We start from the raw sequence: 72,089 nt of genomic DNA on the forward strand, positions 1-72,089 counted from the left end.
ATGTAGGTGGTGGACTGGGTAATGGAGACAGAATAGCAGGTGCCAAGGTGGCGGGTATGATCGGGGTGACCACTACCATGCAGGTTTGCCAATATGTGTTTGGGCATATTTCTCTCACCTGGAAGATAATAATAATAATAATAATAATAATAATAATAATAATAAACTTTTAATTTTTTGGGGAAGCCACACACAGTGGTGCTCAGGGGTTCTTTGAGCCAGATCCCTGACTCTGTGCTCAGAAATCAGTCATGGTGCTCAGGGGACCATGTGTGGTGCCGGGATTTGAACCAGGGTCATAGTGATCATAGCTGCTTGCTAGGTGAGCGCCGTACCATGAGTACCATCCCTCTGGCCCTGTGGTATCTAGCTTAGATTTGACTCTAAAAGTCTGGTAGTATTGCCCCAGTAGAAACACGCACAATGAAAAGTGGGGACAGGACAGGACGAATGTCCATGAACTGAGAACAGGTCCATGATTGGAAATGTCCATGAACTGAGGACAGGTCCATGGTTGGCAGTCTGCCTCAAGCACTGTGGGAGAGGGCAGCTGGGATAGAATTATGACAATGATGGTTGGAAGGGATAGCTTTGGATGGAAGATGTGCTGAAATTGGGCGAAGGACCAAACATGATGGCCTGTCAGTATCTATATTGCGGCCCACAAGGTGGGGGCGGGGGGGGAGAGAGAGAGAGACCTGCCATAGAGGCAGGTTGGGAGTCAGGGTAGCAGGAGGGATTCAGGGGACATTGGTGGTGGGAAATCTACACTGGTGGAGGGATGGGTGTTAGAACATTGTGTGACTGAAACCCAGTCATGCGAGCTTTGTATCTTGGGGTGATTCAATAAAAAAAAGTGAGGACAGGAGAAAGAGAACTCAAAAGGATCATTATATTATTATTTACTAAATATCGTATAATAAGATATAAAGTGACATGTAAAAGCATGAACTCAGACCAACAGCACTGACATTCTGGCTTACCTGTGTTATTGCAAGTACAGAATTTAAGACACTTCTCCAGACCTTGATAAATTGCACATAGCTTAATAATATCCCACCTACGTCTCTGTGCTCTAACCAGCTGACAAACCTGCATTTTTAGCTTGCTTCCTAATTTCTTTTTTTTTTCACCATACACAGAACTTGTGTTAGAAAATGCATAAGCAGTTATTGCCATTATAATGACTATTATTACTATTACCTTGATTTTATAGTGCATATTTTCTTTTAAGAGCCAAAGAGCCTTAAGAAATATTAGATCACTAATCCTTACAATATCACGGTGAAAGAGGCAGGTGGAAAATATAAACAAGCATCAATATTATGCTAAATCATACTTAAGTATATGTTGTGAAATCCCGAACAATCAAATGAAAGCAATATCCTTTGCTTCTGGTGGAGTATTTTATGTTTATATCTTTATGCTGTAAAATCTCTGAGGCATAGAAAAACTTTGTGACCTATTGTGTTTTTCTCCATTTCTCCTTTAGGTAATGTTCCATTTGCATAAAAAATTGGAATATTAAAAAAAACGTGTCTAGCCCCGGAAGAGATTTTACAGACAAAAACCTCAGCAATGCCTGCATACGAGTAAAGCAGAATTACTTAGATTTAGTGAATAAAATGGAAATTAAAAGCTATAATTTAGTCATTTTTTCTCCTTCCTTCCTTCCTTCCTTCCTTCCTTCCTTCCTTCCTCCTCCTTCCCTCCTCCCTTCCCTTCCCTTCCCTTCCCTTCCCTTCCCTTCCCTTCCCTTCCCTTCCCTTCCCTTCCCTTCCCTTCCCTTCCCTTCCCTTCCCTTCCCTTCCCCTCTCCCTCTTTTCTTCCCTCCCTTCCTCTCTCCCTCTTTTCTTCCCTCCCTCCCTCCCTCCCTCCCTCCCTCCCTCCCTTCCTTTCTCCCTCTTTTCTTTCCTCCTTCCCTCCCTTCCTCTCTCCCTCTCTCCCACACCTTGCAGTGCTGAGGGTTCACTCCTGGCTCTGCGCTTAAGTCCCACACCTCGTAGGTTCCACAGACCAGCCCACATGTGGTGCTGGGACAGAACTGGGTGGGCTGTGCGAAAGGCAAGTGCCCTCCCTGCTGTCCTATTGCTCTGGCTCAGAATCTAGTCAGTTTATTATATGGAAGCATTTATGAACTCAGTCCAATCCATTTTTTCAGGTTGCAGATTACCACGCCACATTGGTTCTTTCCAAACTTTAAGGCATTTTGTTCATCGCATTTGATAAGTTTATTACTTTTTGTTAAAAACAACCAATCAAAACAACAACAACAAGAACCATCCTCGTAAATCATTTTTCCTAAAAGGAAGTTTTACATTGTTACCACAAATAGAGAACCAATCAATCAAGTGCTTTATTTGGTAGAAAATGAAGTAAAAACCAACACCGGGGAACCCTGATAGTATTACTAAACTCTAGCCTGCACTTTTGGAGCCCAAGGCAGACTCGAGGGAGTTAGCAGGTTTTGGAGTGGTGAGAAAGATAGATTGGCACCACACTGAGGCTCTTCTTGAGGCAACTAAGGAGAACTGACAAGAAATATAATGGCTTCTTTTTCTGACTTATACTGTAGTATCCTTTAATAGCTAATTTCTTTTTACTCTCATAGTTCTGAATGCTGATTTAGAGATGTTTCCAGAAAGATCTTTTTGATTTCCTATCTTGGTCAGAAAGTCACCGTCTCTTAAATTCTTTTTTCTTAGTAGTCATTTTGGGCTGGAGCGATAGCACAGTGGGTAGGGTGTTTGCCTTGCACGCGGCGCGACCCGGGTTCGATTCCTCCGTCCCTCTCGGAGAGCCCGGCAAGCTACTGAGAGTATCTCGCCCGCATGGCAGAGCCTGGCAAGCTTCCTGTGACGTATTCGATATGCCAGACACAGTAACAAGTGTCACAATGGAGACGTTACTGGGCCCGCTGGAGCAAATCACTGAACAGCAGGAGGACAGTGACAGTGACAGTGACAGTAGTCATTTTATATTGCTAATACTTCAGCTTGTGAATCTTCCTCTTGAAGTGGGAGAGTCACCCTTCCTAGGCAGCCAATAAGTCTTTGAGGGCAGGTTGGCTTCTGGAATCTTCGTCTTTGCGTGGAGCGTGCCCCGTTTAAGTCACTAGGTAGTACTCAGTAGCTACAGCTTTTGCTTTTTTCCTCCCTCCCTCCCTCTCTCCCTCCCTCCCTCCCTCCCTCTCTCCCTCCCTCCCTTCCTCCCTTCCTCCTTCCCTTCCTCCTTCCCTCCCTCCCTTCCTCCTTCCCTCCCTCCCTCCCTCCCTCCCTCCCTCCCTCCCTCTTTCTCTTCCTTCCTCAAAATGTCCCTGATTCCGCTTTATTTGTAGGTGGAATATCCGTTTGCCAACTAGAGTTGTATTGCAGGAGATTCTCCGTACTCTCTAAGTGCCTGTTTGAACTCTGTTCAGTGTCATTACCACAGAAGTAAGGACCTTGGCGGCCTGTGCGTGAGAAGGCCGACGTCCCATTTATTTCTGCTTCGACCTGGAAGCAATGGTCTGTGCTCTTTGTCATGTTCTTAGGAAATTAGAAAAAGCCTTTTCTAACTTGGAGAAGGTAAATTAAGTCCAATGGAAATTTTGGGTTTGGATCCAGCCCAAGGTTTCAGTCTAGTAGTCCAGTCATCTCGAAGTTGTTGAAGGCATCCCTGGAAGAGAAAAGAAACCATCTTGGACCACCTGACCTAGTTTTCATCATTAAAACCATCTGACCACACTTATTTCTGCCCCATGTGGTATTTTCCAGTCTCTCCCTACCAAAATATGATTTATTTCCAACTTACTCCTTTTCGAGCCAGGTTAATTGACTACGCATCCCTGCCATTCTGCAAGGTGATCCTTCCTTCCTTCCTTCCTTCCTTCCTTCCTTCCTTCCTTCCTTCCTTCCTTCCTCCTTTTTCCCTCCCTCCCTCCCTTCTCCTCTTCCTTTCTTCCCCTTCCTTCCTTCCTTCCTTCCTTCCTTCCTTCCTTCCTTCCTTCCTTCCTTTCTTTCTTTCTTTCTTTCTTTCTTTCTTTCTTTCTTTCTTCCCCTCCCTCCCTTCCTTCCTTCCTTCCTTCCTTCCTTCCTTCCTTCCTTCCTTCCTTCCTTCCTCCTGGTGGTGCTCAGAACTTACTCCTGCCTCTGCACTCAGGAACCACTTTTGCAGGTTTGAGGGATGATATGGGATGTCAGGGATTGAACCCAAGGAATCTGTGTGCAAGGCAAATGTCCTACCCCATGAATATTTTTCCAGCCCAAGGTGATTGTTTCTAAGATTTGTTTGCATCATCAAGATATTATTGATTTGCAAGTAAGTTATCATACCTCAAATCTTGATATCAGTTCGGTAAAATTTAAACTATATGATCATAATTCTGATTATGAATCACCATAATAAAAATATCAATACCATAATATAAACTTCCATTATGTATGGTCATACTTTATCTGACTTTTAAAGTACCTGATATTTGTAAAGATTTTCTTTGGAAATTTGCTCCTTTTGTAGAGATCTTGTTTTTATGTGCAAAACTTTGCAAAAATATTGAGGATGTATTTTATTCAAAAGCTCAGAAAATTGTTCTAAAAGACTGGAACTCACATAGAAACTAAAGATATCAAATCAAACCAAGGAAATATATAGTTCCTTCTTCTCATATTTGATCAGAGGTGTAGAGATCGCATTCTTCTGGCCTCTGGAAATTGCCAGTATCTGTAGGAATGTTAAAGGGTTAATCTGTTCCATTTACTTAAATATTCCAAACCACGATGAAAACATTTTTGCACCTAAGAGGAAAGATTGTGGGTGAAAAACTGAAGATACATGATTTATCACTCCCCTCACAAATAAAATTTATTCATTGCATCCACCAGCCATCACACAGATGGTCAGAAAATTGGCTTTGTGTAGGGATGTGGATTCAGGCATGAATATTAATACGAGACAGATGTAAACGCATATTAATATGCATTTGCTTTGCATGGACTGACATTACAATATTTTCATTAAAGAAACTGCATTTGAAAAGAAAGTATAGGTCACCTTTTACAAAGCATAAAATTGTATGGTAGAATATATTTGTTAGCTTTCGAAAGCCGTTGTTGATAAGAAATGGAAAAAATTAATGTTGAATCTGTGATTGGATGTTTTCTGCACGGCCACAGAAGCCTCAGAAAGACTTTGCTCCTCTGGATTACAATTAAACGATATTTTCTGACTTCACCCATACAGAGTACAGACTGCCACTCAGGCAATCTAGAAAGCAAAGCCCTGTTTGTGTTGTGATACACGGACAAGTATAAATTATAAGGAGCTTAAGATTCACTAAGCTAGATACAAAGATCCATTCACAGCCTGAGACACAAATTTGCAATGTGCAGTTGCTGTAATGGCAGTGATTCATAAAAATATAAGATTTATGCAGGCGTGGTACTTTGGGGATTTTATTATTATTACTATTATTACTATTTTTTTTTTTTGGTGTGGGACAGCATTTATGCTCACATCAGCACCAGCATCTGTTAGTATCTGCTTATGGTCGTGTTGTGCCTCCTTCCCCGTGGAAGGAGAGAACGTGACATTGTAAAAAGCTATTCACAGGCTTGCTGCTTTGTACTCACAAACCATTCACAGGGTGTTTTGCCACTGAAATATTGCTTACTGGAGAGAACCACAGCTTTCTTCTGTTTGCGAATCCCTTTAAAACTGCTGTGTTGGCTCTTCAGACAAACATGATTCCACCCAGCACACGAACGTGCAAGTTAATAATTATTTATAAATGATCTGTTATTGATTATTCACTCCAGTGACTTCCCTAATCCCCACAAAGTCTCCGTGAAGCTTCTGAATTCCGTTCTCCAGTCTCAATTTCCCTCTCAGCCTTCCTCCTGGTTTTCCAGCTGCCTGATCAAAACGTTTATCTGGAGGTCCAGGAAGGAGTTTGAAAATGGAGTTGGCCTTCCCCTCTCGAGCGAGCCTGGAGTAGTTAAGAAACTTTGAGTTCAAATCTTGGCTCTGCTTCTCACTGACTCTGTGACTTCGGCAAATCATTTAGTTTAAATTTTTTTTTAATGGGAAAGCCAAGGGATAATTGAACTGTTTCACACAGTTATTTTTTGATTATTTTTTTCATGTGTTAAATGTGGAAATTTATGGAACATTGCGTAGCATGTCTGGCACATAGTTATTCCTTAGATCTATTTTAATAATTTTCTATTTCTTCCACTGGCCCAGCCACTTTTCTAATCTCTGTTTTCTAATCTCTGTTTAATTGGTTTATACTTATTTCTCTCTCTCTCTGACCAGCTTTTATTTCTTTTTCTCTTTTCCTTTTTTGGGTGCCAGACAGTGGACCCAGGGTCCTCTTGCAAGGCAAGTCTCTAATGCCGAGCTAATCTCTAGTCGCTGCTTCTGTCTCATTGTCCTGGTTGTGCCTTGGCCTTGGTCATACATCTCCTGTTCTCTCCTTATACAATGTTTTCAGCACTGAATTCCCTAAATCTTTATCTCAATCAAGGGACAGGTTGATTACTTAAAATTATTATTATTATTATTATTATTATTATTATTTTGCTTTTTGGGCCACACCCAGATGTGCATGTGCTCAGGGTTTACTCTTGGTTCTATGCTAAGGGGTCACTCCTGGCAGTGCTCCAGGGACTGTATGTGGGCTGTATGCAGAGTAAGGACTGTAAATACCCCAGCATTGGGGGAAAAGGCAGCTCAGATTCAGAAGGGAACACCAAGTAAAGGGTGTTTGGAGGGCCCACTGGGGATGGGAGATGCATGCCAAAGGTAGCCAATAGATGGAACACAATGGCTACTCAATGCCTCTATTGCAAACGAAAACACCCAAAAGGAAAGAGAGAACAAAAGAGAATGCTCTATCATAGGGGTGGGGGAGGATGGGGGATGGTGTGGTGGTGGTGGGAGGGATACTGGGATCACTGGTGGTGGAGAATGGGCACTGGTGGAGGGATGGGTCCTCGATCACTGTATGACTGAAACGCAAGCATGAAAGTTTGTAAGTCTGTAACTGTCACTTAATCACTTAAGTCTGTAACTGTACCTCACCGTAATTCACTACTAATAAATAAATAAATAAATAAATAAATAAATACCCCAGCATTATCTCTCTGCCTCCTGGCTGATACTCTTGAAGGTGAAGATCAGGTTTTCCTAAAGTTGAAATTTTTCTTTTCTGAAGTAAAACAGATTTTATTTGGAGGTTGTTGAAGTGGAGAACGGAGAGAAAGTAAGAGAGAGTGGAGAGTAACGCACTCGCACTCGACAGACCCCCGCTTCTCCAAGGGTGAAGAGAGCCCCTATATGCACCCTAGCATTAGATGGGAAAGCATGAAAGTTCACATCTCAAGAGGGGAGATGCGGGTGACACATGTGCTCGGATGCCACATGTGCTTGGCCATGTGGGCACAGGCAGCACATGGGTTCTGGCAGCATATGTGCCAAGTTTGAAATTCCTTCGAGATTAAGCATTATTTATCCAATAAAGCTCAAACCCGTAGTTGGCAGGCAAAACTTGGCTGAACTCACCTGCCACATTTTTGCAGCCTTTCTTCTTCTTTTTGTTATTCTTTTTGTTTGTTTTTGTTTTTGTTTCACCTGGCAATGCTCAGGGCTTACTTCTATCATTGAACTCCTGGTGGTCTCAGGAATCACTCCTGGTGGTGATCAGGGGACCACATAGGATGCTACGGATTGAACCAAGGTCGGCAAGGCAAACGCTGTACCTGCTGGACTGTGGCTCTGGTCCTGCTGGTCTCTCTTATGACACATCTCCAAGATTACTTTTCACCAAACCTTGTCTTACCTTCCTGCCAGGGCCTCGCCTGCATTTCATCAGGAAAATATTTCCTGTATCACTGTATCTCACTTGAGAGAAGTGTGATACTGCAAACATAGCTCTTTCGATTCCTCTTTGGGAGACCCGAATAGCATTCTCGTCCTGTTTTCTAAGGGCCAGGGTCTCTGAGGCATATGTTAATGCAGGAAGAACAGTGGAATTGAAGAGATGTGCCCAGAGCTGGAGGTTCTTAGTCCTCTTAACTATTTCTTCCAATGCTCTTGAATGCGTTCCACACCGCTCTCTTTCTCCTGTCAACTCAGGTGCCAGGTCGTTGGTCATGTTGAGTTTTCAACCTAGGTTGAAATAACTGCTGCATTCGGAAATGTTCATTCCATTGAGAGTGCATGGAATGTCAGGAACGAGACCATTTCTCATAAACATTGTCTTCGTGAGATTAAGCTGGAGTTCGACCTTTCCACACTCACGGTAGAAGTCGGCCAGCATTTGTGCCACTTGACTAATATTTGGTGTTATTAGAGTGATGTCATCAGTGAAGCGGAGGTGGTGTAGTTGCTGACCATCTATCTTCACAAGTGAGAGAAGGAATTCATAGTTCAGCCTCCATTGACAATCAAGAATCAGGGATGCTGTCTTGTTTGCCACGGCATTGAAAATCAGATGGGCTGGACACATAATGAGATTTGGAGACAACCACTGGACTAGAGCCGTTACCAACTGGATTCCATGGGATGTCAAAAGATTGCGTGGCCGCCCACTTACAAGATGGTCAGACTTCTTCGTCAAGACCCTGAATGAACAGTTTGAGGCTCTTCGTGTTTCTGGAGCGAGCAGACGCCATTGGGCTATACTAGCATGTGACAGGGATGAACAAAGACATTACTGGCGCCCACTTGAGCAACTCGATGAGTAACGGGATGTCAAGTGATCAAGTGATCACTGTGTCAGAGTCCCATCCATTTCACTCACTTCTCTCCCAAGAATTATTTTCCTGTTATACCCATTGCATTTAGTACAGTTAAAATGAAAAAGTTTCTTGAAAAGTTCATTTGACAATTCATAAAACTTGAATTCTTTCTTCCTTTATTACAACTTACCACTTGAGGAAATGAGGCCCAGAGATTTAGATCAGTCCTGTGGTCCCAGAATTGTTCAGTTTTGCATCTGGGATTTAAACCCAGGAGATCTGGCTGCAGGATCTGTATGTTCTATGCCTTGATACTTCTCAGTCACAAAGTGTTTAACATTTTTTTACATCCCAGGTTTATTCCTATTGAAGTTCCATTACAGTTTTCTACCAATCTCTTGAAAAATCAAGAGATTCCTTGTCTGGATTGCTGAATATTTATCTTTTATTGTCATGTTTAAGTCAAAAGAGTGAAGCCAGTGATTATCAGAAAGGATTCTCAATGAGCATAGATATTTGGTAGTCGATTCATAAAATTCTCTCTCTCTCTCTCTCTCTCTCTCTTTGTGTGCATGTCTGTGGTTTATATGTGTACTCAGGTTTCTTTTTATGTAGTTATACTATTGTAATTTCTTTAGAGATTGATTTAAAATATTTTAACTCTTGATACATAATTCTTATATTTAGTCATCAATTTAAGTTTTCATCTACTGAAGTTTTGAAACAAGATGAGACATCTTTTTTGTTTTTACATTTTTCTTTTTTAAAAAATTTTTATTAGTGAAACACCATGAGGTAAAGTTGTAGACTTACAAATTTTTGTGCTTGGGTTTCAGTTATACAATAATAGAGTACCCATCCCTCCACCAGTGCCCATTCTCCACCACCACAGATCCCAGTATCACTCCCCCTTCCCCCCTCCCCCCCCCCTCCCACCCTGCCTCTGTGGCAGGGCATTCCCTTTTGTTTTCTCCTTTTGGGTGCTGTGGTTTGCAAAAGAGGCATTGGGTGGCAATGATGTTCGGTCTATAGTCTACTTTCAACATGCTTCTCCCATCCTTGGAGGATCCTCCAACATCGTGTATTTGGTGCTCCCTTCTCTATCTGAGCTGCCTTTTCCCCTAGCGTGTGCGGCTGGCCTCCAAGCCATGGAGTAAACCTCCTGGTACTTGAGATGAGACATCTTGTAGTAAAGAACTTCTCAGGCCAAGAGGCACCCAGTAGTTTGTATGTGGAAAACAACCCTGATTTCCTCACCACCCTGTTCCCAGTGCTTAGCGCGTTGCCTGGAATATATCCAGTAAACAAATGCTCAGAGAACCATTCTATTTCCTCATGTTGTTCTAAGTACTCTTTGTAATAAGTTATTTATATGTTAATTTATTCCTTCCTGTTCTTTATGCTCACCCTTAGTATGGTTCCTAAAGCTGCAATTCAGAGTTTCACATATAGTTGCCTCCCAAGAAACAACAAAATGACTCTCTATTTCCCACATAAGGGTGGGTATCATAACAAAACAGAATATATCGAAGAGAGCCCTTGACCCTGCTTCTCTCCACTTGTTGGGATCGGGAGTTCCCTAGCCCTGGGAGGCGCAGAGAGACCAGATAGACACAATTCCTGCAGGAGTAAAAACGGGGTTTATTTAGACCAGCATGCTGGGGCTCCGCAGCATACCCCAAAAATGGGCAGTGGCTGAGAGCCCCGAACTTCTTCAAAGGGGATCTTATATAGGCCTTCACTGGCCGTTACAGCAAAGCCCGCGCACTTCATAGCCAATAGATTTGTAACAACATATACTTTCTTAACCAATCCATTTAAAAGTACCTCACTCCTTAGCCTATAGATTCAAAGATCAGCATTTACATACATCGATTGTCAGCACAAGCAAGGTTAGAGCTGGAATCATTAAGCCTTAGGTAATCTCCCTTGACCATCCTCGTTTTGAGTTACCCAAGTCTGCAGGGTGCTTTAGTGAGACAATACATTCCAGGAAAGGGCAATTTCCCCCAACCACCCGCATCCTGAGTTATCCTTTACCCAAATCTGCAGGGTGCTTTACTGAGACAATAGATTTCAGGGACAGTAAATCACTTTCCAAGTCCCCTCTCCCCCAGGTGCAAAGCAGCCAAGCAGTTTTACAGAAAGCAATGTTGCAAGTTAGCTAAAGTACACAAAAATTTGATGCCCTAATATGGATTCTTTCACACTGACATAGGAATTCATTATTTTTTTAAAGCATGACACTTAGTCAGGGGGACACAGATGCTTGAGAAGATCCACTGATGTGTTTGGGGGTCCGTAACATTAATAAAATTGTCCATAGTTGTGTATGATTGGAGGCAGGAGAGAAAATGCACAGATTAAAAAAAAATAAGTTGTCCTGGTCTATTATTGTACTTTAACTTTTAAGTGATAGTGAGGATAGAAAATGACCAATGATAAAATAGGGACCTAGCAGTAGTATAGGAGGCGAGGGACTTGCTTGGCATGTATGTGTATTTGCTGTAACCCTGGTTCCAATCCCAGGTACTACTTATCATCGCTTGAGTACTAGGTCAGGAAAAGACTTCGAATGCTGCTGGATTTGGCTACCAAACCCCCCCCCCCCAACAATGATACAATGATATATTTAAATGATAAAAAATTTAAAAATTCTAAGGAAAAATGTCAAAGCATTCAACCAGCATAGAAGCATATCAAGTAAAAAAAAATTAGAATTCTATTCTTTATTGGAACGTTTCACGAATTTGTGTGTCATCCTTGCGCAGTGATAGCACAGTGGTAGGGCATTTGCCTTGCATGCGGCCGGCTCGGCCAAGCCAGGTTTGATTCCTCCACCCCTCTCGGAGAGCCTGGCAAGCTACCGAGACTATCTTGACCCTGCGGCAAAGCCTGGAAAGCTCCTCATGACATATTCAATATGCCAAACACAGTAACAACAAGTCTCACGATGGAGACGTTACTGGGCCCGCTTGAGCAAATCGATGAACAACGGGAAGATCGTGACTGTAATTCTTTATTATTTGCCCTTTATATTCTCAATCTCTTTTCTTACCTCTTATGAGAGGCCTGTACCACAAATCTGCTTGGGAATTGACTTTACTATAAAGTAATATTTCCATATTACCAGGTAGATTTATCTTTTATTATTTATTTATTTTTATTATTTTTCGCTTTTTGGGTCACACCCGGCCATGCTCAAGGGTTACTCCTGGCTCTGCACTCAGGAATTACCCCTAGTGGTGCTCAGGGGACCATATGGGATGCTGGAAATCAAACCCGGGTTGGCCGCGTGCAAGACAAACACCCTCTCCACTGTGCTATCGCTCCAGCCCCATAGATTTGTCTTTTAAAAAGAATTATTTTGAAATGTGTTTTTGATTCGCAGGAAGTAGCAGATGTATAGCATGGCCTAGTGATCCTCTCACTGGGACCATATTGCATCACCAGGGCTAAATAGCAAAGCCCCAGAAAACTGACAGTGGCACCAGTTTTGTGTGTACCCACGTGTGTTTGTGTGTCTTTCTTTAAAATCATATTTCATATCGGTATCCCTGTCATGTAGAGAGCTGACCATCATAACCACGCTCTCCCCTGCTGAACTTCCGTAGCCATGTGAATCTTTCTCCCTGCTTGTCCTAATCCATGAAAATGAAAATCACTAATTTGTTATTCATATGTATAATTTTGTTATTTCAAAAAAGTTATATAAATATCATTTTAAAATTCGGAGTCTTCTGATATTTGTGTTTTTCTTTTCTTTCTGTCTTTTTTTTCATTCAATATAGCTTTCCAGACCTTCATCTAAGTTGTTGAATGTATCAATATTTTACCTCTTATTATTGAATATTTCACTGTAGGACTGTACCACAGTTTGGTTAGCTATTTGCCCACTGGAAAAAAATCTAAGTTATTTCCAGTTTTCAAATATTATGAATAAAGCTGCTCTGAACAGTAGTATACCATTTTTTGTGTGAGCCTTCTTTTTCATTTCTTTGAAAGAAGTGTCCAGCAGTGCAATTTCTGGGTCACATGGCAAGTGCACCGCGTTTTCTAAGACTCCAAAACAATTTTGAGTCATAGCTTTTTCACAGATTAACAAAGAAGACCGTAACGTTTTGAAGGTCTTTCACATTACCCAATGTGGTCTCTGACCCAGTTATCGACTCCAAACTGTCATGCAGGGAAACATTTTTTTCTCATTCTTCTTTTCAGTAATCAGAGGTTTTTCACACTAAAACTTCAATAGCAGTTCTTTGATGACATTTCCTTTTGGTTTTGAGGCCATACCTGGTGATGCTCAGGTCTTAGTCCTGGCTCTGTGCTCAAGGATCACTCCTAAGATGACTTGGGGGACCAGAAGGGATGCTGGGGATCAAACCCAGGTCAGCCATGTTCAAGGCAAGCGCCCTACTCGCTGTACTATTGCTCCAGCCCTTTCTTTGATGACATTTTCTTAGCATCCACTCCTTGAATCCTGGAAGTCCCTTCACTTCTGTTTACTTGCAGTCTTTTCCAAAGTCATAATTGGCAAGAGGCACCAGCTTTAATGTTTGCTTTCGGAATTCAGACTGGACGCATCGTGCAGTTTTTATTTATTTAATATTGTTGGTACAATCAACTGATTGTTTGCATTTGCTCTGTTAGCTTCAGGCTTTAGAGAAATTTGAATTATTTCTTCTTACCTTGCACTATATTCCCTATGCTCTCAAAGTGTAACTTATTGAAACTTTATGTTTTCTATCATCCTTTTCACTGCAGAGAAAATTTATTTATTTATTTGTTTGCTTTTTGGGTCACACCCGGCAATGCACAGGGGTTATTCCTGGCTCTGCACTCAGGAATTACTCCTGGTGGCACTCAGGAGACCATATGAGATGCTGGGAATCAAACTCAGGTCAACCGCGTGCAAGGCAAACGCCCTACCCGCTGTGCTATTGCTCCAGCCCCGCCCAGCAGAGAAAATTTAAATGGAAACATCTCTGCTTAGGTTGGTGGTAAAAGACACATTTTCTAAAAGAAGTCAAGATGACAATCAATTTAATTAAATTCAAGATGCTGCAGGTTAAGAAATTTCCTTTAGAAGAAGTTCTCTTGTTTTGTCTTTCGGGCCACTCCTGGCAGTGCTCAGGGCTTTCTCCTGGTTCTGTGCTCAGGGATCACTCCTGGCGGGCTCACAAGAGCATATGGGGTTTCAGCTGCCCACAAGGAAAACACTTCTGCCCTATTGCTTCAGCCCCAGGAAGTCCTCATTGCTGACCGGGGCTTGATTTGGAGTAAAAATAAAGTACAAATCAGTCATTTCACAAATAAAAGCACAACAAATGCCAGAGATAATGAAATAGCTTGGTCTACCGGGCTACTGTGGTATTCAGCTCTCCCAGTTCCATTCTTCCCATTTTCCCTCATTTTCACATTGATCCATGGAGGATGAAACAAAAGTCCATTTGGATTTTCCTAGCTCTAAGTCCACGTTGTCACACGTGACTCTGGGATTCAAGTATCCAATGATCATTTGTCTACAGAAATGAACAATATGGGTTTTGGAAGTGCTTTTGATTTGCTGCAGCTCTTTTTCTTTCCATTTTACCAGATCCTCATCTTCAAGGTCTGGTTCCTGCTTGAGGTCAAGGCCCCATTCCTAGGCTTGCTGCAGTTTCTGCGGTCTTGGTCGTACCTTAATTAGAATCCAGTGCTTGTGAGGGAATAGTGCAGAAGGGCTTTGCCACTTTATCCCTTCTCAGACCTTCCCTGGCACCTCTTTTATATTTACCAAGAACTAATGGAGTGCCAGGCTTTGTGCTAAGTGCTTTCCACACACGTTGCCTCAGTTAATATTTATAGCGACCCTGTGCACGTAGCCCTGGGCTGTCTTACCTGGCACTTTCCCTCCGACTGACACCGGTTGGGTTCCTCTTTTTTCTTAACAGCACAGTGACGGGTTATTCTGCAGTGAATACTATATTCTTCAGCAGCACGTGGAGAGATTGGTAGGGCCAGTTGAGTTTATTTCTAGACCTGTTTCTTTTTTGCTTCATTTTGGTTTTCCCATCAGAAATTCACATATATCCACTTTGTGCTGGAGCTTACTCCTGACTCTGTGCTCATGTATCACTCCTGACTCTTTGAAGGGGATCATAGAAGATGATCAAATTTGACCTAAGGGGTCAGATCCAGACTGACTGTGTGCATAGGTCGGGCATTTGTTTTGTACAGAGCCAGTCCAGGCTCAGTTCCCTGGCACCCCGTATGATCTCCCAAGTTTTACAAGTAGTGGATCCTTGAGCAATGCCAGGTGTGGCCCCCAAACCAGAACTAAACAACTCTACCCAAAAGAATCAGATAGGCTGTGTGCCAGGCAAGTGTCTTACCAATCATACAATTTCTCTGCCATCCAAATCTATTTTTAAGATGTGTTTGTTGTCGAAATGGCATTGGTTGGTTAATATTACACAAAACGATGATATGTAGATAGATTTTTTGAAACTGAGTTGAATTTAGAAATTCTTTTCATGCCTTTGAAAAAAAACCCATTTTTTAAATAAATGTTCTTTTTTAAATCAAGGCACTATATTTCACAAAGTTACTCCTAGTTGAGTTTCAGATCTACAAAGTTTCAACACCAATTCTTTCCTGTGGGTCAACCTTCCTTCACCAAATCCCCAGTTTCCCTCCTGTCCCTCAGCTTGCCTCATTCATAAGCGCATTTTTTTTTTTTTTGCTTTTTGGATCACACCCAGCTATGCACAGGGGTTACTCCTGGCTCATACACTCAGGCATTACTCCTGGCGGTGCTCGGGGGACCACATGGGATGCTGGGAATCAAACTCAGGTGTGCCGTGTGCAAGGCAAATGCCCTACCCACTGTGCTATCGCTCCAGCCCCCATAAGCGCATTTTTAAATGTGGTTGTTGTAGTTGGGTCTCGTGCTTCAAGCTGCTTCTGTGGTTCAGTTACACAGATATACCAACCCTCCATACTGTCAATGTGAAAATTCTTCATAAGGAAAATCATCAAATGAGTTGTTTTTAAAATTTTGTTGATCTTAAAAGTTCTAGAGGGGGCTAGGGGGTTGGAGCGATAGCATAGCAGGTAGGGAATTTACTTTGCACGCGGCTGACCCGGATTCGATTCCCAGCATCCAATGTGGTCCCCCAAGCACCGCCAGAAATGATTCTGAGTGCATGAGCCAGGAGTAACCCCTGAGCATCGCCGGGTGGGACCCAAAAGGCAAAAAAACCGGGGTGGAGCTAGGGAAATAGTCAAGTGCTCAGGGTGCATACTTTGCACGTGTAGACCCTGGCCGAGACACCAGGAGGTTTCCTGAGCACTGTTGGGAGTTGCCCTGGAGGTACCCTGCCCATGCAGTGGGAACAGGCGTCTGGCACTGCAGAGCTCAGCAGTTTCACACCCTTAGTGTCCACCCGCTCATCCTGCTGGACTGGGTATCACTGGGAGTTGCCCGAAACTCCTGAGCACTGCTTGGGAGACTCCCCTGGCCACCCCCAAATCTAGGAGGATTTTCATACTTATTTTTATTATTTTTTTCTTTTTTTGGGGGGGTCACATCCGGCAATGCTCAGGGGTTACTCCTGGCTCTGCACTCAGCAATTACTCCTGGCGGTGCTCAAGGGACCATATGGGATGCTGAGAATTGAACCCTGGTTGGCCGCTTGCAAGGCAAATGCCCAATCTGCTGTGCTATTTATTGCTCCAGCCCCTGCATACTTATTTTTTATTTGACACTTTTATATGAATCTACATACCTTCTGTTACTATTTATTTTTTTTTTCATTTTGGGCCACAGCTGGTGATGCTCAGGGGTCACTCCTGGCTCTGCACTCAGAAACTCCTGGCAGTGCTCAGGGGACCATATGGGATGCTGGAGATTGAATCCAGATTGGCCGTGTGCAAGGCAAATGCCCTACCCACTGCACTATCACTCGGGCCCTCATCCTCTTCCTCTCTAAAGAAAGTAAGATGAAATTCTGGGTACGCTGGGGGTGGGGTTCATGCAAGAATGATGACTGTAGATTTCCCCACAATTTACATTCTGATTTGGAAATAGCCCTTAGCATTGTTTCACAAGTGTGATAGATGACCATTGAGGTTTTAAATTCCATAGCACAGCGGGTAGGGCGTTCGCCTTACACGCAGCCAACATGGCCGACCCGAGTTCAATTCCTCCGCCCCTCTCGGAGAGCCCGACAAGCTACCGAGAGTATTCGATATGCCAGACACAGTAACAACAAAGTCTCCAATGGAGACATTACTGGGCCCGCTCGAGCAAATCCACGATCAACGGGAGGGCCTTTACCTTTACCTTTACCTTAAAATATCTAAGGTGTGTTTGTGTCAGTTCAGGACTCCTAAACTGAAACTTTTGCTTAAAACCAATAAAATGAATCCCAGTACTGAATTAAGCATAACGAGCCTATGTCATGGCATTTTACGGATGAAGAAATGGAGGCTTGCATTGGTGGTGAAAGTTGTCTTCTTTTTTGTTGCAAAACAAAGCTTAAGAATACATGTATTACAAGCCAGAAAATTACTTGAGCCTTTGTAAAAGATTTTTTAAACTGCGTATTATTATATTGGTGCTTACAATGATTTTTGATGGTGATGATCACGACGACGAATCACAAATCATCCTGTTAATCGTCGATTGCCTCGAGCAGGCCCCAGTAACGTCTCCTTCATCCTAGCCCTGAGATTTTTAAGAAAGTCCTATATTCAAGGCTCTTTAGGAGAGTGAGACCCATCATTGTTACTGGTATTTGGCATACTGGGTACGCCACGGGGAGTTTGCCAGACTCTGCCGTGCGGGCAGGTTACATTCGGTAGCCTGCCAGTTTGTCCAAAGTAGGAATGAGATAATAAGAAGTCATAATAAGATGCCGTGTGGCCGCGAATGCGGCCGCGCGGTTCCAGGAGCTGGGTTTTAAAGTCTCTGAGTGTTGGCCATTGATGGGATTACACGGCGCCAGGGGGCCAGTTGGTGGGTGTGACCCCCGCCTACTGGAATTTGGAGGATCTGGGTGGAGGATACCCAGCCCCGATCCGAGTAGGCTTGGAGATCTCAGCCACGGGGCCCACTTGCCTTTGTTGCTCTGCCGGTACCTTCAGGTTTGCTGAGAGTGATCTCAGCATGGTAGTGGCTGGTCCTGGAGGTCTTCGGCTGCCGGAGCCCTGGTCGGGACGGGGAGGAAAGCTCAACCCGCTCCCCTCCAAGGGGCCCCGGCGAGGACAGCCATGGTGATGATATTGTAACTTTATAATTAAATATTCATGAATGTCCAGTGAAAAATCAGACCACAAATACTGTGTATAATAAAAATTAACCGTTGTGGATAAATATATGTGTATATTTTAGATTATCACCATTAAATGCATGTATATATATTTATATCCATATTAAAAAAAGACCAAAAGAATTTATACTAAGTGTTAGTGGCTCTTCTTATTTCTGAGTGACATGTGGGGAGGCTATTTTTTCATTTTGTTATTTTGTATTTTCAAAATTGACTTTTTGCATGCATAAAATTTTTATAATGATTTAAATTATTCTAAAAACACCAATCATGAATTTAAATTTTCCTATGCCCTCTGCTTAGAGATATTCTACCTAGCCCATTATTTCCATCTTTGTGCTAATGATGGCATGGAGTCAGGGTGGGAAGGAATTTTCTACAATCTTTTCCTTTTGTTCTTCTGGACAAATTGCTTTAAAAAAATAGGCTTCCACTCTCCCCTGCTTTTCTCTGATACCTGACAATTCATCTCAGATGTTTCTCTCCTGGGCCTTCCAATGCCTTATCGGTGCTGCATTCTGAAGAACTGAATGCAGGATGAGTTGATTTAAAAGAGCTTCTGTCATCCTGGATATCTATAATGTGTGAGATTATAAGAAGTCTCCTGTCTTGTGACCTGGAATGGCCCAGCTAGAATGAATAATTCACTCTATAGACTTCTCCAGTCACCTATTTAAATCTTATCTTTTTAAAATTGAAGCTTTCTAACAAACAAACAAAAAAAGTGGGCAAGCAAGTTTTTAGTTTTATTTTTTTAATACATAAATAATCACTGGACAGTGACAATACATAATCATAAATAAAATGAACGTTTGTCTCTTAGTGCCCAGGATTTCTCTGTTCAGTTCATTTTGTTAAGTCTCTCTCTTCTTTTTGATGTAACAATTGCTGGTATGAGTGTGAATTGTAATGATTTTTGTCTGGGATCTAACTGGGTGGGTTATCCTTGAGGAATGCAGTGATTAGATGAGGAGGATGATTCAGTGTAAAGAGGTTTCTTTCAACGTTGGTGGAAAAATTGCCACTGAGGACTCAGAGCTTTTATTTGTTAGAAACAAATAAAAATGTCCCAAGTTATAGCTTCCCGCAAGAACATGGTAATAACTCATTAAACTTTAACAATTTAATCCAGGAGTCAGTGATGGTGGGGGGTCTCTGTGTGAAGCATAGGAAAAAAATATTTCTGAGGTCTGTGCAATTTTCTTGCTTTTAATCTGGCACTCAGGGTGTTTCCAATCATCCTTGCTTCACAGTTGGATGTTTTTCCTTGGTGATCTCAGAGATTGTAGAAGGAATGATAAAACAGCTGTTGTCAGACTGTGTTGAGAATCTATCTCTTACCTTGCACATGGGAGAGTGAGCACAGATGTTTAATAGAGGACCCAAGATATGGGCAGCCTGTCCATTCTGCATCGGTGCAAGGCTGAGATCAGCGTAATGGGTGGGGATGTGTGCTGGACCCCAACGAGGGTTCTCTGGGACCTGGCTGGTTTTTCCTGCCTGGGACTTCAGAGTGGTGAAGTTAATGGTGTTGTGGTTATATATGTATAGGGAGAGATATCTATCTATCTATCTATCTATCTAGATATAATCTGCTGATTTTGAAGCAAATGGCAAATGCAAGAAGATGAACCTGGGGTCATAGTAATAGTACAGTGGCCAGGGCACTTGCCTTGCATGAGACTGACCTGGGATGTTTGATCCCCAACATCCCAGAAGGTCCCCTGAGCACCACCAAGAGCAGTGCAGAGTCAGGAGTAAACCCTGAGCACAGTTGGGTGTGACCCCCTCCCCCCAAAAAGCAAGAATCCAATGTATCCATGATAGAACTTCCTGAGTAGTGAATTGAAGTTTTCCTAAAGGGTCTTTCAGAATAGACCTGAATACTTCTATTCAAAGAATTAATCCAAAGAAAGTCATGATCTTCCCTTGGTTAGCAGTTGACAAAAAGTGGCCTTTCCATCTAAATGCAGTACCTCTTCTGATGATTAGACACTTCTTACATTTTTGTGGACAAACAAATCTCTTACTAGTGCAATGAAAATAGTTTAGACAACCAAAATGTTAATTTTTGTAAAGTACTGTCACTTTTGCCTTAATTATAAAATAAGAAATGCTTATTAGCACAAAGAGAAAAAGTTGAAAAAATTACAACTAAAGTATTTGTGAGCTATATTCTCACATGCCCAGTACAGTTATTGTTAACATCATGGCAAGTATTTTCCACAGCTTCTTATGAGTGTGTAAACCAATTTATTCACATATATTATATGTTTTAAAACAGTAATGGAATTGTCACCTTTATATTGCTTATAATCTGCTTTAACTTGATCATATCATTATAGTATTTATTAGGCCTATGTCACAATTTTTAATAAGCAGGCAGTAATATACTTTATGGATTTATCATTATTAAACTAATTTCCTGCAGATCAGCATTAAGTTTGTTTCTACTGTCTTGCAAAACAAACTGTGATGAATACCTTTGAAACAGCTTTTTTAAAAAACATTTGATAAATTGTCTTAAGAATTATAATTTTAGAAAAATATTGATAGCCTTAGTCAAAAATGTCACCTAAATATGTTTAACCAATTAATGTTCACAGTGATAATGTATGGGAATGTCTGTGTTCTCTCAAACATGGCCAATATGAGCTTTCTGTTTAAAAAAAAATCTATGTTAATGTGTTGGGTTCAAGATATTACCACTTTTTGGGTCCCAATTTGCATTTGTAAACCATTTGTATTTTTTATTTGATCATCTTCCTCTTTGTAAGAATGATCTGATATGAGAAGTGTACAGCCATAGAAAAAATGGGGACTCACTTGGAAATTATTTGCTCTGACCAGAAAGCAATGAGGCTATGTCTTCTCTGCCTCTCTTTTCCTTGATTACACACATGTCTCTTGGTACAGTTCTTCTTTAACCTTGTTCTCATACGGTTGATAAGGTTATAACAAATATTCCCTGAGACTACTGGCTTTTAACTTTTAGCTGGTGAATTATTAAGCCTATATCAGAACACATTCTATAAAATAATTATTCATTATCACTGAGGCAACATGATTTATAGCAGTGTTAGAACTTATGCTTTGGGGGACAGTTGGCCCTATACCGCAACCCCCACTAATATTCTCCAAATCCTCCACCACTGTCTCTTGTCCTTGTTTTATTTTCCACATCCCTCTACCCTGTCCCTCCTTATATCCCACCTGGGAACCTCAGTTCTTTGATCAGAGCCCAGGAATCTGTTTTGACTGTCACTCTCCATTCTGTTGCTTTGTTTCTTCATATGCCATGTAAGAGCGAGATCACACGGCATTTTCCCTTTTCATCCTGGTTTGCTTCTTTTACCACACGTCCTTCCATTCTATTCAGACTGTAGCAAAGACAAGATTGCATCTCTTCTCATAGCTCTGTAGTATTTAATTGTGTATCTGTATCACAGTTTTTAAATTCCATTAATCTGTTGTCTTCAGATATTTGCTATGGAAATAGCACACATAAAACAACACATTTATTTATTTATTTATTTATTTTTATTAGTGAGACGTCATGAGGTACAGTTGCAGACTTACACATTTTTGTGCTTGGGTTTCAATTATACAATGATCAAATACCCATCCCTCCACCAGTGACCATTTCCCACCACCACGGATCCCAGTATCCCTCCCACTCCCCATCCCCCCATCCCACCCTGCCTCTGTAGCAAGGCATTCCCTTTTGTTCTCTCTCTCTTATTGGGTGTTGTGGTTTGCAAAAGAGGCAATGAGTGACAATCATGTTTGGTCTATAGTCTATTTTCAGCATGCTTCTCCCATCCTGGGAGGATCCTCCCAACACTTTTATTTGGTGCTCTCTTCTCTATCTGAGCTCTCTTTTCCCCTAGCATGTGTGGTTGGCCTCCAAGCCATGGAGTAAAATTCCTGGTACTAATCTTGGCCACTCTTGGGTGTTAGTCTCCTACTTTGTTACTTTATGTTCCCCAGATGAATGCAATCTTTCTATGTCTATCCCCTTCTTTCTAAGTCATTTCGCTTAACATGATACTTTCCATGTAGTACCACTTGTATGTAAATTTCATGACTTTGTCTTTTCTAACAGCTACATAGTACTCCATTGTGTAAATGTACCAAAGTTTCTTTAACTAGTCATCAAAACAACAACAACTTCTATATTATTTTTTACCACCTGTAGCTTAAGAGAATACTTACTTCCTTGCCTGTCTCCAATATGCTGAACTTGTTTTCAAAATCTTGAGTACAGTCTCCAAGGGAGCAGTCACTTTTAAAAAAAATTATTATTCTTTTTTAAATTTTATTGAATCACCATGAGATAGTTATAAGCTTTCATGTTTGGGTTACAGTCACACAATGATCAAAGACCCATCCCTCCACCAGTGCACATTCCCCACCACCAATATCCCCAGTATAACCCCCCTTTCTCAACCTCCCCTTGCCTGCATGGAAGACATGATTTCCCCATAATCTCTCTCTACTTTTGGGTATTATGGTTTGCAATACAGACCCTGAGAGATTATCATGTTTGGTCCTTTATCCACTTTCTGCACACATCTCCCATCCCGACCGATTCCTCCAGCCCTCTTTTTCTTAGTGATCCCTTCTCTATTCCAGCTGCCTTCTCCCCTTTGCTCATGAGGCAGGCTTCCGGCTATGGAGCAATCTATCGGGAGCAGTCACTTTTTAAATGCTACTAATAGAAAATGTGTTCTCTCCTCTGAGTGATATTTTTCTTTGGTGACATAGGACAAGAGAGCTTTACTTTTCACTTATTCTGTTATCTATCTATACCATAATGGAGGGCTTTATTGTTCTAAACTGTTGTTGAAACGTGCAACCACTGCTAAGCTGTTATCTGTATAGATATATGTTTATAACTCACGATTGACTGTAATGCCTTCGAATTCTGTCAGAGTGATCACTGGCAACCAGTATTTATTAAGTACCCACTGGATATGTGACGTTATGGTAGCTGCTGCCAAAGGCACTAATTTAGGATGAAGCATTACAAGGGTGTAGAGTGACTATTTTTTTCACCCATTTTATTTTTCCCTGTGCTTAGGCCAATAGGTTGTTTAAAGTACTCATTTCATCCTAGAAATATATTTAAGAATTTCCTAGAAGTATAAATCTATCTGTCATATGTTTTAGATGGACTCACTGCAGTGGTGCCTTTGAGCGAACTTGCAAATTTAGTATGAATAACATGTACCTCTCATCACATTTATAGTTTAATGCATGATAGAACTTGATATTAACAATTTTTAGATAAGTGTTGGAGAAATGAAAAAGTTATACATAAACATGTCCCATGGTACTATCACAGAAGTGTTGATGTAAGAAGCAGGCATCACTTCTCAACTGGGGAAACAAAATGAGTCAATTGGGGTTATTAAAGCTTCAGGGATGGGAGCAGGGCCCTCTGTCAGGAACTTGTCCGAGCTGGCTGGACTCAGAACACCCTAAAGGCAGTGCCCCGAGGCTTGCTGTGCGGGTAAATTCCAAGACTGCACCCCTGAATCACTGTTCTGCTGGAATAAAACTCCCACGGTCAGCTAGGATAAGCTGCAACTTCCAGGGCTGAGAAGTGTTGGGAGGATGTTTGGACAAGATCAAGAAGTAGAATCAGATGAATCCATCCCTTCTTCCCTGAGCTCGCAGTCTTCCTCCGGACCTCTCTCTGTGCGGTTAGCAAAGCCTGAATGTGTTGTTCAGAGTTGAAGCCCCAGTGTTATTGTTTAGCAGAAGAAGGTGGTTTGACACTGAGGAGCAATTGCTTAATAACCAGCCCAGGGGGAACATTTCCCATCCTGTGGATTGGTTATTGTTTTCACCATTGTAATTACTGTTGAAATGTGTGCAAAAGATGACAGTATTATGACTGGCTAACGGTAAGGGTCCAAACCTATGTGTTCTTTTTATTTTTTTAATACTAGTTAAAAAATCTACTAGCCCAGTTATTAAAGATGACAGATTATGGTTCGATATTCCAATTTTTCCATTTTGATGCCAGTTGTACTCTGTTAGCATTCAGTGCAGATTAGAAGTATTGACACTGGAATATATTAGTTATTGTCTATAAACTTTGGGCAAATAAATTGAGTTCTCTAGACTCAGTTTTTTTTCTGGGTGACTTTTTTTTATTTTTCTTTTTTGACAGTGATACAGTATATCTTTTATTTTTTATTTTTATTATTATTTTAATTTTAAAATTTTTATTAGTGAGACACCATGAGGTACAGTTGTAGACTTACAAATTTTTGTGCTTGGGTTTCAATTATACAATGATTAATTACCCATCCCTCCACCAGTGCCCATTTCCCACCACCATGAATCCCAGTATCCCTCCCACCCCCCATCCTCCCCATCCCACCCTGCCTCTGTGGCAGGGCACTCCCTTTTGTTCTCCCTCTCCTTTTGGGTAGTCTCAGTTTTTTTTTTAACATGAGATAACATATCTGGTGTCTAACTAAATCTTGACAAATAAGTGTTTAAAATATTAGCTCCCATTGTTATCATCATCATTGCTTTATCACCATTATGATTAATTAATGAGTGTGGAGAGATAGTAACAAAATATTCTCAAGTACAGTGTTTCATGAATCAGCTTTCTCCCAAGTCACAATGATTATCTTGGTCTCTAAAACTTCATCGTAATGTAAGGGAAACATTTTTCCTTTTTTCGGTTATCTCCCTCACCTTTGACTCTTCAAAAGAGAGTTCCATTATTTTCCTAATTTTTTAGTCGATACTATGGAAGAAGCCAGTAGTAGCCATTCTGCTTTGTTTTGGGGTATATTGAGGCCTGATTTTCCCTGAGTCATGCATATGTTTGTAAAAACCCTGAGAGGAACCTGAGAGTCCATCATGCTGCCATCAGGGTCTCTTGAATTCTGAAGCATTCCCGGTTTCCACTTGCTCAGGGATATGGAGACTCGAGAGAAACTCAGAGTGATAGTTGTGCATGGTACGTGGTAATGCAGTACATCACTGCTGGTCCTGAGGCAAGCCGAGGACATCCTGGATTTCATGCATTATGCAGGAGCGGGTGTAAGAAATAAAGGATCAATCATCCTCTCCCTTGGATAACATTGATCATTTGCTACACATTATTTGACTAGGCTCAGCTCAGTGCAGATTTATTTTCTCCAATGAGAACGGAGAGCAGATTGCCTGTTTGCTTAATGAGCAATGGCATTAATCTAACCAAATCTATCCAATGTATTGGGTGACTCTCTCTCTCTCTCTCCTCTCTCTCTTTCCTCTCTCTCTCTCTCTCTTCCCTTGTGCATGCATGTCACGTGCGCATACACTCACACGCGCACACATACACACACATGCTAGAAAGGACAGCTTTTGAGGAGTGTGTCAGCTACTGTGACGTGGTGACAGAGTGGGAAAATTAGATCTAATCACTTTCCCTCTTTTAACCTTAATTGTCTTTAATTAGTTATTAAAAATTTTATTGGGGATCTTTAATAAATGCAGGGAATCTTGGGAATCTGTATTTGGAATCTGAGGTCCTCAGCAGATCACTGCAATCATGTGAATTAATATGTTTTTCGTATCTGATATCTGTTATCTTTCATTTAAAGTGGCGTTTCTATCCCCATTTTTCCAGCTGGCATACTCTGTGGGTTTATTTGCAGAAAGGCCGAGTGAAAAGTCATCCTGCTAACAAGAAAGGAGGCTGTACAGTGTGTGAATGGGTAACGATGCTAGGACTCTGAACAGGGCAGAATGCAAACTAGCAGACAACACCAGAAAAATAGCAAATATCAATAACATTCTATTACAAGGGCTCCTTAGTCAATGTGAATTACTTTTAATAACATTGGCATCGACATGCAGCCACCAATAAGGAAATGGAGTAGCAATTTGTCTTTAGTTCCTGCAGTCACTTCCACACTGTGGAGTTCCTGGGCAGGAAAACGTTGCTAGAGATAATCCAGAGTAGGGGAGGATGTTGGGCTGCTTTGTTGGGGTTCGCTTCCTTCATCGTTATGGTACGAGTGCTCTGAGGGTTCACGAAGGGAGCTAGGCCTTGCAACATCTGTTAGCCCAGGTAGCGTGACTTGGAAATTGATGGAGCCTGTGAGGGCGAAACTGATGCCATGACAGGCTGCAGCTGACAGTAAGTCTCAACTAGGCCTCAGTTTCTATTTCCCAGAAACAGAACTTGCAATTTCTGGTAAACTCCCAGTTGAGTAACTTGCCCCAAAGGAGGAACTACCAGATGGGTCTGGCTGGTCCTGAGGAGTCACTGTGCCTTTCTTGGAATAACCACAAACTGTTACTGGAAACTATTGTTTAACTGTTGACTACTGTTGCCGTCGCACTTGCTTAACTTTGAATAATAACTTAGATAAACCATTTGTGATTTGGACTTGGGGTCCTTATCAAGACGCCACTACATTGGATGAGACTTGGACCCTAGTTCGAGCTAGCAACAAAGGTCCTTTGCTTTTGCTTTATTGTGTGTGGATTTGGTCTCTCTGCAATGGGGGATCCGAAATTTGGGCATGACAAGCCGACTTCCAGTGGCAGGTCAGGGCTGGTGTGGGGTCCTGTCAGAAACCACCGCACCAACTTTTGGCTTGCAGAGAAGTGCCATGCCGATGGGAAAGTGGAATTTCATGCCCCAGGCCAAGAGGGTTCTAAGAGAGGAAGGATAATTATCAACAGGGGCGCAGGTTGGCTGCTTTTGCGGCTGCATGACACATCATAAGATACTCCCTACCCGTTCTTCATAAGTACCACACCACATTTGATGGGGTTTAGATAGTAGGCAACAAATCATAAAGGGAAATATATATATGCGTACATACATATTTTCATATATATATAACATATATATGCACAAAAGCTCACATTACTCAACCTTTAACAACATGTTAGTGATATCCTAAAGAATGTCTTAATGGCCCCTGACAAAATAGAACAATCTTCACACTGTTTCCTATATGAATACTATGAAAACAGAGGTTCTTCATAAATAGACAATAGAAAGTATATTATTTCGGTTGTGCTTTGGACCAGGGATTGGGACTTGAGATGGAAACATACCAAATTTGGTGGTGGGATTGGTGTTTGAATATTAAATTTAATCAAATATTGTGAACTACCTTATAAAATAAAAAAATTTAAAGACAAAACAAAACTGGGGTGCAGATGCTTGGCAATGCCCAGGAATCCCTGTTAACGATTGGCAGCACCTCAGGCCCTGTGAGGGATGGTGGGGACAAGGAGCTGAGACACATCAGAAAGGTCTCTCACAATCAATTTTATTGTGTTTGTGCTCTGCAGAAATCTATGTGAGAGTTTTCACCAGGCTGAAATGAAGAACAACGCCCTGGGTGGGGGCATGTCTTGGAGTGCTACGCCCTCACCACCATGCTTGCTTCTCATTCTGTTTTTTTTTTTCTTTCTGGGTCACATCTGGTGATGCTCAGGGGTTACTCCTGGCTCTGCACTTAGGAATCACTCCTGGCGGTGCTCGGGAAACCATATGGGTGGGATGCTGGGAATCAAACCTGGGTTGGCTGCATGAAAGGCAAACACCCTACCTGCTGTGCTATTGCTCCAGCCCCTGACTTCTCATTCTGAAGGCAACTGAGGCCGCTACTCAGAGCCAGGACTGGGGAACAGGGCTTGGAGGGAGCTAGTGATAAGAGTAGGTTTGCCGTGAGTGGGGGGCTGGAGGGGTGTGACGATGTGGAGGCACAGAGCTAGTAATAGCTTGCTGTATGCCTGGTGCTGTGCCAAGAATGTAAGAACTTTCTCCTAGCTGAGGTGTTTTGGACGTTTGATTTGATTTTTGTTGAGGTAACATGAGTTCACAGCATGCATATATTTTAGGAATACAACTTTCCATCTCTTCAAATACCATCCCATGTCCACCCACACTGTTCTAGAACTCCTTCCCCACCATCCAAGGGACTCCGTCTTCTTCACCACTTTCCCACACCGTCTCTGCTAAGCGCCATTCTGTTGTCAGAACCCAAGGGAGAATTCTTGCTGGCTTTTGTTTGTTTACTTTGTCTTCTACAGATGAATGGAATCATCACTGTATTTGTCTTGCTTTTTCTGACTTATTTCACTTAGCACAGTTCCCTCAAGTTTCTCTCATGTCACTGCAGATGACAATACTTTTCAATAGTTTAGTAGCATTTCCTTTTTTTTTTTTTGTCCTTTTCTCATAGGCACATTTTTATTCTTTAGTTTTCAAGACAGAAAATACTTTTTTTAATTAAAAAATTTTTAATAGTGAGACATCATGAGGTACAGTTGCAGACTTACACATTTTTGTGCTTGGGTTTCAATTATACAATGATCAAACACCCATCCCTCCACCAGTGCCCATTTCCCACCACCACGGATCCCAGTATCCCTCCCACCCCCCATCCCCCCCATCCCACCCTGTCTCTGTGGCAGGGCATTCCCCTCTGTTCTCTCTCTCCTTTTGGGTGTTGTGGTTTGCAAAAGAAACATTGAGTGATAATCATGTTTGGTCTATAGTCTACTTTCAGCAAGTAGCATTTCCTTTTTATCTATTCATCTGTTGACAGGTACGAAGGTAGTTCCATATCGTAATTATTTGAGATCATACTGCAATAATCATGCGATAATATATTTTTAAAATTAGCATATTTTCTTTCCTCTTCTCTTTCTTTTCCATTTCTTCCCTTCCAATTCACTTCCCTTTATCTTCCCCCTTCCCCTTCCTTACCTTTCCCTTCTCTTCCCTTCCCTCTCTTTTCATCCCCTCCACTCCCTTTCTTTCCCCTTCTCTTTATTCCTCTCCCTTCTCTTCCCTTCTTTTCTCCTCCTCTCCCTTTCCACCTTCTCCCCTTCCTTTTTCTTCTGTTTCCTTCCCTTTGAGGAAGCTATGACATAGAGTAGCAAACTAACAGTCCCAAGTTGGTGGCAGATAGCAGATCTATAATCTATTAATTGGAGTCTGGAGTCTGATGGCTTCACTTGGTCATGCCAAGCAGTGTTGCAGTGATCTAACTGGGGATGTTACATCGGAGATACCCCTGTTTGGAGGCCGTTCCGAGCTAGACCATCACTTTGCTCATTCTACACAGTTCTTTTATCGATCCATCTCGAGTTCAATTTGCTGTGTTGGGAGCTCAACCACAGCGTGGTGCTGCTGTTAGCTGCTGATGCGTAAACCTGTCCTTTTGTCTCTGTACCCAGAGTGGACCATCACAGTGTAGCTATTTTTCAAAGCCATCTTGTCTCTCTAGCTTATTGCTCTACCTGTCAAGTTGACATTCTTAGCAGCAGTTTCTTCTTTCGAATCCAATACAAGATGAAACGAAAATCACAACTCTCCTAAAAGCCCTTCTGCTTCTGAAAGCCTTGACACAGCTCAGCACAGATCTAGTCCTCAGTGTCTGTCCGCGCTGTCTTTTATTTTCTGCTTTGCCCATTCGTGGAGCATAAGTGTACCCAAATGTGCCTTTACACGTCACACCCCTTGAGGCCTGGGCTTTGCTCTTTGTTTTGGCACGTGCTACCTCTACTCCAGCTCAGTGTACACCCGAGGCTCCAGATAAACAAGAATCATTCAGAAGTATGTCTTGCCTTGAGCGCTGCCAGCTTCTTCCAGGCAGCCTGTTGGCTTTGTTTCAAGGCATTCCAAGCGAACCTGCTTCCCCTGGGCCTCGGATGTCCGTCTGTCTGCACCTGTCTCACCTGCTGTCTGGCTGGTGCCTGCGACTTCAGGATGTGCTCTTGATACTCTGTCCTCCGCAGCCACTGCCTAGAAAACAGCCCTTTGGTTTGTGGCTCCTGCTCGCCTCTACGAATGTTTTGATTTCCCTCCCAGCCAGGCGGCTTTCTTCCTGTGTTCTCAGCCTCAGCACGAAGCCTTCCACTCCCCACCCGCTCTCCACGCTGAAGTGTTAATCCCGGATGATTTTCAGTGGACAGGAGCCAGAGCAGGAGGAGGGAAAGAGGTGGGAGGGGACAATCACTTGATTTTTTGGCAGTAGAAGCAACAACTAACCAAAAGCCTGACTTCCACAGATTGTTTTTTTTTTGTTAAAAGGGACTTTGATTTTGGGTTCCTTCTTTTGGGGTGAGCACAGTTTTCTTGTGTAAGCGTTGGAAAGAATCGTTTAAATATAGTTAACATGCATATTAGCATCTTCAGAATATAGACAGAAAGAAATCCTGGTTGGCTTCCATGGCCTTGGAAGCAAAGTGGCCCGCTTTGGCTGCAGGCGGATTAGATTACTGTAATTCTCTCAAGTGGCACTTTTGCCAACTATAAAAGTGGGTCTCTGGTAGAGAGGCCAGAATTCAGCTGAGAGGAAGATGCCTTACATCTCTAAGTCAACTGTATTTGCTCCCAGAAGTAGAACAGAACGTTGATTTTTTTCTTCATGTTGGGGTGCTGTCGTCTAAGGCAGGGTAGTTTCTTAAACAGGTTGACGTCAAACTTGTAAATGACCTGGCTGTCTCAGTATGTTGGCTTCTTCTTGGCACGTCAGGCTCCCCTATTAGATAGAGCTTGTACTCTCCATCAAAGGGTCCTTTGAGGTATTCCTCTTTATCTTATTTCCATCTTATCCACTCACCTTTGGAACTGTCAGGCAAAGATCTGTGTGTTTAGGAAACTACTGTGCTATTCTGTCTGTGTGATACCTACACGTAATTGGCATGGGCTTATGATCATACATTTTTGTTATAGAGGGCAATTTCCTCTTCAGGATATTTTATGTTTCTGAGTCATCAGAAACATAACTTGTCATCAGACTAAACTGCTACAAGGCAGTAATTTCTTGAAGATGTATAAAATGAATGTAATTTGGGTTATTGTTTAATTACACTATAATAGTGTTTAATTTAACTATAATAGTTTAAATATTATAATAGTGTTTCCTCATCCAAAGTTTTTTTTACAGTCCCTTTCTCTGATCTAAGTTCTCCCTTACTAAGGGAAGGAAGGATGCTCAAGATATTGAAGGCAATGAGGTCATCTTCTCTTTCTGTTCTGCTGATGTGTCTGTAGTCCATTATTTGGTTCTGGCTGACCCTTGACTGAATCACAAAAGAGCAATCTTCCACCTTAGAGGGGTGACATCCTTCTCCTCCCCCTGTAGGTTATAGAATTATTTATTGGCTTGTTCTTATTCTGGGTCCATGAGATGCACCCAGATTTCCAGGACCCCATTGTGACTAATGACACCAGTGTTTTTGTTGAGTCTCATGGCAGGAGGGTTGCAAAAATGTTACCCACCAGCACTCTCCAATTGCTGTCACATCCTCCCCCCACCCGTCATTTCTCCCATCCCAGGAGAATACCTTAGTATTGCTCCAGCCTTGAATGTGACCAAAGGTGGAAGAAGCTGGAGCTTCTCACACCTCGTTGTTTCATCTTAGATGGGGTCCTTTGTCTGTTCAGACCCCTTTGGTGTGTCAGCAGGAGAAGCTGTAGTGATGAAGTTGGGAGGTGAAGAGAAAAGGGCTCCTTTGCTTTGAAAATAGGAGCCAGTTATGGTCTTTCATAGACCAGGGTCTCTTAGCTCAAAGTCAAGACTTCGGATTTTTTTTTATAAAGTAAGTATCAGAATTTTATTTTGAGAATGTTGATAAAATAATGATTCTTACAGAGCACCAATCACTAAAAAGAAAACCTCTAAAAATTTATATCGCCTAAACAGAAAGAGGGAAAATGATCCCAGAACAAAGAGGAAAATTATTCCAGAAAGATTGGAAAAGATAGAAAATATGGTAAAGAAAAGAAATGTTAAAGAGTAGGTAAGTGTTAATCTTTTTTTTTTGGTATTTCCATAAAAATGGGTAGGATGAACCTACTGAAGGTCCAAGGGGTGGAGGCGGCAGGGAGAGAGCGAGAGAGAGAGAGAGAGAGAGAGAGAGAGAGAGAGAGAGAGAGAGAGAGAGAGAAAGAGAAAAAAAGAAGGAAGGAAGGAAGGAAAGGAAGGCAGCCTCAGTTCCCCCAGCCTGCCCACTCCTGCCGGCAAAGCTTGCAGAGCCAGCACCACACCAGCAGGCAGCTGTGGCCCTCACATACGCCTTTCCAGACCAGGGTCCAAGTTGCAAATCACAAGGGTAAAATTGAGGGTCTTCCTCACAATTTGGGGTGTGGGAAAGTACAGTCATGGCAGCAGGGCGTGGGACACCATGGAGCCTAACCTGGTGCCTCCCACTTTGGCCCCACAAACAAACCAGCCCAGTGCAAAAGCATGAGAAGTAGGAGCGATAGTCCAGTGGGAGGGAGTCTGCCTTGCATGCAACCGACCCCGGTTTGATCCCTGGTACCCCCTAGAGTTCCCACAAGAACCACCAGGAATAATTCCTGAGTGCACGAACCTGTAATAACCCCTGAGCATCACCGGGTGTGGCCCCCAAAGCCATAAGATAAAAAAAAGTAGAAGCACAGACCAAGGAGATCAAACTGTGGTTGTTTCCTAACAAAATGGGTAGGAGGTCCAGTGGCTTCAAGGGAGAAAGGAAGGAAGAAGGTAGGTGGTCTCTCAAGCAATGCTGAGGCTCCCAGGGGCCACACATTAAATAAATGTAAGACTGTTACTTCTTTCAAGAAGAGAATTTGGGGGCTCGAGTGGTAGTACAGCAGGTAGGGTTTAGCCTTGTAAATGGTCAACTGGGCTTGATCATCTGTCATCCCATATGGTCCCCTGAGCACCTCCAGCAGTAATTCCTGAGTACAGAGTCAGGAGTAACCTGTGAGCATCACTAGTTGTGGAAAAGGAGAAGAGAATTTTGTGTTAATTTCACATTTTCCATGTGTGAATGGTGAACAACTCAGATAAACCTAAGAAATAGTAGAGTTGGTAATTGATAATTTTGAATTAAAATAAAAACAAACATTCCTCAATTAGGAAAATAGAGAACAAATACAGATTAATAAGTCAAACTAAAAATTATAATAGTTAACACAAGTTCAAATATATCAATGATCTTGATAAACACAGATTAAAATGCACCCATTAATGATAGTTTTCAGCGGATATCAAAACAAAAGCTAAATATGTGTGTTTTTTTGCAAGAGGCACACCTAAAACATGAGAATTGAAAAGTTTAAAAGCACAGAAAAGAAACTGTCAAGTGAATAACTACAATACGCTGAGTGGCTCTATTATTATCTCACTGAGTTGATGAGGTCAGTTTGGCTAAGGATGACCCCCTCCCACCTGCTGGGCCACGTTTGTTCCATCTCCTCTTCTTGGGCAACTTCCTTCTAGCCAACAAAACAGAGCAATAAGGGCAGAATGGCACATCTATCACAGAATATGATGATGTTTTTATTCCTAGTCGACTCTTGCTCTTGCTTCACAGGCTTCCAAGCCATTTTGGAGATGAAGGAAGTCAAGGAACTGAAAGCAATCTTTGGTCACCAGCCAGTGAGCTGTGGATACTGCGATGGGTTCACTGTAAGCTACAAACACCTTCTCATTCAGAATAGTCTGTAGACCCTGAGCTGTCAGTATCATAGCATAACTGTGTGAGTGATTGAAGCAGGGACTCAGAAGCCCTTCCTGGCTGGATTGTCTCACAGAAACCAAGATAATGAACAGATACTGCTACAAGAGTTGGGTTATTTGTTACTCAGAAAAAATGAGTAGTCGACTACAAGCAATGTTTTATAAGAAAGCATTATTTGTGATGCTTTAGAAAAAGATTTAATTCACAAGAATGATCTAAAAATTCACTTTTTTTCATAGTTTTATTTATTTATTGTCTTTTTTTTATTGAATCACTATGGGAGAAGTTATTAAGCTTTCAGGTTTAAGTCTCGGTCATACAATGATCAAACACCTTTCCCTTCACCAGTACTCATTTTCCCCACCAAGAACCCCAATATAACCCCCTCCCACCCCTCCCAATGCCTGTGAGGCAGATAATTTCCACTTAACTCCTCTCTACATTGATTACACTCATCATTTCGACAAAAGACGCACCATTATTGTTTAGAATTTCCCCCCAACAATCAGAATTGCTGAAAAGGCATTGTGAAATACTTTGTTTTCTATAGCTGGTTACAAGAATCATATAATTTAGGATTTCTGCAAAGAGCCAGATAATTACGAGATTGGTTTCTGTGCATCTGGTGTTATGGTTGTGCCTGAGAGCCGCTTGTGGGGGGCAACTCAGGACCTCGGTAGGGTGTGAAGGACGAGCCGGTACCACCCCTCTTCCCATGAGACTGCAGTTGCCCCTTCAACGCTGGCTCATACCTGGCTTTCCTATAAGCTCTGAGGCGGCGGCCACCTTGCTGCCGGTGGGGGGGGGGGGGGAGGGGGAGAAAGGCAGAAGGGAGCAACACCCTTCCCTCCCGGGAAGGCAGGGTGCCATAATTTAACATGGCATGGTTCATTCATTTTTCTGCCGCAGGCTGCCAGGCTCTGGATTAAGTCCTTTTGCCTCTGGAGCCATGGCCGTGTATGCGGTCCAGATGCATTTCTGCCAAAAGCTGCTGGGTTTCAAGATTTGTTTCTGAGTCTCTGGGATCATGGCCATTAATCAGTTTGATCAGGAGCCAGAGAGGCCGTTTGTAGGTGGTGACTCCAGATCTTGCTGGGATGGGGAGTAAAGGGCCGGTTCCACCCTCATCTGGTGAGGCCCCGCGTGTCTCGTTACTGCAGGCCCAAACCTGACTGTCCAGTGGCCTCTGGAAGATGATGATCCCCGGGCCGCCAAGGGGAACAGGCCAAGGCACAAAACCTAGTCCCACCTGGAGTGGCCCAGCCCCAGTAACCTACTGCAGGGACAGGATGCATTTCTGCCAAAAGTCTTTGGGTTCCGAGATTCAATTCCGAGTCTCTGGGATCAGAGAGGCCATGCCTCCAATTATATAGCTGAGCCGGAGGTGGTTTGTGAGTGTGTCTTCCACATACCTAACTCTTCGCCATTTACTTTCTTGGTAAACTTTGCCCCAAGTTTTTGGGGTCTGGCCAAAGGCACAGCAGCAATTTTGGTGTATCTGAAAGTCTGACGGTGCCATTAGCTGCTGATGCACTCACCTCACAGGTACAGATTGACTTGCTGGCGGCACCATACCCCCCTAAAAATTCACTTTAGAAAAAAGTTCAATTCACAAGAACAATCTAAAAATTCTGAACATAGATGAAACTAACACAATAGATTACAATTGCAGAAACTGGAGGTTGGTAAAAATTCTGGGTTTCAGACAAAAATACAAATTTCTTTATTAAAAGTTTGTTAGCATGTGGGGCTGGAGATACAGTCATCAGGAAACTTGCCTTGTATATGGTTGACCAGTGTTCAGTCCATGGTACCTCAATGGGCCCTGGAATTCTTTGCTCAGGAGTGATTCCTGAATGAAGAGCCAAGAGTAAACGCTGAACACCACCAGGCATGACCCCAAACAAAATAAAACAATACAAAAGTAATGTGTGTATGGTGTTGGAGATCAAACTCAGAGTATCATGCCTGAACCGCATCCCTGAAAAAAAAGTCAATTTTTGAACCCTTTTTACCCTCCATTTAAATTAAAAAAATGTTTTTTGTTGGTTTTGGGGTCACATCTCACGATGCTTAGATATTATTTCTGGTTCTACACTCCAAAATTATTCCTGGTGGTGTTTAGGGGACCATATGGGATGCTGGGGATCAAACTCAGGTTGGCTGCATGCAAGGCAAATGCCTTATCTTCTTGTACTATTGCTCCAGACTCTATCTCCATTTAGAGAGTAATGTTGTATTGATAATAAAGGGACCTATTTATATACAGCAAATGGCAATTAAATATCTCTTGAATGCTGATGTTTCTGGGATATAAATTCCCACAGGCTGTTTGATGTTTTAAATCATTTGTCTGACAATAATATTTTATATTTTTCTTGCTGTATTTGAGTGTGAATATATGCACATATTATGGGAATCAACATAATGGAAGCATTCATACAAAGAGAAAATTCACAAGTAAAAAAATTCTTGGTAAATTTTATTTAAAAAATTAATGGTGCTGGGCATCAAACTAAGAGACTCACACATGAAAAATATGTATTCTACTGTATATTGTCACTATCTTAGTCACAGTTCCAAAGTTATATTTCTTTTCTTTATTGTATTGGTCTATATTTTTGTGCCACGATGAACCTATGACTTTAGTTATGGAAAACAAGTGCTTTACCATGAAACTACATCCCAGATCCCTTTTGGTAATATCAATGATCCCATTCACACAAGTATTTAAGAATATTAGCTATGACATCATCTCAAAAGCCATATATAATAAAGGATTAATCTAATATTTTCTAGAAGAAAATACATATATGCACATCAAGACAAAAATGTAATTATCTGTTATATGTAGATATTTTGTTATATATATATTTTGTTTTGGAGACTTATATAAGAAGAGAACAATATTTTTCTACTGAATGGGGAGAATGTTTGCACATAATATATCAGATAAGTAACTAATATCCAGGATATATAAATCACTTACAAAGATCAATGGCAAGAAATCTAATGAACCCATCTAAAACAAGGGAGAGAATATGAGATATTTCCAGAAAGAGGACGTATGGACAGCCAATTGGCTGTTAAGAAGTGTTCAGTGTTACTTACTTTTAGGGAAATACAAATCAAGATGTAAATGGGATATAATTTCATGCCAGTGAGAATGGACATATATTTAAAAACAAAACAAAACTAGAAATAGCCAATATTGGTTCGAAGGTACTGAGAAAGGAACCTTCACTCACTGATGCTGGGAATGCAGTGCGGCTCAGTCTCTATGGAAAAAAAGTATGAATATTTCTCAAAAAAGTAAAATAGAATTTCCATAGGGCCCATAAGTTCCACAAAACACAAAAACATTGATTTGATAAGATATATACAGCAGAGCCTGGCAAGCTACCCATGGCGTATTTGATATGCCAAAAACAGTAACAATAATGGGCCTCATTCCCCTGACCCCGAAGGAGCCCTCAATGCAGCAGCGTTGGGAAGAATGAGTAAGGACAGGCTGCTAAAATCTCAGGCTCTTTGTGTTACTGGAGTGAGCAGATGCCATTGGGCTACACTGGCACGCAACAGGGAGGAATGGAGACGTTACTGGTGCCTGCTAGAGCAAATCGATGAACAATGGGATGACAGTGACAGTGACAGTGATGTACACCTAAATTCTTCACAATACTTAGTACAATAATCAGGAAATGGAGACAACCAAATGTTCAATGACAGATGAATGGATAAAGAAGTTATATATTCATATGCATATATAAGAATAGTATGAAGCTATATGAAATGATCAAATCACGCAGTTTGTTGCAGGTTAGAATGGCATCATGTTAAGAAAAGTAAGAGATGTAAGTAAGAAAAAGTAAAGGACAAATCTTTCTCTCAGAAGGTAAGTAAGTAAGAAAGTCTGAAAAGTAAGTAAAAGGATGTAAAGGACAAATCAAGGATTATCTCATTAATCTGAAGTGTATGGAGAAATAAAACCAGAGAATGGAGGTTTCCAGAAGCTAACAAATTCTTGATCCTGGAAGACAGAACTAAGAATGCCAAGGTGGAGCTGGGGAGGGTTGATGAGGGAGACTGATTTTAACACATGTTCGCTGGTGGGAGTCCCAGGGTGCTTTGCTGGGGGTGAGGTAACTGTACATCAAACCCAAGGTGTCTGAAGAAGGTGGGATGGATTTTGACACAGGTGGTGGGTCTGAAGTTAGAATATTGTTTACCTAAAACTTTATTACTAACAATATTATAAATCATGGTACCTGAATTGAAAAATAAATTTAAGAATTATAATTAAAATGAAAAAGAAAATAATAGAAAATAGATCATACACGGGCTGGAGTGATAGCACAGCGGGTAGGGTGTTTGCCTTGCACGCAGCCAACATGACCGACCCGAGTTCGATTCTTCCACCCCTCTTGGAGAGCCCGGCAAGCTACCGAGAGTATCTCGCCCGCACGGCAAAGCCTGGTAAGCTACCCGTGACGTATTCAATATGCCAAACAGAGTAACAAGTCTCACAATGTTACTGGGCCCGCTTGAGCAAGTCGATGAACAATGGGAGGACAGATCATACACATGTTTATGTAAGTCACTTACTATGTCAAAACTGCTCCTACCAAATTGTTTATATTTAGTTTTTACAACTCCTCCAGGGCTGGAACGATAGCACAGCGGGTAGGGCGTTCGCCTTACAAGCGGCCAACATGGCCGACCCGAGTTCGATTCCTCCGCCCCTCTCGGAGAGCCCGGCAAGCTACCGAGAGTATTCGATATGCCAGACACAGTAACAACAAAGTCTCCAACGGAGACGTTACTGGGCCCGCTCGAGCAAATCGACGATCAACGGGAGGGCCTTTACCTTTACCTTTTACAACTCCTCCTGGAGGTAAGAGCTATTATTTTTCTTATTAAAAAAAAAGAAAACTAAGGCACTGTTTAGAAAGATGAAAGATAGAATATGACACATACCATCTTCCTTGACTGTGCTGTAGGGAGTTTTATTTTCTCCAGTTCACTTTCCAGAGCTAAATCTAAAATAAAGATCTTGTTTCATTAATTTAAAGTGTTTTATCTTCCGGGTTTCTTCCCATCACTCTTGAGCCCACTTCCACCTCCTTTACCATGGGGTTTGCTGTGTAGGAATAATAATTGATGCAAATCCATCATGGCAATTGGGTGTTATGGTTGGTTTTGGGGAGAATTTTTCTTCAACATATTTTAGATGCCTCAGGGAAATTCAGAGATCCCCTGTTTCCTAAAGTATTCTTACACTTGAATATTCTGAGAGTTTCATTTACATTCCATTCTCTTGAAACTACCACTACCTCCACTATCCAGCCACCGCAATGCTCCAGGACGCTTTCAGGACCGCGCAACTGCAAGATACATTATAAGACACTTAATATCCATCTTCAAGAATTGCCGTACCTTACTTGATAGGGTTCAAATATGGTTTGAACCATGGGAACACCTACAAGGGCGATTAGAGGCCACCCAAAAAGCCTCTATCCCTCTCAGAGAGCCTGGCAAGCTATTGTGAGTATTCTGCCTGCACAGCAGAGCCTCGCAAGATATTTTTTGTGTATTCTATATGCCAAAACCAGTAATTAGAAAGGGTCTCATTCCCCTGACCCTGAAGGCGTCACCAATATGGCAGCGTTGAGAAGGATGAGGAAGGAGAGACTGATAAGATCTCAAGGCCGATTTAGGCTGCGAAAATGAAGGAAGACAAAAATGATCGTCTGTACTTTCAATGCACGTAAGCTAGCATAGGATGATCCATCGAGGACCTGATGGTACAAGCGCGAAAGATCAGTATGACATCATTGGTCTGACTGAGACAAGAAGGCATCAATCACATCACGCCATTTTTGACACTGGAGAAGAATTGTTCCTTAGAACATGCAATAAAAGAGGTGTCGGAGGCGTTGGTGTCCTTGTCAACACAAACTTGTCCATGAGCATTGATTCATTCGAATACCTAACAATCTGAATCAAATGATTACACTTGAATAGATATGGCTCACTGCTGGCAGTTTCTATCTTTGTTGTCTACGCACCAACATCCAATTATGATGAAGGAGAAATTGAGAAGTTCTACATGGAGCTGGAGAAGTTCTATAAAGAAGAACATACCTTCTACAAGATCATTGTTGGTGATTTTAATGCCAATCTAGGACCGAGAAGATCAGCCGAAGAACTCCACATCGGGACCCATGGCCTAGATGGAACGAACAGGGTGAGAAATTCTCTGAGTTCATCATGTCGACCAAGACCATCTATGGTAACTCACAGTTCCAGAAGGCCAAATCTAAATGTTGGACATGGAAGTCTCCTGGTGGATGGTTCCACGATGAAATAGACCACATCATATTCAATCGACGGTTTTGCCTGACCAATGACGCTGTTGTCCCAAAATTCCAAACGGGATCGAATCACTGTCTCCTTCATAGAAAATTCTACAGAGCGGGGAGAAAGGGCTGCAAAGTTTAAGAAGAGAACTCCCAGAACGACACCAATTGGAAGCTCTTTGGCACTATTGCGGCAGCATGGGAAGATGCCATCATTGACAACATTGACGGGGAATACGATGGACTGGTTCAGCACCTCCATGATTATGTGAGGAATGACGAGAGAGATAGCCACAAAGAAATGCCTGTCTTTGAAAACTCTTGAGCTTATTCACCAACGTGGTTTGGCTCATGCTTCAGGCAATCGCAAGGGAATGTCTGAGCTCACAAAGCAGTGCAGAGATGCGATCAAGGAAGACCTCAAAGAGAGAAGAGCAGAAGTGCTGGTAGATGTGGCAGAGGCCAGGAAAAGCACTCGTAAGTCCCACCTCTTCTTTGCCAACTACAAGACCAAGATGACTGCCCTTTGACATCCTGATGGATCTATCACATCTTCCAGAAGGCAATGGAGAAGATTATCCATGACTTCTACTCAGATCTCTTCGATAACCATGTCCACCTGCCCACATACCAAATTCCGCAGGATGAATATGTCGTTCCCAATGTTCTCCCTTCCGAAATCCGACACGCCATTTCGTCGGTAAAGAAACAAACAGCACCCGGCCCAGACAAGGTCAGACCTGAACACCTGTAGAACCTGCTATCAATACTCATCAATATGCTGTCCTGGCTCTTCACACACTACCTGTCTGAATGCAAGGTTCCGTCCCAATGGAAAACCAGCAGGACTGTACTACTGTACAAGAAGGGAGTCAAGATCATGAACAATTGGTTTGAGGCTCTTCGTGTTCCTAGAATGAACAGACACCATTGGGCTACACTAGCACGCAAAAGGGACAAATGGAGACGTTACTGGCACCTGCTCAAGCAAATCCACGATTACCAGGAAGTCATCAAGTGATCTCTTGAAACTGAGTGAGCTCATCAGTCTAGTTACTTTGAATGATAAGATAAGATTTCCAAAGCAGAGTCTTAAGGGTGATGCATTTTGAAATAGTATTTTTGTGTTTTTTGATAGGCAATTAGGATTGAAATTTCTGTATTATTTGCCAAGCGCTGCTTTTATTTTTGGGAGAAATCTCAAATTGTGTTTTCCATAGAAACAGAACCAGTTTACATTGGTAAACTCCTACTTATCCTTTACGAGCCGTCTCCTCTTTTATCTTGCCTGAATTTTTAAAGAAATGCCATTGCCTCCTTGATATTTCAGAATGTCTTTGTTCTTTCTTTCATTCTTTTCTTCATAATATTTTTTTTCGCTTCCATTCTTCTCTTTAACCTTCTCCACCCTGTTGGTTATCTGGGCAGTCAGCTTGAATGTACTTTCTTGGTACATTCAGTGGAGAATCAATGGGCTCTCTTTTTCTAAATTTTCTTTTTTTTTTTATAAGTTCACTTGATTACTTGACATCCTGTTTCTCATCAATTTGCTCAAATGGGCACCAATAACATCTTCATTTGTCCGTGTCACGTGCTAGTGTAGCCCAATGGCGTCTGCTGGATCTAGGAACAGGAAGAGCCTCAAACCGTTCAGGGTCTTGACGAAGAAGTCTGACCATCTTGTAGGTGGGCGACCCCACGATCTTTTGATGTCCCGTGGAATCCAGTCAGTAATGGCTCTAGTTCAGCGGTCGTCTCCAAATAGCATTACGTGTCCAGCCCATCTGATTTTCGAACCTTGGCAAACAAGACGGCATCCCTGAATTTTGAACCTTGATAGAGGTCGGAACTCTGGATTATTTCTCTCATTTGAGTGAAACGTTATATTCCAAGCATAGCTCTTTTGATTCCTCTTTGGGAGGCCCGAATAGCATTCTTATCCTGTTTTTGTAGGGCCCAGGTCTCTGAGGCGTATGTTAATGTAGGAAGAACAGTGGAATCGAAGAGGTGTTCCCGGAGCTGGAGGTTATTCATCCTCTTAGCTATTTCTTCAATGCTTTTGAAGGCATTCCAAGCCGCTCTCTTCCTCCTGCACAACTCAGGTGCCAGGTCATTCGTCATGTTGACTTCTCGACCTAGGTACACATAACTGTTGCATTCAAAGATGCTCGTTCCGTTGAGAGTGAATGGAATGTCAGGAATGAAGCTGTTTCTCATAAACATTGTCTTTGTGAAATTCAGCTGTAGTCTGACCTTTCCACACTCACGGTCAAAGTCAGCCAGCATTTGTGCCACTTGGCTAATTTTTGGTGTTATGAGAATGATGTCATCAGCAAAGTGGAGGTGGTATAGTTGCTGATCGTCTATCTTCACTCCCATTCCTTCCCATTACAGTCATCGCATGACATTCTCAGGGGTGGCACTGAAGACTTTCAGTGAAATGGTATCACCCTGCTGAACCCCTCTCTTGACATCCATGATCACTTCCCTGTAGAATGGTGAGATTCTGGTCGTTAATCCACAATACAGCTCACGGAGGATCCTGATGTACTGAGTTTGAATGCCCTGTTTGGCTAGGGCTTCAATGACCGCTTCCATCTTAACAGAATCAAAGGCCTTCTTTAAATCAATGAACGTTAAGCAGAGCGGCATCTTGAACTCCCGAGAAACCTCAATGAGCTTGGTTATTGTGTGGATATGGTCGATGGTGCTGAATCCTTTGTGGAACCCAGCTTGCTCACATGGTTGTCCTTCATCTAGTGTTCTGCCAATCCTGTTCAGGATGACTCGAGTGAACAGCTTGTAGATGACAGACCACAGGCAGAGCAGGCAATAGTTGCCAAAGTTGTGGATGTCTCCCTTCTTGTACAGTAGTACAGTCCTGGTGGTTTTCTATTGGGATGGAACCTTGCATTCAGACAGGTACTGAGTTTTATAAGTTAGTTCACAATATTTGATTACATTTAATATTCAAGCACCGATCCCACCACCATTACACCTTCCCACCACAAAATTCAGGATGTTTCCATCCCAAGCCTCAATTCCTGTTCCAAAACACAACTGAAATAATACATTTCATATTGTCTGTTATGAAGAACTTCTGAACATGCTTACAAAACAGTGTTCATATAGGAAGCAGTGTGGAGAAGGTTCCATTTTGGCAGGAGCCATTAAGACATTCTATAGAATATCACTAACATGTTGTTAAAATTTGGTGATGTGAGCTTTGGTATATATATCTGAAAATATGTATATATGAATATATATTTCCGTCTATGATTTTTTACCTACTGTCTGAACCTGATCAAATATGGTGTGGTAATTATGGAGAATGGGTAGGGAGTGTCTTATGACGTGTCCAGGAATGTGTTCACTCATATGTGAGGCTCATCCTTGAGCGAGGTGGTGGTTGGGTTGTGGACGTTTTCGGCTGCAGGCGCTGGGTCCTTTGGGGCTGGGAGGGCTCTCACCTGCGCCACTCTGGGGTGCCCCAAGTGAATCAGACTGGCAAGGAGTCTGGTGGCATGGTTATGGCGGCCTCATGTTATGCTCCCTTCCGGGAGAAGCAGCCATGTGATCTCTCAATCGACTCTCTGACCCCCTTGCTTCGAATTGGGTTTCAGGAGAACAAAAGAAAGAATATGAATAACGTTGCACTATTCATTACCTGGCTTTACTTTTTGTGAGGTGGCTTGGGCTAGTTGCTTCCCACAACAACTGTGCTATGCTGATAAGGGGTGAGCCAGGACCAGGGAGGTTGGGGAAGTCTCGTGTTTGCCCATTCCTGTAGTGTCAATATTACATTTCAGGATGGCAGTGGGATGTCACTCAGTGTGGACCTAGGAAGAAATGTACACTCTCTGCTCTCTCCCTGCCCTGCTGTTCCATAGCTTCCTTCCTGGTTTCTATGTACTCTTCCCCTGGTACATCAGGCATGAGAGGGAGGGCTGTATCATGCTGTTTATAGCCCTGGGACACTTCACTATCAACTGTGATTTTCCTCACCATGCCCCTACCTTTGGAAATAGTCCCTTTATTAGGCCCTCCTCAAATTATCCAATTTGAGGTACCATCTGTTTCCCAATGAGCTCCTAATTGATTCACCAAGTTATACTGTGTGGGAATTAGTCATTTAGAATTTTCTTCTTCTCCTGCTACGTTAGAAATACCTGGAGTGTAGGGATTATGATTTATTATTTTTTTTGTATTTGTAGTGCCCAAACTGTGAAGAGAATGCAAAGAAATAGAAGGAAGTAATTTTTGTTGAACAGAACTGTGTACTGGATAATGTTTCAGAGATTTTAGACAGGATCTATCTGATCTTAACCCATCAAATGAATCCTAAATTCTGTCTTTGGCATTTACATATAAGGAAATTGAGGCCGAGAGTGATTAATTAACCCATTCAAAGCTTCACAATTGAGAAGTTGTTGAATCAGGATTTGAGCCTGAGTGTCTGACTCTAAAACCTATACTTTTGATACTACTGCCTCAATTTTCTTTTAGTGAATAAATGAATATTTTAGTCAACAGAGAAGGTAGTGACTACTATCAGAGATGCCAGATGAGGGGTGATAAGGGGGTCTTCAAGTGGGAGGGAAATGGAAATTGGCTTTCTTCTGTTGCTAGGAGTGAAATTTCTAGCAATCTAGCAGCTTAGGAAATGAAAACTGTCATGTCTAAGTGTTCCCACTGAAGAGAGTATTTTAGATAACATCAGGTGATTCATATATTAGTCCTAAACCTGGCAGATATTTTTATTAGTAGCTTAACAAATTCATATCTTACAGTACTTGTCAGCTTCTAACCTTCTTAAGGTTTAAAATTAGCTTAATACTTTTTGATGAGAAAAAAATCTCTGCATGGTTGCATTAAATGATGAGAGGAGCCCAAACATGACCAATTCATTCAAAGGAACATTGTGAGAAAATATTTACATCATCACAGGTTCTGTACTTTAATTTCTCCAGAATATGGAAAGTCTTGGGTCTCTGGGAAGGCTGCCTTAGAGAAACATCTGTGTTTTTGCTTAAAAAGATTCTGCTCAAGGGAATTAAACCAACTAGCAACTTTCTTTAATAATAAAAAAAATAGTGCTGGAAAAAATGGATGCTTATTTTTTGTTACTTAAGTTTTGTAGGAGATTACTAAAAAGGAATGCAACAGGTCTTACAGATCCATGTGTTTGATTCTAGTTCTGACTTTGTCTCTTGTCTAGTTTTCAAACTAAATAAATGTTCTGCACCTCTGTCTATGTGAAATGGGTGTTTGATTAGGTATAGTGTAAGTTATCTTCCTAGCTCTAAAGACTTCATAAAAAGCTTAAGATTTTTTACTTCTTGTTAGTAAAGCCATTAAACTTTCTACATTTATTAGTCACTGTCTTTAAATTTATGCTTATTCTTATTTTCCATTAAGGTAATACAGTGATTATTTAGTTGATGTTAATATCTCTCATCTTCTATGCCTCGCCTTTGAAAAATTATTTAACATCTATATATCTATACTTCAAGAAGAGCTGCCTATGTGAGATACAAAAAGAAAACTAATTCCTATATCATACATCATACTTCTATTATTCTCTAATGTTTTTGATATCTGTGCATGAATTCTTGTTCATATTCATATAAATAAATACACACATACCATGGTGTCATGGAAATGTTTACCTATTAATTTTCCTGAAAAAAAAGTGTGCTTATTTCTAGCAATGTCCAATCTCTGTGTTGTAACTGCATTTGCTGTGACTAATTCCACGTTCCCCAAGGGAAGTTGCTGAATGTGAATCTGAGCAAAGAGGCACAAATTGAGTAGCAAGCTGGTACAAGCCAGCTTCAGCACAACTTCGGTACAACTAGTCTCTGTAGGGCCTACTATTCTCTTTTGGGTTAAAATGCCAGTCTTAACATAGATTTTTGAGAACCAAATACTGAACATAAATATAAATACAATGCCCGTTTAAAAAAGTTCTGTAGATTTTGGTCTTCGAATTACTTTTTAATAGTGCTCTCTCATCCCCATACCAAATACATGTAAACAAAATTCTGAACAAGTACACATACCCACATTCTATTGCTTCTGATGGTTTCATTGTGTTGTGTAATCAAGTATAAGTAGACAGTGCTAAAATGTAGGCCCCTGGGGCTGAAGCGATAGCACAGCGGGTAGGGTGTTTGCCTTGCACATGGCTGACCCGGGTTCAATTCCCAACATCCCATATGGTGCCCTGAGCTCTGCCAGGTGTAATTCCTGAGTGCAGAGCCAGGAGTAACCCCCGAGCATTGCTAGGTGTGACCCAAAAGCAAAAAAAAAAAAAAATAAAAAAGGTAGGCCCCTTTCTCTTATTTTCTTTTATTTTCTGATTGTTATATTTTGTGGTAGTTGTTTGGCTTTTGGGCCACACCAGGCTGTGTTCAGGGCTTACTCCCATCTCTGTACTCAGGGGTCATTCCTTGTGGGCTTGGGTTGCCAATTATGGTGCGAGTGATTGAACCTGGTTTGGCCTCATGAATCTCGAACAAAACAATTGTCTCACCCACTATACTATCCCTTAGGCCCTGCGAGTTTTCTTTCCTTTTTTTTTTTTTTTAACCAATCTTCCATTCATTCAAATTTAAGGTTAGGAGAGTTGTATTTCTAAATTTGTATTTGTAAATGGTTCTAAACATTTTAAAAAATAGTTTTTTATTGTTTGGAGTTTCTAGCAGGGGAGGAGCGATAGCACGGTGGGTAGGGCATTTGCCTAGCGTGCGGCTGACCAAAGTTCGATTCCTTCGTCTCTCTTTGAGAGCCCGGCAAGCTACCGAGAGTATCCTGCCTGCAAGGCAGAGCCTGGACAGCTCCCCATGGTGTATTTGATATGCCAAAAACAGTAACAACAATCTCACAATGGAGACATTACTGGTGCTTGCCTGACCAAATTGATGAACAAGGGGAGGACAGTGCTACGGTGCTACAGTTTTTTATTGAAAGAAATTTAGAGAAATGTGTGGGGAGAAAAGACAGAGAGATACAAGTGCAAGGGAGAACATGTGCTTCTCCAAGAGGGGAAACCGCCTAAACTTTAATTCCCTTCCTTATGAGTGAATCTGATTTGTACCCAAGATTTTCATTTATTAGCCGTTTATCAAAGGGTTGAGGAATATAAAGACCTCCCAAATGATTAGATCATGAACTCTGGAAATGATATGAATTTGACATACTCAGAAATCCCAAAGCTACACACAGTAATTTGGTATTTAGTCAGTCACGGGAAGGCTACAATGCGTTAACTGTTGACTGAGTGATGAGCATCAAACACAGAGTGTAATTAACACAGACAGAAGCTTACTGCCAACAACAGTTTGAAACAATTTTAGTCCTCTATTTCCTGCCAACTTTGATATATAAAGAACCCTTCATGGCATGATTGAGAAAATTTGTCTTTGCATGGGGAATTCAGTTTGTACCCTTGGAGTCTACAGTGTAGAGGCTTCCACGAGATAGGAACTTAGTGGGACTGTGTTGGCTTGAATTAGATCCACACTGAAAATAAGTGGATTTTTGGACACCACAATTTTTGTTCATCATTCTTATTGAATGTCAGAGCAAATGTTACCTTGTTTTCTGTACTTTTATGTAGTATATGAGTCTTTGGTGGCCAGCAAACAAGTCTTAAATTAAGAAAGTTATGAGCACCTATGATAATTCTTCAAAGAAAAACTTAAAACGTTGTTATTAGAAATTTGAAGCTGTGCTAATCCAACAATTGTTCTGACCAAATGTGCAAATAGAAATAGAAGTGCCAAGTTCTCCATGAACAGTTTATCTGCCATAACTAGATTTTTATTTGCCTAAATACTTCACTGGGTTCTGGGGAATCAGCTTGATTTTGATTCAAGCGTTAGATGGCCTGCAGTTGAGAACAATATGTGATTGAGTGAACTGCAGATCGATGCACATGCATACGTGCATGTATGTGGTGAGCTGTTGTCAAACACTTGAAACAGTGTGTATCATTGGGCCACGCTGATTGAGAACACCGTCAGTGTTTGCAGCCCTAGCAACCCTGCGTCTCTCTCTGGCCTCATTTTTTTTTTCTTTTTGGGTCACACCCGGCATTGCACAGGGGTTACTCCTGGCTCATGCACTCAGGAATTATTCCTGGTGATGCTCATGGGACCATATGGGATACTGGGAATCAAACCTGGGTTCGCTGCATGCAAGGCAAATGCCCTGCCCGCTGGACTATCACTCCAGCCCCTGGCCTCACTTCTTGCCATTTCCATGATCAAGCGATCAGTCATATCCAACTACTTGCAGTTCCTTGATGCAACCAGGATTCTCTTTTTTAAAATTTATTTTTATTTTTATAAAGTTGTTCACAATAATTGATTACATTTAATATTCAAACATCAATCCCACCACCATTACACCTTCCTACCACCAATATTTCCAATGTTTCCATCCCTAACCCCAAACCCTGCAGCCAAAGCAGAACCACAGTAATTTAGTTTGTATTTCTTGTTATGGGCTGGAGCGATAGCACAGCGGTGGGGCGTTTGCCTTGCACGCAGCCAACATGGCTGACCCGAGTTCGATTCCTCCGCCCCTCTCGGAGAGCCCGGCAAGCTACCGAGAGTATCTCGCCCGCACGGCAGAGCCTGGCAAGCTATCCGTGATGTATTCGATATGCCAAACACAGTAACAACAAAGTCTCCAATGGAGACGTTCCTGGGCCCACTTGAGCAAATCGATGAACAATGGGAGCACAGTGATTAGTGGACAGTGATCTTCTTGTTATGAATAATACACTACTAATAATAAAAATAAAAGTTTTCTTAGAGGAAAGTGTGTGAAGATTATTGCATTTCAGCTAGGAACCATTAAGATCTTGTATAAGAGATTATTAGCATGTTAAAAGTTGAGCCGTCTGTGCTTATACGTATCTTTATATCTATATATCTTTATCTATAGCTATCTCTCTATCTATCTATCTATGTGTCTGTCTGTCTATCTATTATGTATGTATGTATGTATATATGTATCTATCTATATTTGCTCCTTGGATTGGTTGCCTTCTACTTTATTTTAATTTTTTAATTTTTAAATTTTTTTGCTTTTTGGGTCACACCCGGCAATGCACAGGGGTTATTCCTGACTCTGCACTCAGGAATTACTCCTGGTGGTGCTTAGGGGACCATATGGGATGCTGGGAATCGAACTTAGGTTGGCCGCATGCAAGGCAAATGCCCTACCCACTGTGCTATTGCTCCAGACCCTGCCTTCTACTTTAAAGCCCATCAAATGTAGTGTGCTACTCTTGGTATATCAGTGGTGTAAAGTATGAGATGTCGCTTGGCAGTGAATGGGGCTGCATGGTCCAGGAATAGATTGACTCAAGGGTGGGCTCCTCCAAGCCTGTGGTGAGTGGTCATGAGTACTATGGTGGTTGCGTTCTGGAGGTTTTCAGCTGCCAGGACTGGCTCTGTTGGGGCAGGGTGGGGAACTCATCCGCCCCTCTGGATGCCCTGAATGAAACAGCATGATGTGGGGTCTGGAGGCATCTTGATGGCGTCTGTCTAAGCAGTTTTACTCAATACTTCTTTCCCTTGCCACATTCCCGTGTTTTTGCTTTTAGATCACTATTTTTTTTTTTATCTTTCGGCATTCTCAAATGCTGAACTCATCTTGTATGTTCTGATCCATTTATCAAGGAGCATTGATTCCTTTTTGGGGCTGGACAGATAGCCCAGTGGGTAGGGCATTTGCTTTGCATGCGGCCGATCCGAGTTTGATTCCTCCACCCCTCTTGGAGATCCTGGCAAGCTACTGAGAGTATCTTGCCCGCATGGCAAAGCCTGACAAGCTACCTGTGATGTATTCGATACGCCAAAAACAGTAACAAGTCTCACAATGGAGATGTTACTGGGCCCACTTGAGCAAATCGATGAACAATGGGAGGACAGTGCAGTGACAGTGCTACCTTTTTGGGCCACACCTGGTGATGTTCAGGAGTTAATTCTGGCTCCCCACCCAGGAATTATTCCTTGCAGTGTTCAAGGTACCTTATAGGATGCTGGAGATCAAACCTGGGTTGGCTGCTTGCAAGGCAAACACCCTCCCAGCAGTTCTATAGCTCTGTCTCCATGGTTGTTCTTGATAATGTGAGGCCGTCATAACTTCTAGGCCCTCCTAATTTGTATCATTTAGCTTTTTGCTTATGTTACTGACCTTTTAAAAATAATCTCACTTATATATTTATATTTTAAGTGTGTCCTCTAGTTTGATATGTAATTTTATTTCTCTTGGCTCTCATACTTTCTTTTTGATTAGATGGTTGAATATAAAGTAGTGTTCACTTTGCGCTCACCCTGGTCTCTTTGATGTCCTCTGCTCTGTTCTGTACTTACATGATGTGTAGTGACACCTTAGTGCCTTGGGACTTATAAGCAAGTTTTTCCTCTTTTTTCTTTCTCTTGTTGGGAAACTTGAATCTAATTTTGAAACTGAAAAAAATTTCCCTCCACATTGCCATTTAAAATAGTTAGGTTATAAAGTGAATATTTTGTTAGAGAAATCTGTATCAGGTTGTAAAATTTCTGAATTTTTATTCTAGGAAGACAGTGACTTATTTTGGGAAATTGTCCCATTACAGGGAAAAATCTGAATAATTTGAAGAGACACAAAGAAGTAGTAAAAGTGGATCTAAGGCATTTTCTGATGGAGATTTTTAGTCCTTCCTCACTCCTCCCTGCTTCTCTTTTTTTCCAAATTAATTTATTACAATTTTTGTTTTAGCCACTGTGATTTGCAGTTTTACAGTACTATCATGATAGGATTTCATGCAGATAACATTCGGATCCCACACCACTAGACTGGCCTTTTCTCCCCACTGTATCTCAGAGTGCCCACACTCCTTACACCCCCACTCCCATCACTATCCCCACTTTACTCCCCAAATCTTACTGCCCTGGTAAGGTCTGTTCTGTAGATTTTAGGTTCTGTTGCTTTTGGATTTTTGTTGTTTCCTAACTATGGGGTTTTGTATGTATCAGACGGGCTGGAGCAACAGCACAGCGTATGGGGCGTTTGCCTTGCACGCAGCCAACCTGGGTTCTATTCCTTTGTCCCTCTTGGAGAGCCTGGCAAACTAAAGAGGGTATACGCAAGCTCCCCATGGCGTATTTGATATGCCAAAAACAGTAACAACAAGCCTCACAATGGAGACGTTACTGGTGCCCGCTCGAGCAAATCGAGGACAGTGCTACAGTGCGACATATCAGACAGATTGTTCTATGTCAGTCTCTCTCTCTCTCTCCTTCTGAATGACTTCTTCACCACAAAAGAAATGATGACCAATATAAAAAAAAAACAGCCCACAAACAAGGAGAAAATATTTGACTGCCACCTATATGACAAGGGATTACTTTACTAAATATATAAAGTACTGGTAAATACCAGCAAGAAAAAAAAATCAACCAGCTCCATCAAAAAAGAAAGAGAAAAACAAAAACTTCCACAAAGAAGACAAACAGATGACCAAAAGGCATAGGAAAAAAAATGCTCTGTATCACTGATAACTAGAGAAATCAAAATCAGAACAACAGTGAGCTATCATCTCACACCAGTGAAAATGGCATACAGCACATAGATTGAAAACAGCCAGTATTGGTGGGTATGTGGGGCAAAAGGAACTCTAGTTTGCTGTAGGAGGGAATGTGAACTGGTTTAACCTTTTTGATCAACAACATGGACACTTACTAAAAACTAAAAATTGAGCTTCCATATGATGCAGCAATCCCACTTACAGGAATTTACACTATGGACCAAAGACCCTGGAAAAGACATCAGTGCTTCTGTGTTCACTGTGTTCACTTCTGTGTTCACTGTATTCATAATAGCTAAAATCTGGAAACAACCCGTGTCCAAAAGCATGACAAAGAATCTATGGTAGACATAAACTAGTGGAATACGATAGCACAGCGATAGGGTGTTCGCCTTACAAGCGGCCAACATGGCCGACCCGAGTTCGATTCCTCCGCCCCTCTCGGAGAGCCCGGCAAGCTACCGAGAGTATCTTGCCCACACGGCAGAGCCTGGCAAGCCACCCGTGATGTATTCGATATGCCAAACACAGTAACAACAAAGTCTCCAATGGAGACGTTACTGGGCCCGCTCGAGCAAATCGACGATCAACAGGAGGGCCTTTACCTTTACCTTATAAAAAACACACAAAAGTATGTGAGTCCTTCCTTTTTTTTAAATTCCCATAAACTAGGGAAGCAATTCATGAAAGACTCAATTGATATTTAAAACATCAACCACAGTAAATAAACTGTGAGAAGAAAATGAAATTTCTTCTTGGAAAAACCTCAAACAACAAATGGGGAAATGAATACTCACAGTCTCATTGGCGGCAGAATAGGCAGGTTTATTTTTATTATTTTTATTTTTATTAGTGAAACACCATGTGGTACAGTTGTAGACTTACAAATTTTTTGCACTTGGGCTTCAGTTATACAATGATCAAGTACCCATCCCTCTACCAGTGCCCATTTTCCACCACTACGGGTCCCAGTATCCCGCCCACCCCCCACCCCCCATCCCTCCCATTCCCCCCTGCCTCTGTGGCAGAGAACTCCCTTTTGTTCTCTCTCTCTCTCTCCTTTTGGGTGTTGTGGTTTGAAAAAGAGGCATTGAGTGGCAATCATGTTTGGTCTATAGTCTACTTTCAGCATGCTTCTCCCATCCTGGGCAGTTGTATTAAGGCTGTAAAACATCAGTTCTCAGAGATGGCACAAAAGGGCTTGATTTTAAGCAAAGATTTATGTTATTTTTACTGTAGAGATGGGCTGGAGTCATAGTACAATGGGTAGGGCCTTTTGCCTTGCACCTGGCTGACCTGAGTTCGATTCCTCTACCCCTCTCGGAGAGCCTGGCAAGTTACAGAAAGTATCCCACCCACAGAGCAAAGCCTGGCAAGCTCCCTGTGGCGTATTTGATATTCCAAAAACAGTAGCAACAAGTCTCACAATGGAGACATTACTGGTGCCCACTTGAGTGAATCGATGAACAACGGGAGGACAGTGCTACACTGCTACAGTGCTTGCTGTAGAAATATGAAAAGTGAAGCCAGAATCAGACTAAGTAATTTCTCAGTAAAATAAAAGTTCAGTGTCAAATTATACCATAGCAAATTATACCATTGAATTCACAGTTTCACTTGTATTACTTTAAAAATAAATGTAAATGTAGTACATAAAATTTATTTGTATTGGTAAAGTTAAATTTCCTCAATTGGGAGGAAAATATAACTAGAATTTCAACTCAACTCTTATTTATGCTTCTTGGCGAAGGCTGGTTTATTTTAGGCATTCATTAACTCACTCTGTCATCGATCATGTACTGAGCACTAATGAGCCAAACATTATTTGAGGCTGTGAGAATATGGTTCGAGTCAGTTACAGCCCATATCAATACGCCTCAATTTAAAATACTGCAAATTCGACCTGTTTGTTCATTGCAGCACTCTTTACAATAGCCAGAATCTGGAAAAAACCTGAGTGCCCGAGAACAGGTGACTGGTTAAAGAAACTTTGGTACATTTACACAATGGAGTACTATGTAGCTGTTAGAAAAAGATGAAGTCATGAAATTTACATACAAGTGGTACTACATGGAAAGTATCATGTTAAGCAAAAATGAGCCAGAAAGAGCGGGATAGACACAGAAAGATTGCATTCATCTGGGGAAAATAAAGTAACATAATGGGAGACTAACACCCAGGAGTGGCCGAGATTAGCACCAGGAATTTTACTCCATGACTTGGAGGCCAGCCACACGTGCTAGGGGAAAAGACAGCTCAGGTAGAGAAGGGAGCACCAAGTAAAGGGTGTTGGGAGGATCCTCCCAGGATGGGAGAAGCATGCTGAAAGTAGACTATAGACCAAACATGATTGCCACTCAATGCCTCTCTTGCAAACCCCAGAACCCAAAAGGAGAGAGAGAGAACAAAAGGGAATGACCTGCCACAGAGGCAGGGTGGGATGGGAGGATGGGGGTGGGAGGGATGCTGGGATCCGTGGTGGTGGGAAATGGTCATTGGTGGAGGAATGGGTACTTGATCATTGTATAACTGAAACCCAAGAACAAAAATTTGTAAGTCTATAACTGTACCTTGTGGTGTTTCACTAATTAAAAAAATAAATAAAAAAATGCTGCAAATCTAAAACTGGTCATCACATAAGAAAGTAAGTGCTGTAGGACCCGATACAGTGACCGTGAGGTCCGGGAGGGGAGACAGGACAAAGGAAGTGGTTTTGTCTTGTAAGCTCCCCACACCCACATTTGCAAGGGATGAATCAAAACATCTCATGCTTCCAGACCTGCTGGGTGGGGATGAACAAAACTGTCTGACACACACATTGACCGAGAAGTCATTTAACACAGGTGGCAGTAGCTGATGGCTTGTGGTTAAACCTTTGCCTGAGCCCTTTTATACTTCTGATTCCTCATCTGTAAAGCGGGTCTGTAGTAGTTGCACGCTGATGGAGGAATATATCAGCTAATACGTCTATGATTCTTAGAATGGTGCTGGATACATAGTGAGTATGTTGGTAATTGTTAGGCTATTTGTATCAAGCATCTTCTTTGTGCAAATGATTACTCGGAAGCACAAAAGATCTTTAGGGTTCCTCAACAATTCCTATCAGCAAGTACCTTTAACTCTTCTATACTCCTATACTTTTTCATTATCCAATATTTTGTTATTCTGCAAAGAAAATAATTTAATCTTTCTTCAATTGCTTCTTTCTGTAGAGCAGTGCTTTTACTTGGTACCATATCAGGTTGTTCATCAAACTAAGAAGTATATGTAGCACTGTAGGACTGTCCTCCCATTGTTCATCGATTTGCTCGAGTGGGCACCAGTAATGTCTCACAACAAATTGTGAGACTTGTTGTTACTGGTTTTGGCATATTGAATATGTCACAGGTAGCTTGTCAGGCTTTGCCGTGCGGGCGAGATACTCTCGGGAGCTTGCCAGGCTTTCCGAGAGGGGCGAAGGAATTGAACCCAGGTTGGCCCAGGCAAAGCAAATGCCCTACCTGCTGTGCTATCGCTCCAGCCAAGAAGTATATGTAAATGTGAAAACTTTGACTTGGAGTGGAAACATTATCTAAGGCAATACTGTTTGGATAATGAAGAACCTGGTTTACTTAGCCCAGAAGGAAGTAAAGTATTTATGTGCCATGTTTTCAATAGCAATATCTTCAGGTGCTCTGAGGGTTTTTAATTATGATTTTAAGTTGTGAAATAAAGCTATCGTAAGCACATTATACACATACAACCAGCCATTTAAACTCTAACATGAATAGGTCACACTCAGCTATGCTCAGGGATTATTCCTGGCTCTGCACTCATGAATTACTCTTGGCGGTGCTTGGGGGACCATATGGGATGCCATGGATCGAACCCAGGTTGGCCACGTGAAAGACAAACGCCCAACCCGCTGTGCTATCGCTGCGGCCCACAACTGGAGGACCGTGACCGTGACCGTGATGAATAGGTCAGCTATGATATCACTGTCACTGTCCTCCCGTTGTTCATTGATCTGCTCGAGTGGGCCCAGTAACATTGTGACACTTGTTACTGTGTTTGGCATATCGAATACCTCACATGTAGCTTGCCAGGCTTTGCCATGCGGGTGAGATACTCTCGGTAGCTTGCCGGGTTCTCCGAGAGGGGCGTAAGAATCGAGCTCAGGTCAGCTGTGTCGGCCGCATGCAAGGCAAATGCCCACCCACTGTGCTATCTAAAAAGTGATCTATTTTAGTTGAACATATTATTAGAAAATAATGGAAAATGTGTTGATAATTTGGTCAAAAAAGAATGGTTACTTAGTTTATTAACTGGGGTTGAAATTTCAGGAGCGTTGACAAGTTGACTGTTGACAAGCTTCCTGTTCTAGTTGTGGTCGTGAACTCATCAATTACTTTCTATTTCTGTCCTAAAAGGTTAAGAAGTTAACACTGTCACATTTCTGCTGTTCAGGAATACAGCAAGGGTTGTTTTGAAACTCGGAGACCTCTAAGGGGTCAGAAGGTCTCAACATGAAACTTCTATGCTTGAATTTATAAATAAATTACGTTCATAAACATGCAAAAGAAGCAGAAGTTTAGAAATGACATCTGCTAAAGAGAGAATCAACACAAAACTTAAACCCCAAGTGAAAATCGATAGCTTTTCACAGTTTTGAAATAGAAATTTTCGACTGGTCATATTCCAAATTAGTACCTGGTAAAGCTACAGGACTACCTTTAATACAAGGAATAGTTGAGTTTAAAAGGGTTATCAGATTATCAGGAAGTCATTAGAAAGAGAGAGATGCCAAGACAAGACTTCTCAAGCTCCCTGGGTTGCTCATTTTCATAAGATGCTCAAGCCATTTCCTTCGGTCAGATTCAGTCTCGGGGCACAATCTTCATAAAATCGAATACTAGAGTAGGATATTTCACTGACTTTTATCAATCTTGAATTCTCTTTGCTTCTTAGAAAGACTTTCAGTGGGGTGAGTCTTGAAATTAACCCAAGCATTTGAGGGGAGCGGGCCTTCTGTGCTTGAGTAATTAAGTGCTATTAGAGAAGGCTGCACATTAGTAACTTGGAAGAACCAGAGTGGATGAACCACTTTTCAGAACCTGCATGACAATTTTGAAAATTAAACCCAGTTAATAGAAAAAAATGCTAAATCAATGGCCATAAAATTTAATGGGTTTATAGCAGCCTTTAACACAGTAGGACTGAATTATCATGTTAATTTAATTTCCATTCCTAAATGAACCAGAAGGCACAATAAAGGTCAATTAACCAGCTACCTTCCCTGTCTCCTTTTTCTTTTACTGCCGGTTTTAAATCACATTCAGCCCCAGAGCACTCACAGTGCTTCTGGAAACTCATTAGTTTTTCTTGAAATTAAAACAAAAGGGGGAGGGGATGCTGAGGAAACCAAAACTAACAACTACCCATGTGCTGAGAAGCTCCTCTGTGAACACACCACAGTGATGGCGAGAGACGTGTTCAGTGAAAAATCTCGACTCCGTCACATCCCGGCTACAAACGCAGCCCCATCAAACCGAGGGAAGCACGCGTTAAAGGTCTCAATTGTAGTGTTTACCAAGTGTTCATCTACAGCGAAAAAGCGGTGCGCGCTGCTCTTAACATTTATGAGGCGGATAGGGAAGGGAACTCCATCTGTGTAATGAGGGTCTGTGAGTACAGTGAGAACCTCCAGCTTTGCACAGCCTGCATTTTTCACATTGAAAGGTGTCACTTTATATTAATGGGCTCTTATTACTTTTTTATTTAATAGAAAGAAAAGCAAAGAAGTCGGTTTCCTCCCCCTCACCAGCATGAAAATTAGGTCCCTGTTTTGGGTGTAGTTAATTTATCGTTGCAATGGATTGCCTGTAATTCGATGTAATTGGAGCAAAATATTCAAGTATTCTGGTGTTTCCTACGGATACAAACAACATCGGAGATGTCGGTAGGGTGGACAAAATATATTTTTATCTTACAAATATGTAGTTATTAAATTTGGCATCTAATACTAAGGTCTGCATCATTTAAGCAGGGATTTGTGAATACTGCAAAATGATCAGAGTTTTGATTTCAAGAGGATGCTCTCTGTAAATTAAAAAAAATGAGTGTAAAGGGTGTGATACTAGCCACTAGAAAGTTTTCAGGGATAACTAGTCTTTCCTCTTATTCTCTTCAGTAAAAGGTAGAAAAATGGTGAGGCCGGAGAGGTAATGCAGAGGACAGGGCATTTGCCTTGTGCTTGGTAGATCAGGATTTATTTATCTATTTATTTATTTATTTTTTCTATTTAAATAGCATATGTGCAATTTGAATTTTTTTTTTTTGTTTGTTTCATTAGTGAAACACCATGAGGTACAGTTGTAGACTTACAAGTTGTTGTGCTTGGGTTTCAGTTATACAATGTAGATCAGGATTTAACCCCAGTACCCTAAGGTCTTGGGGGGCCCCACAGGAATGATCCCTGAGCACAGCTGTGCATGGCCTGAATACAAAAACCTCTCTGGTTCCCTGGGCACTGCTGGCAGTAATTCCTGAATGCGGAGCTAAGCACTGTTGGGTGTGGCTCAAAAAGCAAAAATTAAAACAAGGCAAAAATTAAAACAAAACAAAAAAACCCATTTCAAACTTAAAAAGTAGAAGTCCCGAGAAGTTTCAATTGGGCACCTGCTTGTCTGTGGAAGTTCCGAGTTCAGTCCCTGGCACAGCATAGTCTGAGTACCACAGTGTTTGACCCTGGTAGTCCCAAATACTGGGGGCCTGAGCAGTACTGTATGGCTGGTCCCACCACACCTGCAGGCCCATGTGATGGGTCAGTTGCAGCAGGGCTGGTCCCTGGGGGCTTCCTGAACATGGATTGGGAGACCCCTCCCCCCACAACCCCCCAAAAGAAGAAATATGAAGTAGTTGATATTTAAAGCATGATATTTAAAGTGTTTAGAATTATTTGTCCGCATCCTGTAACTTTAAGAAAACAACAATTTCAGTATTTTTACTTATCAAGTTTCTGCTTTGTTTTTGTTTTGGCTTTTTGGGTCACACCTGTTGATGCTCAGGGGTTCCTCCTGGCCCTGAACTCAGGAATTACTCTTGGTGGTACTTGGGGAACCATTTGGGATGTTGGAGATCAAATCCGGGGTGCTGGGTGCAAAGCAAATGCCCTATCTGCTGTACTATCTCCCTGGCCCCCTCATCAAGTTTTTGTGACAGTGGTGCTGAATTAGAATGCTTAGAATTTTGTGAACTTTCAGAAGTTTGTTCATCTGTATGTGTATATAGTTTTTACCACAACACACACACACATGGACACAGATACACACACATACACACACACACCTCTTTCATATATGGGAAATCAAGAAATAGATTAAATTTAAAATTAAAATAGGTTAAAATTAAAATTAAAACAGATTAAAACAAGTGTGGCATAAAGCACCACCAGAAGCTCAGTTTATCTATGGAACTGTGCTTACCCAGAGGGACCCAGTAGAATGGGCCTTGGGACATCATGGACGGAAGAGGGCACTCTGGGGTGGGTGTAATGTTGAACTACATATGCTTGAAACTATCGTCAGCAGTACTGTAAATCACAGTCCCTTCATAAAGCTGGGAAAGAAAAAAAAGAAAAGAAATAAGTGAAGTTTCGACATTGTTTAGATTAGAAGTTTAAGGCTTTTGCTATGGGTAGCATCTTAAAGAGATTAATTATTTTTTATTGAATCATTGCGAGATGTTCAGTTACAAAGTTGTGCACGATCGGATTTTAGACATACAATGTTTCAACATCTGTCCACTCACCGGTGTACGTTTTCCACCATCAGTCCCACTTCCCTGCCATCATCTCAACACCCCCTGCCTCTCCAGCCTATTTCCATGTCAGGAACTTTTCTTCTTTCTCTGGGTAGTATCTATTTTTTTAAATTTTTAAAATAAAAACATTTAGCTCCTCTTCCATTTAATTAAAAACACTGCCTTTTTGCTTCTTCATACGAAAGATGATCTATTCTGTCTATCAATCTCTCGTCTCTGCAAGTCATAACTAGAACTTAATGATCTTAGGACTGTTCTGCGTTCAAGTGAACGAGCATATTTCATGCAGAAAATTAAACAAAAGCCAATATTCACAATGCACAGATTTGGCAAATAAACATATTGGTTTGGAGAAACTTTCTTTATTTTCTGAAAACTTGGATGGTCAAATGACAGAAGCAGGCATTTTTCTTTTTAAAGTCGCAGCAACCACTTTCAAAGTTTTTATGATAGGACAAAAAAAACCCCACAATTTTTGCAACAGTAATACTTTAAATACAAATAAGTGACAAGGTTTTAGTTCGTTGCACATGCTCGGCGGTGCTTTTATGAGATGGGAGCATTTGTTATGCTGTTGGTTTTACTCCTGTTTGTTTTTCAGGTTGCCTTTGCTCTGCACATATAAAGCACCATCTGATACTGTGCAAGTTAACCCATCGGTGGATGCTGATGTCCCCTCTGTCCCCCCTGCCTTGTTCTCTCCCCCTGTCCCTCTGTGCCCAGCAGGGTTTTCTGCGAGACCTCAAGAGCAATTGTAAAACAAGCTCCTGCTGTGCCTTCTTGCCACTTGCTGTTTTCTGCAATTCAAAAATTATTGCTGACCGATTAAGTGAACAAAATCATGCCACATGATGTAATGCTCCTGCCCTTCCCCACCTAATTTTTTTTCTTTTTGAGACCCAAGAGGTTGCCTTTAAATATTAGGTTATTGTGTCATGAGTTATATCATTGGACCATTGATGTGATTTAGCTGTTGGACTGACTCACTGGCATCACTGACTGTGTGCAGACAGGGGTGCTTCTGACAGTGGGCATGGTGGAATGAAGAAAAATGGAAGCGAGATAAACAGAGTGTGGGAAAAGGAGACAGGAAGGAGAAAACTCTGGCAATGTAAATTCTTCATGGCCACATTCTTGAAAAAGGATTGCCCAGGTCTCATTTGCACAGTTGGATTTGCATAAACACATTCACAGACAGACACACAGACAGACAGACAGACACACACACACACACACACACACACGTAGACACACAGAGACACACAGAGACACACACAGACACACAGGCACACACACAGACACACACAGACACACACACTTATGCCAACTGACCCCTGCTAGTGTGGCTGATAGAGTAATTTGCTGGGAGAAGGCCTTCAGATTATTGAATCTGTAATTTTCTTTTGTGAGGGTTTTAAGGAACTTTCTTTCCTTTGAGAGATAATCAGTGTCTCTCCATACCAGGGGTTGCCTTATCAGAATATATGAATGCATTTTATAGATCTTCTGCCATCTGGCTATGTGGTTTTGGCATTTTACTTTTTCTGGGCTCTGGTTTCCTCAGTGGTGAAAGGAGGAGTTTGCCCTTTGACCTTAGAGGACATCTGATTCTACCTCTCTCTGCTTCTTTGCTGCCCCTTTTTAAGCAAGGGGCAAGAAGAGAAGGTGGTGTCCAAATACCTCAGCACTTCCTTTCTCAATTTGTCTGTCTTGTACAATGTTTAGTGAGCTGAGTTTTTGTAGAAAATTATGTGCATACACATCTCTATATAGATGGATTTAGATAGGCATACACACAACATACCATATCCATATCTGTATATATATGAGTAAATATATCTTCTATAGTAGTTTAAAATTTAAGGAATAGTATTAAGGAAGGAGGTGGAGGAATTTGGATTAAACCAAAGATGAAAAAAAATGTCTGTTTCTAAGCCTTTGTAATTTTTGAATTGTTGGTGGTTGCCTTTTACTGAGTTGGGTCTAATCTAATGTATGTATAAATGTGTGTTTGTTTTTAGTTTCAGCTTGTAAGAAAAACTGGGAACACCTATACTCATTACCCACCAGGAAACATCTGTCCACTTTTGTCATAGAGTATATGAATATATATGTATATATAAATGTGTATCCACATACACACACGCATCTATTTTGTGACAATATGTTATATTACACTCAGAGCTCAACGAGAGAGCCCAAAGGTATTACTCTGGGGGAGGGAGTTGATGCCTAGTGCATAATGGACCAGGTGGCTGGCTGGGAAAGAGGAACACAAATTCCGTTCACAGCAGGATTGACTTTCTCTTATTAAAAATGAGATCGCTGAGAGAGTCGATTGGTAGGAAAGACGTTGGGATTGCTTTAGTATTTCTGTTTCAGTAGCAACTGAATAAACATGAGATGCGGCTGCTGCTTGGGTGGGTCTTTCTCTCCCAGTTCAGAGTTGCCGTGGGGAGAGGATGATGGGGAAGAAGGAAGCGAGCCCTGGGGATTTCCCTCTGTGGAGGGCGGGAGCCCCTGCCGGCCCACGGGCAGCCAGGCAGAGAGGGGACACAGGTGACGACTCGGCCTAATGACCCTCTCTCTATTTTTATGTCTCAGCTGGGGCTTGGATGCTCTTGTTTTATAGTTACTTGTCCTTTTCAACTCAGAGAAGAGATAATTTCTCCCCTCCCGGGCCTCAGAGATTCTGTTGGGTTTATTTCTTGTTCTTTGTTGCAGACATCAAAGGAAAACAACCTCCAAGTTATTGCCCTGAAATGTTCCTTGCCTTCAGAAAATTCTGCGGGTTTTTTGTCACTTTTTGCAGCTCTAGGGTTCAAACCTGAGGCCTCCCATAGGCAGAACTTGAATTGTGCCACCGAGCCACATCCTCTGCCTGATATTCATAAAGCTGCACAGATATGGTGAGCACTGTGGGAAATAGTGCAGTCTGCCCAGCACTGGGGAGCACTCCAGAGGCTTCCCAGGCATGTGGAGGAAGGAGCACGGCTGTATTAGGTCCAGGAGGATGAGGAAGATGTGCTTGAGAAATCAGCAGTTAATCCTCTGAGCACCACCTGAGTCTCCACTGTTATCATGAAAGACTGACTGGGACTCTTATCCATCCATCCATCCTTCCATCCATCCATCCTTCCATCCGTCCATACATCCATCCATTTATCCACACATCCATCTATCCACCCATCCATCCATCCATCCATCCATCCATCCATCCATCCATCCATCCATCCATCCATCTGTCCATCCATCCATCTGTCCATTCATCCAACTGTCCATCCATCCATCTGTCCATCCATCCAACTTCCATCCATCCATCTGTCCATCCATTCATCCATCATTCATATGTTCATCCGTCCATCTGTCCGTCCATACATCTATTCATCCATCCATCTGTCCGTCTGTCCATCCATCCATCCATCATGCATCCATTAATTCATCCATCCATCATCCATCCATTAATCTGTCCATCCATCCATCCACCCACCCATCCATCTATCCATCCGTCCATCCATCCATCCATCCATCCATCCGTTCATACATCCATCCGTCAATACATCCATCCATTTATCCTCACATCCATCCATTCATCATCCATCCATCCATCCATCCATCCATCCATCCATCTGTCCATCTATCCAACTGTCCATTCATCCATCTGTCCATCCATCTGTCTATCCATCTATCCATTCATCCATCCATACATCTGTCTGTCCATCCACCCATCATCCATCCATTAATCTATCCAGCCATCATCCATTCGTTCATCCATCCATCTGTCCATCCATCCATTCATCATCCATCCATCCATCCATCCATCCATCCATCCATCTGTCCATCTATCCAACTGTCCATTCATCCATCTGTCCATCCATCTGTCTATCCATCTATCCATTCATCCATCCATACATCTGTCTGTCCATCCACCCATCATCCATCCATTAATCCATCCAGCCATCATCCATTCGTTCATCCGTCCATCTGTCCGTCCGTCCATCCATCCATCCATCCATCCATCCATCCATCTGTCCGTCCATCCATTCATCCATCCATCCATCCGTCCGTCCGTCCGTCCATCCGTCCATCCATCTGTGTCCATCCACCCATCTATCCACCCACTCCTCTTTATTCCTGTGCTCACAGGGCCATTGAATCAGCTTGCCCTTGATCAGCTTCTCCAGATGCCTTGTGCATAAATGGAATCTGCCAAGGAAACACACAGCACTGAGGGCTCGAACTGGCCAGACTTGGTGCCAAGTTTGAGCCACTCTTACTCATCTTCATGATCTTATTTTTCAGACAAGGAAACCGAGACTTGAAGATGCTCAGGGGCTTGCAGCAAAAATCTCACAGCTAGCCAGTGACAGAGCTGCGTTTGAATCGAGGCTGTCTTCGGCCAGAACTTCTCATAAAGAGGTCTTTGCCTTAGAAAATGATGTAAAAGTGAAGACAAGCCTGTGGATTGAAGAATCAGACAAGAATGGGGATCCCAGTGGTGGGAATCAGAAAAGGCTTTGTGGAGAGCCTCATTTTTTTGTTTCTTCTGTCCTATTTGTTGCTGTTGCTTCTTTGTGCTCCTCCAGGGTTTGTGCACTCATCTGACTGTGCTACTGAGTATCTGTGGTGCTTTCCAGTGGCAGCACTTGCCCACGAAATCAAGGTGCTCACAAAGGTGCCTGCCAGGAGTCACACCTCCTGATTCACTTACATATCTTTATAGTTGCAAGTCTTGCTAGGGCTCACATGCTTTGTGAGGTGTACACACGCCTGACCATGGTGTGGCAGGAAATTATTTGTGGTTCTGAGAATCAGAGACAGCTGAGCAATCAATTCAAACAGAGGAGCCCCTGGGATTGTGCCTCAGTGTAGGTGGGAGACCATGGATTTGAACTTATGACCACATGCCTGCAAGGCAGGTGCTCTAGGTCCCTGTGCTATTCCTTAGGGCCTTGGAGAGGAGAGTTACTGAGCTTAATGTTAAAGTTAAAGTATGAGCCCAAAATCGCAGATTGAGAAGAGTCCAGGCAGAAGGATTCCTTATGGAAGAGAGAGAGAGAGAGAGAGGGAGAGAGAGAGAGAGAGAACGAGAGAGAGGTGTGAAGCACTGCATGTACTCTCATGTTTCTTTATAAGGCTAGAATGGAGAGAGTTGGTTTTAGATGGGTGTGTGGGGCAAGATCATTAAACTTTTGTGTTTTTCTTTAGAATTTATAATGTAGATGTCGAGTAATAATCTTGGAGTCTGTGGAAAAATAGGATTGGAGTTGGAGCGCTTACACTGGAGTGGGGAAGAGGGAGGAAGAGTTGATAAATGATTAGGTACATAGAGGGAACGTGAGAGGTGGAGAATATATAGAATACCTCTCAGATATGTAACTTGGTTGTTAGATGCATGGGAATTCCAATAATTGATTCAGAACTAGGTTCAGAAGTAGTGAAGTAGTTTTATTCTTCACCAGTCATAATCATATACATAATCATCACCAGTGATTAGTAGCAAATTTATATTTATTTGAGTTTATTTATAGTTATTCATAGGTTTAATAGTTATTATTAGCTATTATAATTTTATCACTAAGAAACACTCTTCATGTCTGGATGAAATTGAATACATTTGCTATGATTTCAAGCAGTAAAACAGAGTTACATAAGTCAATTTTTTGGATACTGATTATAATAACAACCATTTATTGAGAATTGTACATGGACCAGGTATTTTTCTATGTACTTCACATATTACAGTTCCATTAGTCTTGCCTCTGAAGATTTTAGCTTGAAAACTTAAGTGGCACTACTCTGAGTTCTTTCACATCCTGTTGTGGATTAAATTTTTCTAACTTTAAGGCCGGAGCAATAGTACAGCAGAGAGGGTGTTTGCCTTGCACGTGGCTGACCTGGGTTCAATCCCCGGCATCTCATAGGGTCCCTCAAGCACCATTAGAAGTGACTCCTGAGTGCAAAGCCAGGAGTAACCCCTGAGCATCGCTGTGTATGGTCCAAAAAGAAAAAAAGCAAAAAGAAAAAATCAAGTTTTTCTAACTTTGGTCTGCCAAGGGTGAATTTGTTTCTTTTTTTCCCCCACTTTTATTCCCAGCCACACCCAGATCTGCTCCAAGCTTATTCCTGGTTCTGTGCTCAGGGAATGCGTCTAGCAGAATCAGGGGACCATATGGATGTTGGGAATTGAATCTGGGTTAGCCGCCTGAAAGGCAAATGCCTTACCCACTGTACTATTGCTCTGGCCCCTGCCAAGGTGAATTTGAACAGTGGACAGTCTGCATTGCCAGTGACTGAAATGCAGGATAGTAGCTTGTGGGAATAAATTGGGGTCTGTTCCACCGAGAGTTGTGTAATATTACAAAGTGTGCCTTCTTCAGGTTGTTGAGACTTGAATTCTAGTAATGACAGTTAGAAGCTATCTACCTAGTGTTTGCTTGCAGGATTATGCCTAATACCCTAAAACTGGAACCAACCGAATGTTCTCCAGCTAGAGAGAGTATAGATAGATTTGATAGGAACTGGAGAAATAGTATTGCAATGAGGTATTTCCGTTGCACTGGCCCTACTGGGTTAGGTCCCTGTCACCACATCTCAGCCCCCAAGCTCTGCTAGAAGTGACCCCTGAGCACAGAGCCAGGAATATGCTCTGATCCCAGCGGAGTGTGGCTCTGAACTATAATCAAATCAATAAAAGTCATGCAGTTCAGCAGTGAACAGAAAGCTATCTCACAGCGGAAGCAGAAACAAGCTGAGTCAGGGAAGACACATAGGAGAGGTCATGTCTTGCCTCTGCTCCTATGAAATGTCCCGAAAAGGCAGTTTTATAGAGAAATAGATTTGTTGTTTGAATCTGGTATTGGATGAAATTAACTAAGTCAACACGAGGGAATTTATTGGGAAAATGTGTCCTTAAATTATGATAATGCTCATGGTAATTGGTAAAGTTACAAAAGATCATAATTCTAAACATGAAAATTGATAAATTTTATGACACATAGTGTAGACCTCAATAAATTTGTTTGGAAAAAGAAAGCTGGCCATGGTTAAGTTATTGAATCTCCTTTATTTCACTTTCTCGATTTGTAAAAGACATAATGATTTGTAGACCTATGTAATCTCTGATAGCATTTGACTAAGATTTAACACTCACTATTTCCTTTCCTTTAGGGTCCTCCTTCATTATAAATACTTTCTTTAGTTGATCTTCCCCAAAGCAAAATTTCCTGATATTCTTCACAAAAAGTGTGTGGAGTCAGTTTTTCGGGAAGAGTGGGGTCTGCCTTTGTTGTTTCACTTTGCAGTTTGTTCTCAGGTCTGCATCCTACGTCCTCATTCATCAGCTGCTGCTTCCGCTGGGGGCTTAGTCAAGGTCTTGCTGGGGACTTATTTAGAATATTTCTATGACACCTGATGAATACTTTCCCATCGATATATGCCCCAAACTCTTCCTTATTGAGCTTTGCTAGAGGCACCTCTGCAAATAGTGTACTACTACAACAAATTAATTTTATTTCTTATATTTGCTTTTACTCCAATAATATTTTATGGGAAGGATGTAAAGAATACTGTATTTTGTGTTGAAATCAAGTTTAGAAGTGAATGGTCAAGCTGTGTAAGGTCTGCTCCCTTCCTGGGAGAGTTTTCATCCATGGATTGATTCATTGACTTTAGGCTCAACCTTGTTGCTCAATTTGCCACAACACAGAAAGAATACTGAGTCTTAGACCTTCCTGTGGGACTGGCAGGGCTTTCATTGACAATCTGTCCAGCCGAAGAACATCTCCCGTGTTCTGCACTGGTCTTCTCTTCTCCCCTTCTCCAGGTATAGATTCTAAGAATACTTCCAAAGATTCCATCACCAAGCTTACTCCCCAGCTCCAGCTTACAGCCCCAGCTGTGAAAGAGAGTTCTGAGCACAGTAAGTCCCCATTTAAGGTTTATGGTGGGTCCTTAGAACCTGTGTTTTTAAACAAAATGATGTGTGCAAATAAGTGGCCCTTCAAGTAGCTTCATTTGCTTCAATGCTGGCCAAGATTAAAGAAAAAAGCATCAACATTATAACAAAGTTACATCACTGTCACTGTCCTCCCGTTGTTCATCGATTTGCTCGAGCGGGCCCAGTAACGTCTCCATTGGAGACTTTGTTGTTACTGTGTTTGGCATATCGAATACATCACGGGTCGCTTGCCAGGCTCTGCTGTGAGGGCGAAATACTCTCAGTAGCTTGCCGAGCTCTCCGAGAGGGGTGGAGGAATAGAACTTGGGTTGGCCATGTTGGCTGCGTACAAGGCAAATGCCCTACCGCTGTGCTATCGCTCCAGCCCAACAAAGTTACCTGGAGCAAGATATTGTAGTCAAAATTATTCAAACAAGATTCTGTGTCTAATAACCTGAAGTAATTTTTCTAGCCATTTGGCATTGCTGATTTTGAGATCATGGTTTTTGTTTAATTTTAGTTATTTATTTTTAAATTGAATCACAGTGATATAAGCATTCACAAAGTTGTTTATGGTTGGATTTCAGTCGTATAATGTTCCAACACTCGTCCCTTCATGAGTGTTCCTTTCCCACTACCACTGGTCCCAGGTTCCCTCTGAACCCCCTCCCCATCCCACTGCCTGTCACCATGGCAGGCACTTACCCCCCCTCCTTTTGAAGATCATGCTTTAAAAGCATTAATAAACCTTGGGGATAGGTGGGAAACTGGGGACAATTGTGGAGGAAAGGTCATACTGATGGTGGGATTGGTGTTGGACCATTGAATACCTGAAACAGCTGTATCATGAACAACACTGTAAATCAGGATGTTTAAAGTTAAAAAAAAGCATTTAAAACCCCCAAACTTTCCCCTTCTCTACCCTCCCCTTGTTGTTCCAACCAGGAATCTCACACACTTGCTTATCCTCCTGACTGTGGTGCTCTCTGGGGGTTGCACACTTTTCGTTAGTTGTGGTGTCTGTACACATGCTCGCTGTGGTCACACCGCTGTGGTTGCGGTGCTCTGTAAAGTCAGTTTGGACTTCTTGCTTTCTGTGGCTGGAAGTGCTGTTCTGGGGTTACATCCTGGATTCAATGCTTATACCTTCCTCCCCTCAGTTTTGTTGTTCACTTTGAGGGGTGCCCTTTTAGTTTCAGAGCTGGCATATACCTGGTTGTGGGACAGCCAAAAATTGCTTGTGGTGTCAGGGATCTCAGAGAGCAGAGCTTAAGATTTCTAAAGCAGGGAGGCCAGAATTGCAGCTACAGGGGACGAAATTTACAGCTCATACTAGCCAGGCAAGCACTTTGACTGCAGAGTCATTGTGTGGCCCTGAGATTAACATGCTACTCGACAGATCTCACAGAGAAGATTGTCTCACCCGATACTGTGCAATTGCTCTTTGCACTGTCCTTAAGGAACTGGATGCAACAAAATGCAAAAGGAAGAATTCAGCCTTTTTTTCTTCCTTCCTCACTGCTTGACTGGGGGCAACTCATCTCATTTTGTAGATACTTGAACTGTGTTTATTTCACTAGCACCCCTGATTCTTAGGACAAAGACTTGGATTAAAGCTGATTACTGATTTCCTAGATCTGCGGCATATATCAGGTTGTGGGATTTCTAACCTCTAGGATTATGTGAGCCAATTCTTTATGTAATAATTATCTATCATCTATCCAACTATCTATTATCTATCTGTCTGTCTGTCTGTCTGTCTGTCTGTCTGTCTATCTATCTTCTATGCATCATCTGTCTATCATACTGGTTTGTAGAAGTCTGGCCAATATCAGTGATCTAGTTTGTTCCACAGAAGAACTGTGGTGTGTAACATACCCCAGTCTTCTTCCCTGAGGCAGACGACTTGGGCTTTTGTACTCTTATGTCCAATATTCAGATTGATTGGAAATGATTCCCTGTCATGGGGTTGGGAGCTTAGCTTATAAATTTCCAGGCTCTTCCGGTTCATTGCTTAGGAAGAGGCCACCCCCATACCACACCGGTAGACAGAGGAATGCTGTTGATTGAGATTCAAAAGCTAGTGAACCGTTAGGAATGGGAAGGGTTGAAGGAGATCTGGGTGGAAGAAAATCGATGTCGGCTGTGTAGCTCTATCACCAGCAATCCTGAGTGTCTGGCCCTGGTGCCAGATCCAATTTTGAGAGCAAGTCCTGCCAGAAGGTTTCTGAAAATTGGCCTTAAAAGTAGTCTACTTTAGTGGAACTTGTGTAGTATTGAATTTTCTGTTGGATCGTATTCCAGTGAGCCTCTCTGAATGAATTGCAAAATGCTCCATTAAATAATGAAATGAGTTAATCTGTTTATAGAATGGCTCTGTATTTGCCATAAAACGCTGAAGACTGTCAAAAGCAGCAGTCCTCGTTATCGGTCTAATTGATATTGAACTATTCCTTGTGGTTGCAAATGCCCGGTAAACATATAGGGACTTCCGGAGGCCACTCTCAGAATGATAATTAGACCGTGTTATCAGCATAAAAGAGGATTCTGTGCCAGGAGGTCAAGTATTCAGGTTATCAAGAGATGTGTAGTTTGAGTGAAAATTAAAAAGTGGGAGGCGTAGTAGGAGGACATTCATGCCATTTGGAACTGTAACCTGCCCTGTTAAGAGCCCATTTTACTTCATTGGGAACTCTTTTTTGACATCATAGTAAAGGCTCTGAAGGGTTGTTCAAAGCCAGAGAAGCAATATTGAGATGATACAATTTGGCCTACAAATGTTTCTGTCTAAAACTCAAAGGGCTAACAATAGAGTAATAAATTCCACATGTCTCAAATGATTTTACCATTTATACTACAGAAGAAGTAGAGTGTAGTAATAGCCCATAATAAAAAAAATTCTCTAAATATTTTTACTCTTCCTGTTGGGTAGTATGTCGAGATATTTGGAAAATGGAAAAGCAAGATAATAGTGATTTTTGGAAGAATACATGAAAATTTATGTGTGATGCACATGATGTTTAAAATTCATTGCAGATTATTCTGTGGTTTATTTTGTAGAAATTATAGGTGATTTGATAGGAGATTGCCAATAATTTTGCTTGAACTGGCAACTGCAATGTAGAGTCGGATTTGTGGTGGGAAAACTACTTTATTGTTCAACAAAAAGTGCATTGTTTGAATAAAGTTTGATGAGTAGGGCTAGTCAACTTGAGCAAGAGGAAAATCCTCAGATTTTAAAAGCATGGGTGAATGTCAGAGTTCTAAAAAAAAAAGAGCACTTATTGAATTGCTTTTATGACAGCAATATGGTCAACCAAGTGCTTCTAAATATTCCAGGCTAGAATAAAGGGAGACTAGGGAAGGGAAAGAGGGAGTGAGAGAAAGAAAGAGAGGAAAAGAGGGAGGAAGGGGGAAGAGAGAGATAATGGAAGAAATACAGAAGAGAGAGAGATTACACACATCTGGGAGAAAGGTTCTGTTTGGGGGACACACCCCACAATCTCCAGGTCTTACTCCTGGCTCTGTGCTCAGGCCACTTCTGGTGGTGTTCAGGGGATCATATAATGCCAGAGATTGAATTCAGGTAGGCTCTATGCAAGTCAAGTGCCTTACCTGTTGTACTTTCTCTCCGGCCAAGAGAGAGGTATTAAAGAATGCTCAGGGTCAAATAATAGAAGAAGAAGGAAGGACCAGTCAGAACTTCAGCATTATCACATCAACAAGGAAAAGATATATATATATATATATATATATATATATATATATATTTAAAAAGCAAAGGTAATTTAGGTAACAAGAAATATAAGAGTGTTAATGTGTTAGTGTTTATGGTCTTGATTTATGAAGGTACTGCACCTTCACCAACACCAAAATGCCCAAGACCCTTCCCCCATTAGTCTTTTTAAAAACACGTGTGTTGCTGCTACATCACCCCCCACCAAGAGGTGCCAGTTTTCCTCCACTATGTCCCACTGACTCTTCTCCACATCCCCTAACCCAGCACCCTCACATCACAGTTCTACTGACAGCATCTTAGGGTATCAAGAACAACAAAATATTTTTATTTATCTATTTTTAAAATTTTTTATTATATTTTTTTAATGAATCACCATGAGGTACAGATACAGACTTACAAACTTTAAGTTTCAGTCATACAATGATTGAGTACTCATCCCTTCACCAGTGCCCATTCTTCACCACCAATGATCCCAATAACCGTCCCTCCACCCCCACCCCATCTGCCCTACCCTTCCCTGCCTCTGTGGTAGGGCATTCCCTTTTGCTCTCTCTCTCCTTTTTGGTGGAACAATAAAATCTTATGGATGTGTACCATTAGTTTGATTCCTTTCTAGAAATTATTTGACCAACTACAAATAGGATTTGCTTCTTTAATACAAAATACAAATCAATAGCCAACATTACTTTTTGAGATGATTTAAGGGGGACTGAGGACTTAGCTCTAAGAGTTCAAGCACATGAACAGACTGGATCCACATGGTCCCCTGAGCACTGTGTCCAGAAACTGAAAAGTAAAAAGAGGTTCTCACATTCAATTAAAAAAGTTAGAGAAGGCAATCTTCTATTAAGTAGCACTGGTTTGAAAGAGAGAGTCAACAAAATAAGTCAAGAAAAGAGTGGAAACACAAATGTTGGGATGTGGGTGTGGGGAAACATAGAGTGTTGCATGACTCATCCTTAGAAAGGACTTGATGTTAGGTTGAAGAAGAAATACCCAAGAAAGAGATCAGGGGAAAGAAGAAAACTGAAGCTTACCACTTCAGCGAAATGCCGTGGTACCAGTTCTCAGACATGAGCTGGTTTTTAGACTCAGAACACAGTGTCTGAAGAGGTGCTGGGCTTCCAGTG

The sequence above is a fragment of the Sorex fumeus genome, unplaced genomic scaffold, assembly GCF_029834395.1.
Source record: "Sorex fumeus unplaced genomic scaffold, SorFum_2.1 ptg000002l, whole genome shotgun sequence".
NCBI lineage: Eukaryota > Metazoa > Chordata > Mammalia > Eulipotyphla > Soricidae > Sorex > Sorex fumeus.